The 72,089-nt window shown below is 41.1% G+C and overlaps 2 protein-coding genes across 5 annotated transcripts; one reads left to right on the top strand and one right to left on the bottom strand.

Moving 5' to 3' along the window:
- Nucleotides 1–27,909: 27,909 nt before the first annotated feature.
- On the top strand, nucleotides 27,910–48,099 carry Pogk (pogo transposable element derived with KRAB domain). 4 transcript variants are annotated; one of them, XM_070034177.1, is made up of 6 exons: nucleotides 27,910–27,991; nucleotides 29,330–29,463; nucleotides 34,673–34,799; nucleotides 35,733–35,831; nucleotides 37,086–38,566; nucleotides 47,706–48,099. In XM_070034177.1, the coding sequence occupies exons 2-5, from the start codon at nucleotides 29,332–29,334 to the stop codon at nucleotides 38,555–38,557; spliced, it is 1,830 nt and encodes a 609-aa protein (XP_069890278.1). In that variant the 5' UTR covers nucleotides 27,910–27,991; nucleotides 29,330–29,331; the 3' UTR covers nucleotides 38,558–38,566; nucleotides 47,706–48,099. The 4 variants fall into 4 exon arrangements, with proteins under 4 accessions (XP_069890278.1, XP_069890277.1, XP_069890279.1 ...); XM_070034176.1 differs by lacking the exon at nucleotides 27,910–27,991 and adding an exon at nucleotides 28,063–28,186; XM_070034178.1 differs by lacking the exon at nucleotides 27,910–27,991 and adding an exon at nucleotides 28,782–28,815.
- Nucleotides 48,100–51,286: 3,187 nt separating this feature from the next.
- Nucleotides 51,287–65,460, bottom strand: Tada1 (transcriptional adaptor 1). Its single transcript, XM_070034180.1, has 8 exons — nucleotides 65,265–65,460; nucleotides 62,428–62,519; nucleotides 62,120–62,185; nucleotides 59,299–59,396; nucleotides 57,302–57,511; nucleotides 55,615–55,766; nucleotides 53,200–53,362; nucleotides 51,287–52,435 (listed from the first exon to the last, which is right to left on the bottom strand). The coding sequence occupies exons 1-8, from the start codon at nucleotides 65,336–65,338 to the stop codon at nucleotides 52,283–52,285; spliced, it is 1,008 nt and encodes a 335-aa protein (XP_069890281.1). The 5' UTR covers nucleotides 65,339–65,460; the 3' UTR covers nucleotides 51,287–52,282.
- Nucleotides 65,461–72,089: the final 6,629 nt, after the last annotated feature.

Here is a 72,089-nt window from a genome sequence, read left to right as displayed (position 1 = left end):
GGAAAAGAAAAATAATATTTCATTACTTTAAGTTATTTCTACTTTTTTCCTACTTTGCTATTTGTAATTTCTAATTTTTACTGTTTTGTGATTAGTTCATTATGTCTCTTCAAGCTTGTTACCTTTTATAAACCAGCATATTATTATTATTAACTCTGGATTATTAATTTTATTCCACTCTTGGTAGCACCCTATGTCTTTAAGTTTCTCTTATTTTAACTGGTTTATTTCCACTGGTTTAAGTTACTTTGCTTACTTTAAATCTTTAACCTGAAGGTTTGTGTGTAAATAAGAGAGCCTAGAAGATACAGCCTATGAGGTTAGTCCTTGCTCTGTTCTGTGGAGTACTGGGCATGTTAGTGAGTACTCAGACAGAACTGCAGTGAGCAAGCTTGAGTAAAGAGAAAAGGCAAAACAAAATACAGGAATCCTTATGATGCCAAGATGTCAAGCACAAACATCTTTGTGGATGGAAATTTTAAATGAAGATTCTGATATATCTGGTGAAATATTGGATATTTTAATAATAAATTTATTCCACAGAGCAGAGAAAAATGGAAGCAAAATTAAGAAGGGGCATAAGAGCAGAAATAAAATTATGAAATTGTGCAACTACTTTTATGCATTAAAAAATAAATGTAAAATCTAGCCAGGCTCCAATGGCTCACACCTGTAAACCTAGCTACTCAGGAAGCTAAGATCTGCAGATTACAGTTCAAAACCTGTGCTGACAAGAAACTCCATGAGACTCTTATCTCCAAGAAACTACTCAAAAGAGCTGGAGGTAACACTGTGGTTCAAGAGGTAAAGTGTTTGTCTTGAGTAAAACAAGCTCAGGAACAGCACGCAGGCCCAGGGTTTAAGACCTAGAACCGGGTAGGGGGGTGTTTATGTGTGTGTGTGTGTGTGTGTGCGTGTGTGTGTGTGTTATAGGTTACATATGTGTGTAAAATCTTAAAATACATAAATCCTCAAAATTATCTAAAGACCAAGAACTTCAACTTGACAAATAAGCAAAAAATAAATTAGGAATGGTATCAAAGAAGGCTATTATACAAATCTCTGGGCCAGCCGTCATATAATTGCTAAGTTCTCTTAAATTGTTGTAGAGGCTAATTTCAACACTAATATGACTACTTGTGAGTAGTCTTCTGACCTTCTTGACTAAGAAGAGATTAAAATTAGGAGAGTTATTTGCTCATTTTCCACATGGGCAGTATTATGAAGTTTATTCTAAGAAACAAAGTCCAACACCATCCCATATAAATAACTTTTTCCCTCCTATCATTAGCATTACTATGAGTGCTTCCCAGCCATGACAGCCAAGTCCTGGGATGGAGAAGACAGGGAACAGCAAGGGTGCTCTCCCAAGAGGTAGTTCCACTGACAGGCCCTGAGTTCCAGATCCACTGGTCCAGGAGCTTCCTTTTCTATTCCTGCAGGAAAATGCTGCTCAACATCACACTTACAGTTATGGTCCACACACCTAGCTTAGATATTGGCTGTTTCTCCTTCCTCTCTTCCTTCTTTCCTATCTTCCTTCTTTGTTTCCTTTCCTTCTTTCCTTCCTTCCTTCTTTCCTTCCTTCCTTCCTTCCTTCCTTCCTCCTTCACTCCTCCCTTCCTTTTTTTCCTTCCTTGCTTTCTATACCAGCCCTGATGCTTGAATTCAGGGCCTTGGCACTGTCCCTGGGCTTTTTTGCTCAGTCTATCGTTCTACCACTTGAACCAGCTTTTTGCTGGTTAACTGAAGATAAGATTCTCACAGACTTTCTTGCCTGGACTGGCTTCAAACCATGATCTCCAGATCTCAGCCTCCTGAATTGCTAAGATTACCTAGATACTCAGACTTTGAAACATTGAAAGGGATATTATTTCTCTGGAAGGAAGAGAAGCTGGAATTTGTTTTATTGCTATTCATATAGCCCTTAGAAAGTACCTATGTAATGCTTTCAAGAATGGAGAAAATCATTCCCTTAAGAATTGGATCTTTGGGGCCATAGGAGATTGTGACCAAAAAGGACAAGTATTCCCAAGAAAAAGCCCTGAGGAAACCCAAGGAATGCTGTGGGAATTGAGCAATTGAGCATTTATGCCCAAGTGTTTGAAAGAACTGGTGAAGTTTTTTTTTATGGCTGGAATGAAAAATAAACTTACAAAGTGCCCTGAGAGAATAGCCCGATTGTTAGATTATAATGTCGGTGAGGGTATTACAAACCTGGGAGAGACGAAATATGGTTGGGAAAGGGTGTGCCTTGCCACAAAACCTGACAAGACAAATGACACATAAAAATGGGGGAAAGAAAAGAGATGTTGGCCAAGATAGCAAGAAGTAAATATGACATGATTTGTTTTGTGCTGACACCACAGAGAAAAGATAGATTACAAACCTAATGTAATCTTAGTAGCCTTGTGGAAAGAACTCAGTCCTGAACAACAGTTCCCACCTTTCACATCTGCTCTTTCAAAGAGGTAGAAGTTCACTTCTCTAGCATTGCAAGCTCTGAGAAGTGCATAGAGATGGGGCCAAGGTCTCACTAGAATGAAGGATCCTGTAGCTGAACAGAGGTCTCATGTAGAAGTCATTCTTTCTTGGAAGAAAGACTCTCTAAGAATTGAAAGAGCACCTCCTTCTCTATACATAGTTCTAATCTCCCAGGTGCCTGTAAATACTCTAGGAAAGGCTTTCTATTAGGAAAGACATTACATAACTATTGAGGAGGGAAACAAAATGATACCCTACTAAGCTTCCTGGCCCCAGACAGGTAGTTGTTTGGTAGGACTAAAAGCTAGATATATAACTTTAGAATAGTAATTTCCAGCAGTGAACTATTCTTACCATAGTCTGAGCCACTGACTAAGACCAGCAGTCACAATGTCAATTGGCCTACCTATAAAGAATACTACACAGTACAAGCTGCCAAGTGGGAATACTGATACTGGAGAGATGATATAAAGAGTTGAATGGGTTAAGATATATAACCTGTTCATCATGCTTTTAATAACCTTGACTTGCTGGTTAAAATCTGTATGCTTACAATGTCATGTAATATAAAATTATAATAGAGGATATCTTAACATATTAAAAATTCAAAAGTCTATGGCATCAAATTAACCATTATTTCTTTCTGAACATGAAAAACATTCTAAGGTATATGTTCAAGGACCATATATAGAATCATGGAAAGGGATTAATGTTTATTAACTGATTTTAAATGTTAATATCTTTCTACGTCTTTTTTTTCTTTTTTATTGTCAAGGTGATATACAGAGGGGCTACAGTTTCATAATTAAGGTAATAAGTACATTTCTTGTTGCCCCTTCCTCATTTTTTCCTACATTCCCTCCCCCCCATCGTCCCCCAAGTTGTACAGATCATTTCCAACATATTGTGAATATGTGAATTTCCAACATATATGTGAATATCACTGTTGCATTGGATTTTTACTAAATTTCAGAAATAATCAGAGATGTCAAAAGAGGCTAGGAAATTACTTAATGAAAAGCTTCGAAAAGGCATTGGAGGTTATAAGAACAAGTTAATGGAATGCCAAAAGAAATGTGTAGAAAAAGAGAGTGGAAAAAATGCATTGTAAAGCTTGAAAATATTGGAACTACATTCCTATGATGACTAAAGATACATAATTAAGTCTCATAAAAGGAACAATCAATCTATATATACATATATACAATTGTAAAGATATTGTACAGAGGAGTTAGAGTTACATGAGTAAGGTAATGTGTACATTTCCTATTGAGCATTGTTACCACCTCCTTTGTTTTTCCCCTACCATCCCTTCCTTCCCCACCTCCCCAACTCCTCCCTCCCTCCATCCCCATTTTGTAAAGTTCATTTTCAACATAGTGTCTTGTACATCTCATTGCTACAATGGGTCAACCTATATCCTTATTTCAGCATTTTGTTATTTCCCTTCCCCTCCCCAAATTAGAAAAATGTATATTAGAAAAATTAGAAAAATGCAGGGCACCAAAATCAAATACAGTGAAAACAGGGGTTATACTATGGGGGACAAACATACAAAAGAAACAAAAAAATCACATAGTACATTAAAAAACAACAGCAAGAAAGATAAAACCTCTGTGTTCCTATCTTGGGTTCATTTTGTTTAGCATCATCTTATATGGTCATATGTACATAGCTTTTGAACTTTTCTGCTTGTCTGGTAATATTATCCTAGGCGTTAGTAGTTATTGCAAATAAGGAAAACCCTGGGACCTATGTTTCTTTGGGCCTGGCTTACTTCACTTAATATAATTTTTTCCAAGTCTGTCCAAATGGGGCAGTGTCATTCTTTGTGATTGAGGCATAGAATGCATATATATATATATATATATATATATATATATATATATATACACATACATACATATATATGTATGTATACATACATACATATATATGTATGTATACACACATCTATATATATATACCACATTTTCTTGATTCATTCATCTACTGAGGGGCATCTGGGTTGGTTCAATGGTAAATAAGGTTGCAATAAACATAGTCGTGCTGGTAGCTTTAGTGTGGTCTTGTTTGTGAACATTTGGGTAAATGCCCAAAAGTGGGATTGCTAGGTCATAGAGGAGCTCTATGTGGAGTTTTTTGAGGAACCTCCATACTGCTTTCCAGAGTGGTTGAACAAGTTTACACTCGCACCAACAAAAGGGCTCCCTTTTGGCCACATCCCCCCCCCCAAGCGTCTGTGTTATTACATTTCTTGATCACAGCCCTTCTAACTGGGGTGAGGTGGAATCTCAACATTGTCTTGGTTTGCATTTCTTTTATGGCTAGAGATGTTGAACATTTCTTGATGTATCTATTGGCTGTTCTTATTTCCTCTTCAGAGAAGTCTGTCTTTAAGTCTTTAGCCCACTTATTTATTGGGAAGTTATTTCTTTGAGGATTTGTTGTTGGGGGATTTAATTTTTTGAGTTCCAGGTATATTTTAGATATGAGACCCTTGTTCATTGTATGGTTAGTGAAGATCTCCCAATCTGTGGACTTTCTATTCATCTTGCTAGCTATGTCCCTTGCCATGCAGAAGCTGGAGTTTCATGCAATCCCACTTGTCCAACCTTTCTTTGATTTGTTGTGTTTCTGGGTCTTTATTAATAAAATTTCAGGGGCTGGGAAGGTGGCTCAGTGGTAGAGTGCTGGCCTTGCATGCCTGAGGCCCTGGGTTCGATTCCTCCACATAAGCAAAAAGAAAAAAGCTGGAAGTGGCACTGTGGCTCAAGTGGTAGAGCACTAGCCTTGAGCTGAAGAGCTGAGGGACAGCGCCCAGGCCCAGAGTTCAGGACCCACGACCGGACCAAAAAAAAAAAAAGAAAGAAAATTTCAGCCTGTGCCAAGGAGCCTAGAGTTTCTCCTATTCCTTCCTGTAATGTTTTCAGAGTATCTGCTTTTATTTTGAAGCCTTTGATCCATTTGGAATTGATTCTGGTGCAGGGTGATATATAAGGATCTAGCTTTAGTTTACATCTAATTTTTTTTAAGACTTGAACATAGGAAAAGGGATATTTGAGAATAGGAAGGGGACCACCAGAAGGAATGGGGAGGGTAATAGAGTGTGAATGTGATCAAAGCACAATATTATAGATACATAAAAATATCTAAACAAAACCCATTATTTTGTACAGTAAAAATGTTAGCAGGGCACCAGTGGCTCATATCTGTTATCTTAGCTACTCAAGAAGTTTAAAGTGAAAAAAAAAAGTTGAAGGTGTGAGGACTATGGCTTAAAGCCAGTCTATGCAGAAAAGCTCTTGAAACTAGGGCTCCAAAATAACTAGCACAATGCAGGGCTAGAAAGTGTGGGAGAGAAATAAATGCTTTCAGCGATTGCAAGATTTACTGCTTTGCTGGAAAGTGAGAAATGACTAGTTGAAGATGGACTGTAGAAGTGAAGACTGTAAGTTGTAAACTGTAATCACTGAAGTAATAATAATGGAGAATCATTTAATTGCAATATAATAGATAAAATAAAATATTAATAGAAAAAAGGCAGAAAGCAGAGGGGGAAAACAATAATTATAGACAGGACAAATTGAAAATAAACCACAACATGACAAAGCATGTCATCTAAAAAAAGGCAAATGTATGTTACAATGATACCACTATTATTGGTAATTACTAACAGAAGGACCAGGCCCTATGCTAAAAATGTCACATGAATATTTTATGTAGTTGTCACAACAATCGTATCATTATCTCCCTTCTATTATTAATAAGAAAATAGAGACTTATAGTAAGGAGCAGAGTCAGCTCTAGAATCAGAATTGTCTGACCACAAAGTCCCAATCATTGTGTTGTGAGGCCTCTCTATGCAGCATGGAGCAACATTCAAATGACAGACAACCAATTCTACATGATGAATTTATTTGTACCATCGAATGTACAAACAATAAAGATTACATATATATTGTCTTATTCCATTCATATTACTTTAACAGAATACCACAGACTATAAACAACAGAAGTTTGTTTCTTATGATTCTGGAGGCTGGGAAGTCCAATATCAGTATGTAGACTATCTGGTGGAATATCTGGGAAAGGCCTCTCTCCACTTCCAAGATGAGGCCTTGCTGCAGCCTTCAAAGGAGAAGAATAAAGCAGAAAGGCAAGCTGGCTGAATGCTAGGTGAAGCCTCTTTTATTTTGTTTTATTAACCATATATCAATTCTGCAAAATCATCCATTTCATTATGACATCTTGTACATGGATTATTATATATTTTGATCATATTTACATGTGCATACCACATTACCCTGTCTTTCCCTCTCTTTCTCCATCACTTCCAACTGATCTTCTTCTCTTTCCCAAATAATCACATTTTTACTTTTGTATCTTTTCTTTTCAATCTAGATACTGCTTATGAGAGAAAACATGAGACTTTGTTGATGCTCCTTTTCTAAAAGCCTTAATCCCTTTCATGAAAAAGAAGCCTCTGTGTCTTAATCACCTCTGAAAGGCCCCACTCCTTAATATTATCACATTGGAACCCACGAATTTGGAAAGAATATATTCAAGAGGGGGGACCAAGATGGCAACGGGGCAGTAGGGAAATGCCACAGCTCTCCCTAATGAAAAGAGTTCGAGTTCCAATGCTTAATCTCCCCAAGAGACCAACAACAACAAAAAGACGAACACCCAGAGAAAAACAGGAGGCAGAAAAAAAAAAGAAAGAAAGAGAGAAAAAGAAGAATTTCAGAACAGAGGAGCACGAAGACCCCTCCCCCAATCTTTACTGGCCCCACAGCAGCCCGCCAAGCCATGGCCAGCCCCACCCGGCAGGGACTATCAGAGTCCCAGAGACACAGGGGGCTGCCTGCAGATCACCCGTGCAGAAGCCGCCTGAGGTACCAGTGTCAGGCCTGCTGATCGTGACAAACAGAGAAACCTCCGAGCTGGAAAATCAGCCCCACGGCGGGAGGCCCAGAGCTACACAGGACGCCCACAGAACACCAGAGCAGAAGACCTGCAAGGAACTGGTGCTGATCCAGAGAACGCAAACAGAGACAAACCCTAGCGCTCAGAACCTGCACGGAGGCCCTTCCCCCACCCCTCGGGTAGAGGCCTAAGGCCCATCCCGCAGCGCAGACCCAAACAGCATCTAGGCAAAGACAGAAGAGAAACACATAGAGCCAACACCTCCCAGCCCAGCCCGCAACTACCTCAACTAAGCTCTGATTGCAATGGCAACCGATGACCTACATCACACAGAAACAACTAGCTCCAAGGTGAGTACCCCACAGGGGACAGTGTATCCCTCAAGGGAGAGCAGAGCTGGTGGGAATCCCCAGACCCTGACCCACACCCCCTACCCCAACACCTAGACCACAGGACCCACTAAAACTGGGAACTGTCCGAGAGCTCCACCAGCCCACGGAGCACACTCAGCTGGCCAGGCTAGAGCAAGAGTGCCCCTGGAAGGGAGCTTAAACGCCCAAGCCAGGAACATGCCCCTGTGTCAAGACACCCAACAGTGGAAGAAATTTGAACTGTGTACCCCAGGCTGTATAACTAGGTGGTATACACAGCAGCACAGGTGCAGCTGGCATGCCCCAGGCTGGGGGCCGAGACCAGGCCTGGGGATCTGGTGCCTGAGCAACACAACCAACTCTTCCCAACTGAAGTCAGAAGCTGAGCATATGCCTCAGCAGAGGGGAGAAAAACAGGGAACTACACCCCCTGGGAAGCACGCCTGTGACAGCAAAAGACCCAGGGGCTCTGGACAAGAGAAGCCCAATCTCCACCAGAACTCAACCCTTATATTCTAGGCTGGGATTGGACAACACAGGCCACCAGGACCTGATAATAGGCAGGAGCTCAGGCTGGTAAGGTGGCTCAGCAGTAGAGTACTTGTCTTGGGTGCATGAGGCCCTGGATCTGATTCCTCAGCACCACATAAGCAGAAATGGCCAGAAGTGGTGCTGTGGTGCAAATGGTAGGGTACCAGCCTTGAGCTGAAGAGCTGAGGGACAGCGCCCAAGCCCAGAGTTCAAGCCCACAACTGGACAAAAACAAAAAACAAAACAAACAAACAAAAAAAAAAACATCAGGAGCCCATAGCAGACTCCAGCATCTGGGAGAGTGCATCCAGCACATCCAATCTTGCCAAGAGCACCTGTAGGAGCAAACAGGAGCAGTCTAGGCTGCTCAACCCTTCCAAAGGCGGGAAGTGCCAGTGATCTACAGCAAAGAGCAGTGAACCCTATGTGGGTCAGACCAGCAGCTGGAGGCCAGCCCCCAACAGAACCGAGATCAGGTACATACTCTCTCTACCAGCACAGAAACAGCAACTAAACAAAGACAGACACCTACTGACCAAAACAAAATTTCAGATTAGTCTCCAATAATCCCTGAACCTCCATGCGAAAATCACAGAGAAAAATTACAAGGTTTATCAACACCCAGGATAAAGCTATCCCCAAAAGCCAGCAGCCACCCAGGGGAGAGCCCCAGTGGGAGCAAAGCAGGAATGGAAGACAAAAGCTACACCCAAGAGATGCTGGAGGCAATGACTCAAGAAATAAAGTGAGAAATAGACCAGAAACTTAAAGAACACAGGGACGAACTATGGAAAGAGATGCAGGATCTCAAACAGGAGGTACACACAAAAATAGTACATACCTCACTAAGGAGTGAGATAAGTGCCAAAATAGAGGCAGTACATACCTCATTAAGAGGTGAGATCAGTACTTTGAGAACCAACATCGAATCCATAAATGAGTCCATTTCCTCCATGCAAACCACAATGGAAGCCATAGTTAACAGAGTGAACAAAATGGAATGTACAGTGTCAGATACAGAAGACATAATACACCAACCAGACCAAAAAATGACAGATATGGAAAGATCACTAAATTATGCCAAAGAGAAATTCAAGAGCAAGCAGATAGTGCCAAGAAATTTAACCTTCATATACTTGGAGTGGATGAAGGTGAAGAATATCAAAGAAAGGGAATCCAACACCTACTCAACAAGATAATTGGTTAAAAATTTTCCCCATCTCAAAAAAGAACGTCTTACCTACATAACAGAAGCATATATAACACCTAACAAGCCAGATCCCCAGAGAAACACTTCTAGACACATTATAGTAAAAATGATAGATCTGAATAATAAGGAAATAATCTTGCATGCACCAAAAATGAAGAAAGAGCTATACTACAATGGGAAAAAATAGAATCACTGCAGATCTCTTCACACAAACACTGAATGTAAGAAAGGCCTGGGAAAGTACCATACGAGCTCTGAGAGCCAATAACTGCCAACCCAAACTGATATACCCGGCAAAGCTAGCATTCACATTCGATGGAGAGCTGAACATTTTTAATAGCAAAGAAAAACTAAATGAATACATAAAGATTAAGCCAGCATTACAAAGAATACTAAGAGGGGGAACACAACCTGAAGAAAGCAACCAGGAAAAGGGACCTGCACCCAGACAGGCATTAATAGAAGTCTAACTGAGCAAGCACAGGAGGAAAGGAAAGAAGAAAAACTGAGGAAAACAGGGAATGACAGGGACCACAATGCATCTCTCTATACTATTTCTTAATTTTAACGGGCTTAATTCACCAATCAAAAGAAAAAGAACTGCAGATTGGATCAGAAAACAAGACCCATCCATCTGTTGCTTTCAGGAGACCCACTTCTCAGCCAAACATACAATCAAACTCAGATTGAAGGGTTGGAAAAGGATCTACCAATCAAATGCCCCCCAGTAAGAAAGCAGGTGTAGAAATCCTGATACTTGACAAAACAAACTTTTCATTAAAATCAATACCAAAAGACAAGGAAGGACAATACATATTAATACAGGGAACAATCCAAGAGGAGAATATTACCCTCATCAACTTATATTCCCCAAACATTGGTGCACCCAGATATGTTAAGCAATACTCTCAAACTTGCAGAATAAAATAGATCCCAATAGGATAACGCTAGGAGACTTTAACACCCCACTCTCATCAAAGGACAGGTCTACCAACCAGAGGATTGACAAAGAAGCTACCAAATTAAGTGAGATCATACTTCAAATGGAATTAACTGAAATCTACTGAGTATTTCACCCTAAAACAACACAGTACACATTCTTCTCAGAAGTTCATGGAACTTTCTCCAAAATAGACCATATCATAGTTCATGCAAGGAACTTAAGCAAATACAAGGGGATCGACATAATCCCCTTTATCCTATCTGACCACAGTGGAATCAAGCTAGTTCTCAATAAGAAAGCATACCACAGAAATTACTCTAATACATGGAAATTGAACAGCACACTTCTAAACAATGCCTGGGTAATGGAAGAGATCAAAGAAGAAATTAGAAATTTCTTGCAACTCAATGAAAATGAAAACACCTCGCAAAGAAACTTGTAGGACACAGCAAAAGCAGTCCTGAGGGGCAAATTTATTGCCCTCAGTGCCCACATCAAGAAAATAGAAAGAGACCAAGTAAATAATCTCATGTTGCAATTAAAACAGCTAGAAAAACATGAAAAAATGGAACCTAAACTTACTAGATGGAGCCAGATAACCAAACTAAGAGCAGAGATTAATGAATTAGAGAATGGGAGAGTCATCGCCAGAATTAACCAAACAAAAAGCTGGTTCTTTGAAAAAATAAATAAAATTGATAGACCATTGGCAAGATTAATTTGAAAAAGAAGAGAGGAAACCCATATTAAAAGGATTAGGGATGCCACGGGAAAAATCACAACATGTACCCATGGTATCCAAACAATTTTAACGGACTACTTTAAAAAGTTATACTCTCTAAAGAAAGAAAACCTGGCAGAAATGGATGCATTTTTAGAGAAATATAAGTTGCCCAAACTGAGCAAAGAATAAGTAAATCAATTAAATAAGCCAATATCCTACAATGAGATACAGGAAGCAATCAGAAGTCTTCCAACAAAAAAAGCCCAGGACCAGATGGATTCACAGCAGAATTCTCAATAAATGCTAATGATCATTATAGAACTTTTTTTTTTGGTCGGTCGTGGAGCTTGAACTCTGGGCTTGGGCACTGTCCCTGCGCTCTTCAGCTCAAGGCGAGAGCTCTACCACTTGAGCCACAAAGCCACGTGGATTCACAGCAGAATTCTATAAGATGTTTAAAGAACTAATACCCATATTCCTCAAGCTCTTCTGAGAAACAGAGAAGGAAGGAGTTATCCCAAACTCATTCTATGATGTCAATATCACACTCATCCCCAAACTAGGCAAAGACCCAACTAAAAAAGAGAATTACAGAATTCATCTGTGATGAACACAGATGCAAAGATCCTTAACAAAATTCTAGCTAACAGAATCCAAAAACACATAAAAAAATCATACACTACAACCAGGTAAGCTTCATCCTAGAGATGCAGGGATGATTTAACATACATAAGTCAATAAATGTAATCCAACACATCAATGGAGCCAAGGTCAAGAATCACATGATTATCTCCACAGATGCAGAAAAGGCCTTTGATAAAATTCAACATTCATTCATACTAAAAGCTCTGGAGAAAATAGGAACAGAAGGAACGTTTCTTAAAACAATAAAAGCCATTTACGACAGTCCAATAGCCAATATTGTACTGAATGGGGGAAAGCTACAGCCAATTCTCTTAAAATCAGGAACAAGGCAAGGATGCCCACTGTCTCCACTCCTCCTCAATATAGTCCTGGAACCCTTAGCCAGGGCAATAAGGCAAGAAAAAGACATTAAAGGGATCCAAATAGGGAAAGAAGAAGTTCAACTATACCTTTTTGCAGATGGCATGATGATATACTTCACGATCCCAAAAACTCCATCCCCAAACTCTTAGAAATCACAAATCACTTCGGCAAAGTAGCAGGATACAAAATCAATCCACAAAAATCAGTTGCTTTCCTGTACACTAACAATGTACAAGCAGAGAAGGAAATAAAGGAAGCAACCCCATTCACAATAACCTCCCAAAAGTAAAATGTTTAGGAATTAACCTAACCAAAGATGTAAAGGAACTATTTAATGAAAACTATAAAAAGTTAAAGAAAGAAATTACAGAAGACACTAGGAAATGGAAAGACCTCCCATGCTCTTGGATAGGCAGACTTAATATAGTGAAAATGGCAATACTGCCAAAATTAATATACAAATTCAATGCAATTCCTATTAAAATCCCAATGACGTACATCTCTGAAATATAGAAAACAGTCCAAAAATTCATATGAACAACAAAAGACTTAGAATAGCCAAAACAATTCCAGGGAATAAAGACAATGTGGGAGGGCTATCCATGCCGGACTTCAAACTCTATTATAGAGCCATAATAACAAAGACAGCATGGTACTGGCACAAAAACAGACCCGAAGACCAATGGAATAGAATAGAAGAACCAGAAATAAATCCACAAGCCTACAGCCAGCTGATATTTGACAAAGGAGCCAAAGACATGCAATGGAAGAAACACAGTCTCTTCAACCGCTGGTGCTGGGAAAACTGGGCAGCCACATGCAGAAGACTAAAAGTGGACCTCAGCCTATCACCATACACCAACATCAACTCAAAATGGATTAAAGACCTTAACATTAAATCTGAATCTCTGAAACTACTGCAGGACAGAGTAGGAGAGACACTTGAATTTATAGGCACAGGAAGGAACTTCCTGAACAGAGTCCCAGGGTCACAACAAATTGGAGAGAGACTTGGAAAATGAGACTACCTTAAAATTAAATGCTTCTGCACAGCTAAAGCTATCGCAATCAAGCTAGAAAAACAACCAACTAATTGGGAAAATTATTTACCAGCAATATTTCAGACAAGGGGTTAATATCCAGTATATACAGAGAACTCAAGAAACTAATCCCTCCCAAACCTAACAAACCAATTACTAAATGGACAAGGGAACTAAAGAGAGACTTCTCAGATGAAGAGATAAAAATGGCAAAGAAACACATGAGGAAATGTTCACCATCCCTGGTTGTGAAGGAAATGCAAATAAAGACAACCCTGAGATAGCACCTTACCCCAGTCAGAATGTCCCACATCCTAAAATCAGCCAATGACAAATGCTGGAGGGCATGTGGAGAAAGAGGAACCCTATTCCACTGCTGGTGGGAATGTACACTTATACAACCACTTTGGAAAGCAGTCTGGTAGGCCCTCAGAAAACTAAATATTGACCTCCCTTATGACCCAGTCATACCACTTCTAGGCATCTATCCTGAACAACAGGAAGCAGTATACAAGGACACATGCACCTCCATGTTTATTGCAGCACTATTCACAAGGATATATAAAGAACCCAGATGTCCCACCACAGATGAATGGATCCAAAAATTGTGGTATCTATACACATTAGAATATTATGCAGCCATTAGAAATGACAAAATAATGACATTTGCAGGGAAATGGATGGAGCTAGAAAAAAATCATATTGAGCGAGGTAAGCCAAGAGCACAGAGACAAATGGTACATGGTCTCCCTGATAAGTGGATGTTAAATCCAAAATGTTAGGTGATATGACAAAATTAACAGGACTTAAGAAAAAAAGGACTTCCACTCATCTGGTCAAACCACTACTAAATAACCCCATGCTGCTGATCACAGGTATGGTATATATGTGTACACTGGAGGGGAACCAGGAAGATGACACAGAACTAGAGGGAATCAAGGAAAAACAAATAACAGCAGGGCCCATCAGCTACACTGGACATTGACCAAAATGAACTAAGCAACTTAAAGGCAGTGATGGGAGGGAGGGAACAAATGGGAAAGAGGAAACAGCTGATGCTATGCAAAACAAAATAATGTACATACCATCCAACATGAAAGAAATAACTGTATCGCAAAGCTCATAGAACTCATAAATGTTATAGACCATGATAGACAATTTGCTCCAGGAAAGTAAGAATGTGTTTGTGACCTTAACTGAGCATCACTATCCCACAATACTGTGAAATTTGGGAAATTATGGAAAGAAAGAAAGAAAGAAAGAAAGAAAGAAAGAAAGAAAGAAAGAAAGAAAGAAAGAAAGAAAGAAAGAAAGAAAGAAAGAAAGAAAGAAAGAGAGAGAGAGAGAGAGAGAAAGAGAGAGAGAGAAAGAAAGAAAGAAAGAAAGAAAGAAAGAAAGACAGAAAGAAAGACAGAAAGAAAGACAGAAAGAAAGACAGAAAGAAAGACAGAAAGAAAGACAGAAAGAAAGACAGAAAGACAGAAAGACAGAAAGAAAGAAAGAAAGACAGAAAGAAAGAAAGAAAGAAAGAAAGAAAGAAAGAAAGAAAGAAGGAAGGAAGGAAGGAAGGAAAGAAAGACAGAAAGAAAGAAAGAAAGAAAGAAAGAAAGAAAGAAAGAAAGAAAGAAAGAAAGAAAGACAGAAAGAAAGAAAGAAAGACAGAAAGAAAGAAAGAAAGAAAGAAAGAAAGAAAGAAAGAAAGAAAGAAAGAAAGAAAGTGAAGCAGTGAAAGGTAAGAGTAGAGAAATAAGGTAGGACTGGAGAACCAGGAAAATACTGTCTGCTTTCTAGGCAGTTTTAGAATACCTTTAAAAGCTAATAATATACATTATTTGATGGGATCCTATGAAACCATTAAAACAATGGGTGTGTTTACACTTTTTGCCATGATGTCCACATTATATTAGTCACACAAAAGGCTGTAAAATAACTTGCCTAATATGACCATTCTTTTGTAATCATTTGTACAATAAGGATATGTATTAAATTTTAAATATAATTTAATCTATAATGATCTATACTAAAATTTTACCAGTAGTTACCTTTGAATGGTAAGATTCTGGGTTGTTTGTTTGTTTGTTTTGCCTCTGTACATTTTTTAGTCGGTCACGGGGCTTGAACTCTGGGCTTGTGTGCTGTCCCAGCGCTCTTCAGCTCAAAGCAAGCTTCTACCGCTTGAGCCACAGTGCCACTTCGGATTTTCTAGTGGTTTATTGGAGATAAGAGTCTCACGGACTTTCCTGCCCGGGCTGGCTTTGAACCACAATCCTCAGATCTCAGCCTCCTGAGTAGCTAGGATTATAGATGTGAGCCACCAGTGCCCAGGGCCTCTATACATTTTTTTTTTTTTACAAAATATTGAAGTATAATTTAGCGTAAACTGCATAAATGCTAAATTCAAACCATTTGTGGGGGAAGGTGATCCTGAGGTTTGAATTCAGAACCTGAGCATTTTGTCTCTTAAGCTTTTTTGCTCTACCATTTGAATCCACTTATGGACTTTTGGTCATTAATTGGAGATAAGAGTCTTATGAACTTCCATGCCTGGGCTGGCTTTAACCTGACATCCTTAGATCTCAGCCTCCTAAATAACCAGGGTTACAGGCATGAGCTGCTAGTACCTGGCAAAGTCAAAAATTTTGACAAGTAGAGATTTACATGTTATTGTATGTTGCTATCAATGTATACAACGTTTTAGGCTGAAGGTATAGCTCAGTGACAGAGTACTTGTCCAATATGTGGGAGGCTCAATCCCTGGCACAACTAAATAAATATAAATTTTAAAAATTAAATAAAAACTAATATTTCTATCAGAAAAAAGAATATATTCAAACCACTGGATTCACACACACACACACATACACATACACACACACACACACACATCCATGCACACATACAATTTTCAAGCAACAAAAATAAACTTAGCAGAAATATAATTTGAAAATCTAGCTAATGGTATTATACACACATATATATATATACATATATATGCATGTGTGTATTTGTGGAAATATAAATACATTATCTATATGGAAAGATATTGACTCATGTCTGTCACCATCTACTTGTGTTAAACCAGGATCTAACATTTGAAAGAAACTTTATTTTGAAACTGATATAGATATAGGTGGTATTGCCTTTACTTGAAGAAATTTTGAAATCTAGCAACAGAAAACAATAACATGACTAAATTTAAATCAGTGTATATAATGACAAAATATTTGGAACTTTAGAAAATTTAAAGGAAAAAAATGAAAGAAAATGTTACAAAAATAAAAAGAATAAAGAGGAGTACACTATTACTATTATTGCATTGCTACTGTTTAAAGTTCAGAAATTTATAATGAATTATGCATAATTTAACTTCTCATTATATCTCATATGTTAAGCAGGCCAGGGCCAACATTTTAGAATAATTGGTCATTTTTTTGCTCAGAAAGTGAGCAAGAACACCGCACTTTATTCTTGATTACCAAAGAAGACACAAATACCTCTCACAATAAACTGATGATGAAAGTCAGTGAACATTATGTTAATATCAGAACAGCCAGAGTTTATTCAGATATTCCTGATTCTAAGATTCTAAAGAAATATGTGAAAACATTTCATCATTGGCATCAAAGATCTGTTCACTAAAAAATTGATGAGGAAGGATATTAGAGTCAGTTTAAAATGTAAACAGCAAATAATCCAAAACCTGTTCACATTTCTACATCTTAAAATTTTCTCTAGCAGTTTCAATTTGTTAAAAATTCTTTAACTTTAAAAGTTCTTTAAAAATTCTTTTATGGCTAGAGAGGCTCATGTGTCTGTTGGCCATCCTTCTTTCCTCTGCAGAGGAAAGAAGTCTTTAGCCACTTATTTATTGGGCAGTTGTTTCTTTAAGGTTTTGTTGTTGGGAGATTTAATTTTTTGAGTTCCAGGAATATTTTAGATATGAGACCCTTGTCTGTTGTATGGCTAGTGAAGATCTTCTCCCAATCGGTGGGCTTTCTATTGATCTTGCTAGATATGTCCTTTGCCATATAGAAGCTCTGCAATTTCATGCAATCCCATTTGTCCAACCTTTCTTTGATTTGTTGTGTTTCTGGGTCTCTATTAAGAAAATTTCAGCCTGTGCCAAGGAGACCTAGGGTTTCTCCTATTCCATCCTGTAATGTTTTCAGAGTGTCTGCTTTGACTCTGAGGTCTTTCATCAATTTGGAGTTGATTCTGGTGCAGGGTGATAGATAAGGATCTAGCTTTAGTTTTCTACAAGTAGTTAACCAATTTTGCTAGTACCATTTACTGAAGAGGCTGTCTTTCTTCCTTTCTATTTTTTTAGCCCCCTTATCAAAGATTAGATGGCTACAGGTCTGTAGGTTCATTTCTGTGTTTTCAATTCTATTCCATTGGTCCTGAGATCTGTTCTTGTGCCAGTAGCAAGCTGCTTTGATTACTATGGCTTTATAGTAGAGATCGAAGTTTGGTATTGATATTCCTCCATCACTGTTCTTTCTGTTAAGGATCACTTTTGCTATTCGAAGTCTTTTATTGTTCCATATGAATTTTTGGATTGCCTCTTCTATTTCCTTGAAGAATGAGGTTGAAATATTGATAGTTATCACATTGAATTTGTAGATAGCCTTGGGAAGTGTTGCCATTTTCACGATGTTGATCTTTCCAGTCCAGGAGCATGGGAGTTTTTGCCACTTTCTAAGTTCTGTTTTGATTTCCTAGATGCTGGAGGGGATGTGGACAGAAGGCAACCTTACTACACTGTTGCTGGGAGTGTAAACTTGTTCAACCACTTTGGAAAACAGTATGGAGGTTCCTCAAAACTCTCCACATAGTGCTCCCCTATGACCCAGCAATCCCACTTTGGGGCATTTACCCAAATGATCACAAACAAGACCATACTAAAGCTACCAGCACGACTATGTTTATTGCAGCATTATTCACCATTGCTAAGATATGGGACCAACTCAGATGCCCCTCAGTAGATGAATGGATGAAGCAAATGTGGTATATATACACAATGGAATTCTATGCCTCCATCAGAAAGAATGACATTGCCCCATTTGTTAGGAAATGGAAAGCCTTGCAAAAAATTATATTAAGTGAAGTAAGCCAGGCCCAAAGAAACATAGGTTCCATAGTGTCCCTTATTTGCAATAACTAGTACATGTCTGAGTCAAGCAGAAAAGGTCAGATAAGTTGATGTTAGGGGAATGAACCCCAAGATAAGTATTCAAATGTTTTTTTTTTCTTTCATGCAATCGTTTCTAACTTTTTTTTTTGTTTGGTCCGGTTGTGGGGCCTGAACTCTGACCTGGGCACTGTCCCTCAGCTCTTCAGCTCAAGGTTAGTGCTCTGACACTTGAGCCATAGCGCCACTTCCGGCTTTTTTTTTCCCTGCTTACGTGGTGCTGAGGAATCGAACCCAGGGCCTCATGCATGCAAGGCAAGCGCTCTACCACTGAGCCACCTTCCCAGCCCCGTTTCTAACATATTTATAAGATGATCTCTATGTTGCTTTGTATGTCCCTCCCCCACAGTATAACCCCTACTTTCACCGTATTTGATGTTGGTATAATTTGTGGAGGGGAAGGGCAAAAACAAATCGTTTAACTAGGGATACAGGTGGACCCACTGCAACAATGAGATGTACAAGTCGTTATGTCGAAAAATGAACCTCACAACTTTGGTGTGGGGGGGAAATCATCGTGTGGGGGGAGGTGGAGGGAGGATGGGAAGAGATGGGAAGGAGAAACAAAGAGGAGGCAACAATGCTTGATAAGAAATGTACTCATTATCTTGCCCATGTAATTGTGACTCCTCTGTATGGTATTTTCACAATAAAAACATTAAAAATAAAAAATAAAAATTTTAACTAGCTGGTCGCCGGAGGCTGTAATCCTAGCTATTCAGGGGGCTGAGATCTGAAAATCATGGTTCAAAGTCAGCCGGGGCAGGATATCCATGACATTCTTATGTCCAATTAACCACTGGAAAATGGGAAGTGGAGCTGTGGCTCAAGTAGTAGAGCATTAGCCTTGAGCTGAAGAGCTCAGGGACAATACCCAGGCCCAGAGTTCAGGCCCTACAACTGACCAAAAATATAACTCTAACTAGCCAGGAATCCATGGTTCACACCTGTAATCCTAGCTACTCAGGAGGCTGAGATCTGAGAATCTTGGTTTGAAACCAGCCTGGGCATTAAAGTCCATGAGATTCTTATCTCCAATAAAAGTGGAAGTGGTGCTGTGGTTCAAGTGGTAGAGTATTAGCCTTAAGCACAAAGAGACTCATGGGCAGTACCCAGGCCCACAATTCAAACCCTGGGTCCTGCAAAAAGCAAACAAAAAAGAACACAACGTTTTAGCTTTAGCCAATCAGAGAAATTTTTATAACAATTCTGAGTATCTACATCTACATACACAATGGCCATTCTGGCAAGAGGAGGGACAAAGTGGGATTTAAGTTCAATCAAGGTGAATCATCTCAAAAAAAAAAAAAACATAATAAATTACCTGTATTACAAAAGGCCTGGATAGGTGAATAAGGCAAAACCAGATTGATCCTTGAAAATTATTGTTTTATTTCTGTTACTATTCCAAATCAGTGGGCTAATCAAACAGAAATGAGCACTCTAGCACCCTCTTTGATTTTCTAAGAGACCTCTATATCCCCTGTGGAAGCCTGTGCTATGGTCAGAGATGCCCAGAGCAGTTCAGGTGCTCCTGACCAGATTATCTTGGTTGAAACAGAAGCAATCCAGAGATCAGTATTTAGCTATAGACTCTTTTATAAGATGACATAATAAAGAGATGACTCCTAATAACCACATGAGCAAACTAGATTCTTGCATCAGTGCACTTTATGGAAGGAAAAAAAAAACATAACAGCTGGTGCTGAAAACATTTGGTTTAACTCCTCCTGGACTCATACTAATAGCTGCTGGTATTAATTGACTAGAAATTTCTGGCAAATAAAAAACTCTAAGTACACTGTGTCTAACTATGCCATTATATTACCACATAGTGGTTAAGTGTAAGCTAATTTTCTATAGCAGTGTTAAAAGACAATAAGATGATATATCCCAAATGTCCTTCTCACCATGTCATTCTTTGTAATGGAGATCACATCAGAGTCTCACCAAAAAACCACATGAGCTCTGGGAAGGAGGAGTATATCTACAGACATGTCAAAAATATTTTCAAATAAGTAAATGGACTTTTTTTTTCTTTTCTGAACTTGTTTCCTAAAAAAAATTTAAAAAGTGGTAGCCTCTTCACAAATGTAAAGTAATAATGCCAACTATCTCCTATGTGTATCTGCAGGGATCATAGAGCAACCAGATGAAAATTGATGTGATTGGGGACTTATCATAAAAATGTCATCTTCCTTTAGTTAATTATATTAAAGAACAATGATACTTTTAGCCCTGTGCCAAAATGTAAGGAAAATATAACTCTTGTATCCTATTTTCAAAGTTACAAGGAAAATAGAAGAATAACATGAAGACTTTATAACTAAGCAGGAGATTATAAGTGGCATAGATGGTATGTATTATAGAAAGAAATAATGATGAGACATGGGCAAAGAAAGTAAAAATATGGCAAATTTTAATATTGCCACCAATTGTCTGCTCTTTCCCTCATCAGAGCATTATACAAACACTCCCTCACTCTACCTCCTCAAGGATGATGTATGCTTCCATGCTCCATAGTCAGGCTCTGTTAAGTGACTCACTTTGCATAATGGGAATGCAAACCCTATGACCAACCAGAAAGTCTAAATACACATCCTTTGGCCCCTTGGATTCATGTCCTGTGCTATGAAAACAATATGCCCTACACATGCAACAGAGCCCCCCCCCTTAATGAGGTAAGAATTATCAAATCCATTGAGTCATAATGTAATAATAGTACAATATCAACTCACTGTACAAAGTAATTGTGATCTGGCCTGAACACAATATAAAAACCACTTATTTCTAATGTGTTGACATCTTTTTTTTTAATTTAATTTAATTTTATTTGAGAACATACTGTACAGAGGGGCTACAATTACATGGGCAGGATAATGCATAAATTTCTTACCAAGCATTGCAGCCTCCTCCTTTGTTTACCCTTCACCTCCCTTCCCAGCCTCACCCCTCCCCCCACCATGTTGACATCTTTTCCATTTACTCATTGGTGATATTGAGAAAGAAGGGTTCAACCAGCTAATAGAGGGAGAACATTTCAGGCCCACTTCACATATGATTTGCCTTGATATGTTGGCATAAGCTGAAAGTGAGTGATATGGAAAGACAATAGAAAAAGAAAATCTTCTGAAAGGGCAGAATTTTAAGCAGTTTACTTACCTAGTGTGGAGGAACAGATAGCATTTACTAGTACTACCATGTAATGAACAGTTGATTGTTTATTTGATCAGGGTCCCAGAAAAAGTAAGGTTGGAAGACTAGAGACAAAAATAAATTAAGTACAGGGATGAGGCATTGGAATTTACAGTGGAAAGTTCCATTGTAATGTACACAAAGTACAAAATGCTACGTGCCTCACACTGAGAAAGGAGTCCTTAGTAACTTGGCCAGCCTCTGTCCTCAGCCACACCTTTGCATTTGCAATGTGTCAGTGGTGGCCATAGGGTCAGCCTTAGGTGCTATGCATAGATCAAAAATCCTGTTTTCCCCATCACTAAAGCAGATCTAGTTCCTATCATGCTGAGTGTCCAATATTCCAGTAGTAGAAACCAATAATGAGCTTTGATATGGCACCACTCCTTGAGGAGGTTACTCAGACCCTTGGTATCAAGTTGAGTATGTCAGGCTTTTTCAGCCACAAGAGGAAGCAGCAACTTGTCCTTATCAAACTGGAACCTATTCTAGATCTGATTTGCTTTTCTTGCTACAACATCTGGGAGAGTCTTATCCAAGGTATAAGATCTATAGTCCAAGATGTAAGTCTTGTAAGACTTTCCAGGATATAATAACCCCACATTGTATCACTGTAGACCAAGAGAATCTACTTTATTGCTAACAAACTTTCTAAGCCTCAGTCTCCCATGTTCCATTTGTATATTTTTATTTTTCTCCTATTTATTCATCTATAAAATAAGAAATTTAGCAACAATGTTACAGATTATAATGCATATGAAAAGATAGGTCTATAAATTCATAGTAAATTTTAGTTTCTTCTCATATTTTTATTTTGTCATTTTTCATTTTTATTTCCCTGCCACAAGATGGAAGAAAGAGTGATCATACCATTTCCAAATAGGGCTTCACATCTTCCCTTCCTATTTGTATCTTTTTTTTCTTTTTCTTGCGTTGTTGCTAGGAATTCCAGGACCAAAATGAATGAGAAAACGGATGAGACACTCTTCTCATTTTAGAGGAAATGTTGGGATTTTTCTCCCCTATTCTCATACTATTTTTATTTTTCTTTTCTATGTGTAGTATTCCTTTGAGAGTCTTCTGTAGTACTGATTTGGAGATTGTAAATTGCTCTAGCTTTTGTTTATCGTGGAAAGTTTTATTTATCTTTAGTCTATGATGATACTTTGCTTACTAGAGTAACCTAGAAAGTTATATAATTTCTCTGCTTAAAACACATCATTCCATGGCATCCTTGCTTTTTAAAGTTTCTGTTAAGAAATCTACCATTGTTCTGAAGGGCTTGCTAGATGAGTGAGTTGATGCTACTTTCTTGAAGTTTTCTGTGTTTCTTTCCTTGTTCTGTACATTTAATGTTTTAGCTACAATGTCTTGAAATGTTTCTTCTTCTAGTCTTGTTTATTGTGTGTTCTTACAGCCTTCTGTATCTGAATGGCTGCTTCTCAGGATTCGGAAAATTTTTTGTTTTATTCTATCCCCTTAGCTTGCAGCTATTCTTCTTCTATGCCCATCATTAATTTCTTTGGTCTTTCAAGTGCCACAGCTGTCTCCCATGTTCCATTTGTACATCTTTATTTTTCTCCTATTTATTTATTGTACATCCCCTGTGTCCTCTAGCTTTGATATTCTACTTCAGTTGGATCTCCCATACAGGAAAGACTTTCCACTGAGTTTTTGTTTGTCTTGTTAAGCTTTTTGTTTCCAGAATTTCAAGAGGCTGAAGCCAACCTTTAGTGAAAGAGCTAAGTGATAGTATGAGACCCTTAGTTCAAGCCCCAGTACTCACAGACAAAACAAATCCCCCAAACACTGAAGAGCTGTCATTAACCTTTAATCTCGGTATCAGAATAAGACTGTGTTATAGAGCTTTCCTGGGCAATAGAAAGGCCAGTGGCCATGGAAAGAGATTGTTGTAGTTGTAATCAACAAGTACTGCTATGTCTTGTTATATAGTATATTTTATTTATAGCTATTCATAATTAGGACAGTGACAAAATACAGCATTGGACTTGGAGCTATGGGATGCGCCAAAGCAAGAGTATGGAGAATTCCCATTTCGTGATCTGAGGTGTAGACAAAAAAATCCTGGATGGGAAAGGAAAGAAAAGACCTAGTAGACAATGGAGTGTTACTGATGATCATATCCTCTGCTGGGATTCTGGCACACAAAACAAAAAAACTACAAAAGAAATCGTATTCCTTAATTTCCTATGTCTCTAGTCACAAGCCTCCTCTCCAGGAACTTTTAAGCCTTCCCAAGAACTCTCTACAGCAGGATTTCCCTTACCATTTAACAAAGTCTCCCAAAAGTGTCTTCTAGCTTGATTATTTTCTATGGTGGAAGTCCTATTTTATTATTTCTGGAGCTCTACCACCTGAACCACACCTCTACTTCTGGCTTTTTGCTAGTTAATTGAATATAAGAATTTCTTAAAGCCGGCACCAGTGGCTCACTCGTGTAATCCTAGCTACTCAGGAGGCTGAGATTTGAGGATCATGGTTCAAAGCCAGCCCGGGCAGGAAAGTCTGTGAGACTCTTATCTCCAATAAACCACTAGAAAACTGGAAGTGGCACTGTGGTTCAAGTGGTAGAGCACACGCCTTGAGCTGAAGAGCGCACGGACTGCGCCCAAGCCCAGAGTTCAAGCCCCACGACCAACAACAACAATAAAAAAAAATCTCTTAAATCTGTTTGCTTGAATTGTGATCCTCAGATCTCAGCCTCCTGGGTACCTAGAATTACTGCTGTGAGCCACCAGCACTTGGGTAAACCCTTCAGGGTTTTAACATGTTGAGATCAAAGGCTCCCAGGGCTCAAGTAGAAACACATGATACCTCTTATAACTTCTACTTGGACTTATGCAGGTCAGGTAGTCACTTCTACCCACATTCTGGTGGCTAAAGTGTATCACATGGCCAATCCAAGTGAAGGTGCATTGAATATAACATCTTAAAAAGGCACAATGTATACTATTATTGAGAAGACACAAAGTTTCACACTACTAATTAAATCAAAGCCCCAAAGAATAGAAGAATGGAGACTGACCTGAGGGCTACAGAATCCCTACCAAAGGAGGTAAAAAATAAATGTGCATTTGCCATGGGGCATTACATTTAAAGGAGTATTTCATAGAATTTGAACCTGAAGGTGGGAGGGGAAGGGCCTCTTCAGGCTTATATACTGCAATGATTCAAAAGCAGTAAGTAAGGATAAAGTAAGACCAACAGCCTCTTTAAAGTTGATTACACTGACTATTCTGCTGATATTTAATTATCACTTACGAAAAGAGGTACATCCTACTGAATTACCAAAGCCAAGCACTGTCTCAAAGATTTGGTTCAGTCACTCATATTTAGGTAAATACAAAGTTATCTCAATAATGAAATTCCTGGATAGGAGAGATAAGGGACACCATGAATGATATCTGCTTCAACTCTCTATTTAGCAGATGGGGAAATAAATGCAAGCAGAGAGAAGTAACATGACTGACAAAGCCACTTAAATATGTCTGTAACGTTTTGTGCTTATCTATGTGTTTTTTGTACTAAACATAATTGTTAGTAATTACAAACATGTAAAAAGTGGGTCTCTTGATAGTAACTAAAATTATAGGGCTCTGAATTCGAAACCAACTTTTCAAGTGAGTCACTGGTTAGCCTCTTCCTATGGACACATAATTAAACTGTATAAGAACATTTAGATTCTCAAGACTAAACCGCTAACATAATATTGCTTTTGGTTTATATCATTGTCTATATTAGTTTTTTAAGATGTCCCAGCATCCTTCTCCATTCCTAGCAGTCATTTTTTCCTGTGAATCAACTGACACTTCCTGAGAAAAATTAAGCTGAGACTATTAATCAAATTAAGTTATTATTTCTGGCTCTGAAAATACTAATTTTATACACAAAAGAAATTTCACTAAAACAAACAAAACATTCCAACCTTGTTTTCCAAAAATCTGGCTAGTCTCCATCCCTGGATTAAATGTCAGACAAGGATGCAGCCAAAAGGGAACGTCACTACACTGTTGGTGTTGTTCAACCACTCTGGAAAGTAGTATGAAAGTTCCTCAAAAAACTACACAGAGAGCTCCCCTATGACCCAGCAATCCTACTTCTGGGCATTTACCCAAATGACCACAAACAAAGCCACACTAAAGCTAAACAGCACAACTGTGTTTATCGCAGCATTATTCACCATAGCTAAGATATGGAACCATCCTAGAGGTCCCTCAATAGATGAATGAATCAAGAAAATATATCTCTGTCTGTGTGTGTGTAATGGAATTCTATGCTTCCATCAGAAAGAATGACACTGCCCCATTTGTAAGGAAATGGGAGGATTTGGAAAAAAATCATCTTAACTGAAGCAAGCCAGACCCAAAGAAACATAGGTCCCTTGGGTTACCTTATTTGTAACAATTAGTATACATATAGGATAATTTTAGCAGATGAGTAGAATAGCTCAATAGCTATGTACATATGACCATATAATTTGATGTTCAGTGAAATAAACTACAAGATATGGACACAAGAGATTTTTCTTTGTTGTTGTTTTCAATGTACTACATTTTTATTTTTTCTTTTGTGATTTTTTTCCCCCTATGGTTTATCCCCTGTTCTCATTGTACTTGATTTTGGTAACCTGGGTATTGTACATACATTTATCTGAACTAGGGAAGGGAAGGGGAACAACAAAATGGTGAGACAACGGACAAAGTGGCCACCTATGCAACAGTGATACTCAAAAGATAATATGTTGAAATTTTTCTATCTGTACAACTTGGAGGGGGGATTGGGAGGAGGGGAGAAGGGAGAAAAATAAGGGAGGGGGTAACAAGTTAGACAAGAAATGTACTCACTACCTTACTTACGTAACTGTAATCCCTCGGTACATCACCTTGACAATAAAATTAAAATAAAAAAAGAGGAAGAAAACAAAAAAACGAACGCTCCAAAGATGTGTCTGTCATACTGTTAAGAGTACAGCCCCACAGAGAATTCTCACAAGGCAAAAAATCCATATAAATCAATAGGGAGGACCTTAAAAAAAAAAAAAAAAGACCTATCCCAGCATGTACTCCCATTTTGGAGACAATCCGAAAAGTCCAACGAAGAGCACCTCTTAGACCAAACTTTAGTCATGCTCTTGAACACTACTCTGAGCTAGCCTCCATCTTGGCCCCCCTCATGCACCTTCTGCCGGCCCTGCTCCGGATTTAGGGAGAATCCTGTCAAGCATCCACAGTTGAACAAATAATTCATTTCCCTACCCTTGATATCTGATCACCCTGACCTCCCTTCAGCAAAAACCCTGTTCTGTCAGTTTAGGAAGAGTCACTTCACTTGTGTTGGCTCCTTTCAGTAATTTTCCATGACACACCCCTTCTTCTGCTTGCCGCCTGTCAAGCTCCAGCCCTTCTGTACTTCTTCTGATGTTGAATCCCTCTTTTCTCTGAATAAAGTCGCCCTTAGTATTTGACTCGATGCCAAAAGTATTTTTAAAAAAATCTCCCAGAAAAACCCCAAACCCGTTGTCTTTATCTGGAAGCAGAAGCCTTCTGGATTTTCTGGATAATGTTTGTTAGTCCACAAGGTTGCAAAGCAAACAACCCTTTGAACAATCAGAGAAGAAAGATCCTGCAGATACTTCATCTAGGGTATGCTTGGGGAGTTGATAGGCAACGCTTGCAAAACCCACTTAGTTCTCTTCTCTTGCATATTGAGAAGGAAGTTCTGGAGCAGAAAGAAAAGTGCCCGAAAAGAAACATTCTTCCCTAAAGACCTTGGACCCTTCCCTGGCCTTCTTGCGGGTCTGGTCTGGCAGGCAAAGTCGATGAAGCAAGGCAAGGGTACTGTGCGCACTCTTCCGAGCCAGAGCGAGCCATCGGCGAACGCAAACGAGCACATGGACGTGGGCTCCCACATTATTACATGCTGCTGAAAAAATAAAAATAAATCGGGGCTCTTGCAGCCGCGGTCACCCCCGGCGCGACGCTTTGCACGGGGGAGCGGGAGGGTAGAGGCAAGCCGCAGAGGTCCCGGGAGCCCGGGGATACCCTGACCAAGGGGGCCCCGCGGGGCGGCGCGCCGCCGGCCGGAAGCCGCGCGCCGGGAGGAGGGTCCGGGAGCTGCGCGGACGCCGTCCCCCGGCGCCGCCGAGGCCTGCTGACATCAACCGCGCTCCTCCCCCTCGCCTCCCAACACCCTCAGCTGCGGGCCGGACCCTCCCTCCTCCCACCACGTGTTCTCCGCGCTCCCTCCCGAGGGCCCGCGCGCACGGGAAGCCTGAGGGGCGGCCGCGATGGCGCAGTGACAGCCGGGGCCGCAGCCGACGCGCCCACCCCACCCCCTGCGGCCGGGTGCGTAATCGCGGGCGGGGCGGGGCGGGGCGGGGCGGGGCTGCGCGCTGGCGGCGCCGGTTCGTCCTCCTCCGGGCCAGGTTCCTGGGCCGCGGCGGGGGCGGGGGCGCCGGGGTTGCCGCTGCCGGCGGCGGCCGCCTTTGTTGCGAGCTCGCCGGGGGAGGCGGGCGGCGCCGGTTCTCCGCGCCCGGGCAGGTGCGCCGGGGACGGGCGGGGACGGGCGGAGGGGGCGCTGCCGGAGCGGCACAGTCCGCGGAGAAAGGAAGGACAAGATGGCTGGAGAACTCGGAGCGCGCCCTGGGGGCGCGGCGGGGCCGGGGCGGGGCGGGCGGCGGCGGCCCGGCTGGCCCCGCTGCGGGCACCCCCGGCTCGGCTGCGGCCCCCTTCCCTCCGGTACTGCCGTGGGACTCGTGACCAAGTTCGTTCAGGCCCCACCCTCGGGTCTGAAGCCCGTTCTGCTCGGCCCAGACCCATCGTTGTAGGAAAACACTGAAGCTGACTTTGAACTCCTGCAAGGGGCTTTGCTTTGGAGGACCTGGAGGAAATGAGGCTCTGGGCGAACACAAACCCCTCACCTAGGAATTGCCCGCTCTCCTAGGGGACAGGGCTGAGGTGGATCGGCTTGTAGGGAATCAGGCTCTTAGGCCGGCGTGGTAGGGGGGCGTCGTTTCCTGGTCCGGGTAGGTCACAGTAGTTTGATCCCTTCCAGAGAATTCCAGGCATACCCCTCATTACGTTCCACCGACTCAGGTTTGGGAATTCCTTTGAGACAGAACGACTAGTTTTTGAACTGGCTCGTGGACAGCACCTGTGAATTTGGAAAGGTGATGTGCAAACCATTTGCCTTCCTTAGTTAGTGTCTGGGACCAACCCAGCTGAGTACCTCACCCGCCCCGCCTCCAGACACTTCACAGATAACAGATCAACACCTCTTGGCTGCCGCTGAGGATGTGTTTGGGTAGCACTGGCTGTGGGAAACTTCAGCCTGCCCTTGTACTGTTTAAAACTTCATCCTGGAATGCTTACCCACCACCAGCCGCAGTTCTGTTCTTTCCATCTCTGCAATCCAGTACAGTCTCTGGCACAGAAAGATTTTTAAAAAAATATTTGAAGACAACCAGATAGGTTTTCTATCCACTGTCATTATCCTATTTCTATCACTGTTTCTTATCCATCTTTCTGGGATTTCCCATAACCTTTTCTTCTCAGGCCCCCACTCTGCTCAACTCCATCAACATTTGGGTTATGGAAGTTGGTGTGTAGCCAAGCCTCTCTATTATTGGCTTTGGAAAGTTCCCATTGACACCTGATTTGTTTGAACTTAAATCTTTCTTGCAGAAATGGAGTCTACAACCTACCCTCTCAATTTGACCCTGAAAGAAGAAGAGGAAGAAGAAGAGATTCAGTGCCAGGAACTGAAGGATGGCCCAACGGATATGCAAAAAGTACGAATCTGCTCAGAAGGTGGATGGGTAAGTAAGGTGTGGGGCCAGACTTGAAAGTCAAGCTTTATTTTAAGTCTTCTAAAGTAGACATGGAAAGTAAAAATAGCCCAGTCCTGTGTGTGTGTGTGTGTGTGTGTGTGTGTGTGTGTGTGTGTGTGCGCGCGTGTGTGTGTGTGCGTGTGTGTGTATGTGCATTCCTGAGAAAACACTATGGCTTTAAATGGCAGTGCAAAGAATGGAGGAGGTGGTTGTGGGAACAGCTCCTTTGGCCACAAGGCTGATCAATAGATTGGAAGTCTCAGAAGATGGGACTTTGTGCCTCCCATTTCCCCTATATACCTTGCTTGGTGCCAGGTACATTGTAAACATCAGATAATTATTTGCTGATTTATTGCTGGTCACAGGGAACCACTCACTTTATATCAAAGTTGGTTCATCAAGCTGACATGAAGGGAATCTAGCTGTATACCCACCTGGTCTGAATTGAATGGGTTAGCAGTGGGAATATGCAGATTTCACACATGCAAAGAGAACAGTGTAAGAGAACTAGAGGGAACTTACACAAATGTTAGAGCCATAGGTATTTATATCTATGGATAGTTTTTCACAGTTATTGGACTTCATGTGTTTATCTTGTGTCCAGTGAGAAGCCCTAATTCATAGAACCGTGGCACTTCTTCATTATGTAGTCCAACAGTCCAACCCTCTCCTACAGGAGTACAGACAAGTGATCTTCTTTGCTCCCTGGATACATGTGAACAGTGATATTCTTTTTTTTTTTTTTTTTTTTTTTTAATTTTTTTTATTGTAGAGATACTATACAGAGGGTTACAGTTACATGAGTGAGGTAATGAGTACACTTCCACTTCCTCTTGAACATTGTTACCCCCTCCATTGTTTTCCCCCTACCAACAACAGTGATATTCTTTAACAAAAAAAAAAAAAAGACCACCTAAGCGGTACCTTTAAAAGTTGTGCATTTGCTGTTGTATATTAACTCAGTAAAAGCAAATAGTGCAACTCAGGCTTTGAGTGTACTAATCAAGCTCCACTTCCTTGGTCTCCTCAGTGTTCTATCTTGCCCTCCTTCCAAGTTTTGATCCAGGTAGGATTCAGTCACCTCTGGCCTGTAATGAAACCTCAAGACAGTAGAAAGCCTGGGCTTTGAGGCTACATTGGCTAACCTAGAATTTCCAAATGGAGTAGAGAAGCATGGAAAACAGCTGTAGTAAAAGGGGACATCTGAATGTGTTGGACAAGGATAAAAAGAACAAGATGAAGATGATGCTTGGGGAGGAAAGAAGGAAGTAACCAGATGATTCAAAAAAGGGAGTCTGGCAGCTTCATAGTGATGAGATTGGTCATTTTTGGCCTCCAGGCAATCTGCTACACATCTGAAGTTACTGTGTACAGTGCTACCTACACACGTAGAAGAGTTCTTATCTTAGGAGCCAGGCAAGAAAGTCAGCATAATTAATAGGATGGCGTACAAATGAATGCATTGTAATTTGTAGGTCAGTTCAGGATAGTCTAGCAGCCAGGAGCAAAAAAGCCTCACTTAGGCTAGAGACTGCTTTGCAGAGATGACTTAGTCTAGAATGGTCAACTGGTTTGTCCTCTTCTCACCCTGGGACATTTAGCAATATCTGGAGACACTTTGGTTGTTCATCCTCAAGGTGGAGTAAGGGGGTAGGAGATCTTACTGGCATACCTAATGGGTTTAGATCACGGATCTTCCTGTACAACTATAGTGCAGAGGAAAACCCTCTGATACAACAAAGAATTATCTGGCCCCAAGTCTTATGAGGTTGAAAAACTGCTCTAGACTATTAAATTAGGGGAAGGAAAGAATTGAACCTATATTTTAAATGAATATTCTACTTAAATGCATATTCCAAAGTAATCAATAAAAGCCATTCAACAGAAGAACCATTCTCTACATTAGGATAGTAAAATGTGAAGTGGAAAAAGATGTATTTTGAGCATCAGTCATGAATGGATTCAGCTAAGGGAACAGAGTGTGTTTGTACCTCCAAAGGCACTGGAGAAAGAAGGTACATATAGAGTTGGGAAGCCCAGATGGGGAATGTGGTAAGCATGGCCATTGGCTAAGAACCAGGGTCAGCCAGGGGTCAGGGCCACCATAGGCCAGAGCATGGCATTCTGTGCTGGGGAGTGTGGGCTTTTCTTAGTAGCCCTGAATCCATCTTTCTAAGGAAAGCTTAAGGCTCTACAGACACCTTGTTAATGCTTCAGTGGCCTATTGAGAAAGTACAGGGTTAGGAATCAGACTCTACCTCTGTAACGTTTGCCAAATTACTTAACCACTGTTTCCTTACCCATAAAAGTGGGTTAGTGATTCCCATATCCATTATGTATTTAGAGGCTTTCAAATAGATAATATATGTGTATAAACAGGAGTACCTGCATTGGTACATCAGTGTAGACTGGCTACCCTCAGATCCCTACCAGCTTTGCTGAGTATCTGTAAGGCTTCAGTGGAGCTGTGCAGTATGTAAATACTTTGCAACACTTACACTTGGAGATAAATGTTGGAATGCCCAGGGAGAGCAAGGCAGTGCACACAGCTAATAGAATACCTCCTATCCTGTGAGTCCTTGATCTTCTGAGGGCAGGAAGGAAGACAGGAATTGAGAGCCTTTACCTTTGAAGCCAAGAAAGGGTCACTGAAGATGGAATTCAGACTTCTCAGATGTGTCCAGGGCCAGTGTTGTTTCCTTCTGCTGTGTTTGGCCAGATAAAAGGGCTGTGTAGAGCAAAGGAGGCCTGCACAGCAAAGCCTGGCTGAAGGCTTGATTCATTCTCACAGAGGGCCGCTGTGAGGGAGCCTTTCTAATCCCCTGCTCTGTGCCTATGGCACATCATGTGGGCTTGTTTGAAGTTCCTCTGGGGTTCAGGCATTACTAGGAGGGGACAAATCCCACACATACCAGCTTCTAGACTTCTCATAACATCTGTGCTTCTGATATCTGGTGTTTTTCCAGATCTTCTACAAGGACTGACAGGGCCAGGCCTGTGTCCCATTTTGTCAGTTAAGGGAAAGTGACTATAAATAGGTATGGCCTACATCAGGAACTTCATAGGGACAGGAAAGGCCAGAGAGAAAGTTGTTTAAAAGCCTGAGAAGTGTGAAGGGAGTGGGGTAGAAAATCACTGGGCTGTCTCGCTGGTCAGGTTGAGGAAGAAGTCTGAGGAAAGCCCAGAAACAAATCAATTTTTGTCCATTCTTCCTCCAGAGAATTTTTTGACAGATTAAACTTAACAATGCTTTGAAAATGGTCCATGTGCCAGAAGAGAGGGAAAATCCAGAGATGATTTGCCTCACTAGTTCAAAAACACATTTTAAGTCACTATTCGAGTATGCTAGACTTGGGAAATAAGACAGAGTAAATGCACCCCTGTCCTTGGCAAACTTATTTTAGGGGAGAGAACAGACAAATAAACAATGTGCAGTGTGACCATGCCACCATAGTGTTGAACACATGTATGTATGCTCACAGCTTAGGACAGAATGCGTTCCTGGACAAGAGGGTGGTCTTGAAGTCTTAAAAAGGTGAATGTGTGTCCATAGGCCAAGAATGCAGAGAACATAGGAGGCCCAGGGGGAAGAATGGCAGAGGTGACATGGAACAGTAAGAGCTGGGTATAGCTAGATCAGTGGTGGGGGAGAGTTAAGGACTATTCACCCAGAAAACAACTTTGTTCTCAGTTGTGTGTCTCATTGGCGTCAGACAGTAGAGTCCACATCTCACCATGCCATTTACTAGCTGTTTGACTTCAGCCTGGAAATGATGCCTATTTGAACCCATTTTTCTCCCCTGGGTTTAACTGGTGTATCTTTATTCATCCACAAGTTTGTTGGGAGAAAATCAGGGAGATGCTGTAAGGGTGCAAAGATAGTAAATGGTCTCACTGAGTCAGGGAAGAAAGACCAGGGTGTCAGAATGATTGATGACCTGACACTTGAAAACACTGCAGGCTATATAGACATTGGTTTTTTTTAGGATGAGAAACAAAAACAAAAACAAAACAAACAATGGATCCCCAGACCCAGGATTTGGATTCAAGCTTTGGAGAATAGCTTTGGAGAGGATGTGAAGTGGCCACCCTGCTGTAAGCTGTCCAGTGATTTCTTACCTTTGAATGTGATGGGCTTTATAATAAGATGTTTTTATTAGCCAAAAGAAAAGAACATAGAGTAGAAAGTAAAGCAAAGTATTTTTAAAACAAAGAGAAGGTTGTTTTTGGTCATTGCAGCCCCTAGCTATAAGGAAGAGAGTGGGGATAGAGGGACAAGAGAGGGAGCAAGCTTCTCTGCACAGGAACACTGCAGCCCTGGTCTGGGCATCAAAGTAATCAGGTTTGCTCTGGCATCTCATAGTATAAATTAAGATCTAATTAGCCCTTCTCCAGTTCATGTTCTTGTGGATTGGAAAGGCCTTGATGGATCTTTGGGCAGCCCTGGGTTCCAAATCAAATAAGATTGATACCTTTGGAATGTGATGCCCCAGAAAACCATAAAAGTCTGTGGAAAGCATTAGCCCTATGTAAATTTACACATCCAGCTCTTCCTTTTAGGCTGCAAGTTTGGGAGGTCTAAAGAGGTACAGATTAAGATGAGTGACTTGGATACACTTTTTTTTTTTTTTTGGTCGGTCATGGGGCTTGAACTCTAGGCCTGGGCACTATCCCTAAGCTCTTCAGCTCAAGGCTAGCGCTCTACCACTTGAGCCACAGCACCACTTCTGGCTTTTTCTGCTTATGTGGTGCTGAGGAATCAAATCCAGGACCTCATGCATGCAAGGCAAGCACTTTACCACTAATGCACTTTCCCAGTTTTTTGGATGTACTTTTCTCCAGGCAGGATTAGTGTTCTGCCTCTGGAGTCAGGTGAACTGTGAGCTGCTCTCATGCATTGCATGAGTACAACATCCAGGGCACCCAGCCTGTTGATGGCAGTAGGGAGTTTTCTTTTCACACTGCCCTTGCTGTGTTGGTGAGCAGAGGGTGTGATAGCAGCTGTAGTAGGATACTGTGCTCTTTCCTGCCTCATCTTGCCCCCAGTAGCTATATAAATGTGAACAAGCCATTTTCCCCAAGTCAGGACCATGACCTGAACTGTGAGAGGAAGGGCTAAGCCCACTTATTCACGAGATCTTCTGAAGTCTGAACATCTGTCTGCATGTGCATTGAGAAAGACCTGTTCATGTTGCAGGTTCCAGCCCTATTTGATGAGGTGGCCATATATTTTTCTGATGAGGAGTGGGAAGTTTTGACGGACCAACAAAAGGCCCTGTACCGGGAAGTCATGAGGATGAATTATGAAACTGTTCTGTCCCTGGGTAAAGTTGTTTTCCTTAATCTCCCAGAAGCTCTGAGCCCAGAGAATTAATTACACATCTCTCTTCCCTGGTGTACCCCACCACCCTTCTCTGCTGAATGTGCCCACTTAATTCCCTACTTGTGATTAGGCAGGATGTATATATTATACATAGTATATTTTTCTACTCAGCTCATGCCACCTCTTAGAATGAGCTTAACCCAGGCTTTGACACTTTTAAAGAAATACAACTTTATTTTTTATTTATTTCTTTATTTTTGGGGGGGTCTGGTCATGGGGCCTGAACTCTGGGCCTGGGCGCTATCCCTCAGCTCTTCAGCTCAAGGCTAGCGCTCTACCACTTGAGCCACAGTGCCATTTCCAGCTTTTTTTTCTTTTTGCTTATGTGGTGCTGAGGAATTGAACCTAGGGCCTCATGCATGCAAGGCAAGCGCTCTACCACTGAGCCACCTTCCCAGCCCAAGAAGGACAACTTTAGAAATGACACCTTGTATCTGAGCTTGTGCTTCACAAGCCCACAATGAAGAAAGGCCTTCATTGTTATCAGCCTCAGAAATATAGGGACATGTCCCCCAAAGTATGCACACACACACACACACACTCCCACACTCCCACATGATCCATTTGGATTGCCCAGGTTGCTCACAGAAGTACCAGCATGCATCTGTGGTAGCCTCCACCCACTTCTTTGCTAAATGCAGTTTTTATGTTATTATACTAAGCCCAATGCTGGCCCCAGCCCTCATTCACAGAGATCCAGAAATGCCCTTAGACAGATGTATTTTCTATCATATTTTTTCTTTGAGTATCACCAAACTTGTTCCATCTTTTACAATTGGAGGGAATAGGTTTTCTTAAGTATCATAAAATACTTAGTTTTGCATTGCTTCAGGACAGTAGCACAATTGTTACCTATTCTATTTTCTGTGAACAGAATTCCCATTCCCTAAGCCAGACATGATCACTCGTTTGGAACGGGAAGAAGAGTCTCATAATTCTGAGGAGTGGCAGCTACAAGGAGGACCCATTACAGGTACTACAAGTACACTTCAGTGTCCGCCCTAATAGGAGCATCTTAAAGCTGGATTTTCAGTTTCTGCATACATTTTGTGGGATGTTGAGAGATGAAGCACAATGACGACGGACTTTAAAAATGGAGAGTTTAAAAATCTCTTGACAGTTCTTTGTGATCTTAGGCAACTTCTTTTACTTCTCTGGGCCTCAGTCTTCTCTTTGGTCAGTTGTAGATTTAAATAAGCCTTGATGTGTGTGACCTTGTATTTGACTGGAGCAAAATGAAGTTTGCATGGTGTGTGTGGTCCAGTGCACTTTCTGGCTGAGTGTGGCCACATCGGCAGCATGCCACATGCCATGCTTCTGCAAACTCAGTACTAGTGAGACGAAGTGTGCATCCAGTGTATTTACCCTGAGCTTCCTGTCTGTTTCATCCTGGATATAAAAGGCCACAGTTCACATTTGAGTAGATAAGTCTTAAGAGGCACCTAGTTTCTTTTTTTATCAAAATGAAAAAAGATTAGGAGAGCAGTAGTTGGAAAAATACAGCATAGCTTCCATATTTTACTGATTCTAAAGCACTTTTTTCCCTGCCACTTTATGTAATTGAGAAGACCTGTGGAAAAGATTGCATGTGATGGTTAGAACTAAAGGCATTTTGTTATTCTTTTAGTAGCACATAAAGGTGCATTTTACAATTGATAGCATTTTAGTTTTGGTGAAAGGAGAAATCTCCCAATCATATTCCATTTCTGTAATGATCTTCCAAATATAAGTGTACACATTGATATGAAAGAACCAACTTAAAACTATAAACTTAAATTTGCTGGCATGAATTTTCTTACAGGTTTTCTTGATTCAAGAGCTATGATTCCACCAAAGCTCTGCAATGTTAGGAAGCACAGTGAATTGTATTTGGTTTCTCATCCACATAAATACTGTTTTTGGACCCCAACATAGCATCCCTTTTATTTGATCCAAGCTTGGAACCTGTGTCCCACGTTCTCCTGCTATGTCCTAGGTTGGCAATCTTGACTCCATTTATAACCTCTGTAGTTTCTCTCTCCTCATCTACAGAGAAGGAACACTGATGGCCACCGTGGCTGAGTCTGTATGGAATCTGTATAAATTAGCACCGGGATAACAACTTAGTATTATCTATTATTCAAGTTACTATTTTTGGTGAATCTTATTAAATATTTTGACTCCAAAAAAAAATCAAGGATTAAGCCACTTAATCACTGACTTCTTTTCCCCCTCATTTGTCTCGCAGAAAATGAAGAATCTGATGTGAAGCCTCCAGATTGGGCAACCCCAATGAATACCACCTCCCACTTCCCTCAGCCTCAGCACCTTGACAGCTTTGGCCTGCGCCTGCCTCGGGACATCACTGAGCTGCCTGAATGGAGTGAGGGGTACCCCTTCTGCATGGCCATGGGCTTCCCGGGGTACGACCTCTCGGCTGATGACATAGCCGGGAAGTTTCAGTTCAGCCGGGGCATGCGCCGCAGTTACGATGCAGGATTCAAGTTGATGGTGGTAGAGTATGCCGAGAGCACCAACAACTGCCAGGCTGCCAAGCAGTTTGGAGTATTTGAAAAAAACGTTCGAGACTGGCGCAAGGTGAAGCCACAGCTGCAGAATGCCCATGCCATGCGACGGGCATTCCGAGGCCCCAAGAATGGCAGGTTTGCTCTGGTGGACCAACGCGTGGCTGAGTATGTCAGATACATGCAGGCCAAAGGGGACCCCATAACCAGGGAGGCGATGCAGCTGAAAGCTCTTGAAATTGCCCAAGAAATGAACATTCCAGAGAAAGGGTTCAAAGCAAGCTTGGGTTGGTGTCGAAGAATGATGAGAAGGTATGACCTGTCTCTGAGGCACAAGGTACCTGTACCCCAGCACCTGCCTGAAGACCTGACTGAGAAGCTCATCTCTTACCAGCGGACTGTGTTATCTCTGCGCAGGGCTCATGACTACGAGGTGACACAGATGGGGAATGCAGACGAGACACCCATCTGCTTGGAGGTGCCATCCAGGGTGACTGTTGACAACCAGGGTGAAAAGCCTGTGTTGGTCAAGACTCCAGGCAGGGAGAAACTAAGGATCACGGCCATGCTTGGTGTCTTGGCTGATGGGAAGAAGTTACCTCCGTATATCATTTTGAGGGGAACCTACATTCCCCCGGGAAAGTTCCCCAGCGGGATGGAAATCCGCTGCCATCGCTATGGGTGGATGACTGAAGACTTGATGCAAGACTGGTTGGAAGTGGTGTGGAGACGCAGGACAGGAGCACTTCCCAAGCAACGAGGGATGCTGATCCTGAATGGCTTTCGGGGTCATGCCACTGATTCTGTGAAGAGTTCCATGGAGAGTCTGAACACGGACATGGTGATCATCCCCGGGAGCCTAACCCCACAGCTGCAGGTGCTGGATGTGGTGGTCTACAAGCCACTGAATGACAGTGTGCGTGCCCAGTACTCTAACTGGCTTCTGGCTGGGAACCTGGCGCTCAGCCCTACTGGGAATGCCAAGAAGCCACCCCTGGGTCTCTTCCTGGAATGGGTCATGGTGGCATGGAACAGCATCTCAAGTGAATCCATTGTCCAAGGGTTCAAGAAGTGCCACATCTCTAGCAACTTGGAGGAAGAAGATGATGAACTGTGGGAAATCGAAAGTGAGTTGCCAGGAGGAGGAGAACCACCGAAAGAATGTGATACTGAGAGTATGACTGAGGGCAACTGAAGGACCAAGGTAAGTGGTTGGAAATAATGCTTCGTTAGGTTCAATGATGGCCCTGCTCTTGTTCAACACACACTATCTCATTACTTTTCCCTACTTTTGATTTCTTTAGAGTCTATTATGCATGAGTATAGATGACAGGCCACCAGAATTTTCTTATTTATAGGCAACTGATTGTTTGACTTCCTTTGTATATATTTGGTTCTGAAGTCAGAACCTAAATAATAAGTAAAATGAACAAATGGTGAGCTTCCAAAACATTAGATCTGAGAGCTATAACGACAGAAGTTATTTGGGCCTGAAAAGGCCCATTCTGACATGGCATAGTTTATAAAAACTTGTTTTTGAAAGACTTCTCTTTTCCCTATAAATCATGTTAAGCCTTTAGGACTGGTATGTGTTCCTGATTTAGTTGGGACTGTTGTACTGATTTTTACTGGCCTATAGGCCTTGACACAAGTGAACATGAAGTCTACGTTCAGTACAGTAGTCTCTGGGTTTCAGGGCTCTTCCTTAGTGGTCACACAATGCCCATCATAAACATTATATGTATATGTGTATATATATATATACATATACATATGTATAAATATATGTGTGATATATTTAGCTCCCATTTGCTTTTTCCTAGGAAATGCAGAAATTTTAAAAATGCATCTTAGTCTCATATAGACCTTTAGATCAAGTAGACAATTTCCTTAACTTCTTGTAGTCAGCAGAGATCTGCAGGAAAGTACTTTTAAACCCAGTCTTGGCACCAGTAGTCTAGGACTACAGTGAGTCAGGTTAAAAGACCAAGGACAAAAGGATTGAGATTTTGAAGTACAGATGATGAGTTGAAAGGATACAAGTAGTAGGTGCCCAAAAGAGCCAATACTGGGGGATAAGTCCACAGCTTCCCTCAACCTCCCTCCCCACCTACACAGCTGGAGAAAGTAGAAAATGGCCACAGAGTTGGTAATATGCAGAAAGAACAACTCACTTTAACTTTGTTCTCATTTTCTTAATTGTCAATCTATGCCTCCAGATGCAGTATATAAAAGGCAAGAGTCCTTTTATATTTTGTTCTGTGTATCTTTTCTACTTGCTTTTTTTCTCCAAATGAAATGGTAGTAGAATTCTTACTTTCCCACTGTATAAGTACATCTGTGTATTCAAAAGTGACATCAGGTACTGGTTGCTCATGCATGTAATCTTAGCCGTTCAGGAAGCTGAGATCCTGAGGATCACATTTCCAGGTTAGTTGGAACAAAAATGTAAGTAAAACTCCATTTCTTTGGTTTGTCTCAAAAAACAAATCTAGAGGTGTGACTCAAGTAGTAGAGCACCAGCCAAGCAGTTGGGAGGCCCTGATTTCAGAACCTGGTACCAGCAAAAAAGAAAACCAATAGGCTCCTTCCTTGACTCGACAACAAGCTGAACTCATGTTATTAAATTGAGCAAGAAGCAGTTTTTACTATGACATTCCCATGCTAAGCAGACTCTACTGGGGTCGGCGTGGCAAAATCACTTTCGTCATGTTCCCCACTCTTTAAAAAACAAAAAACAAAACCTGAATTCAGACTCAACTGCCTACCAAACTTAGAATAACATCATTTTTATTTTTATCCTTCCCTCTCTTTCTTCTTTCCAGATAACATTTTGAAGCATTCTCCATTCCCCGACACACACACACAGTGTGTGTGTGTGCCAGTCATAGGGCTTCAACTCAGTGCTTGAGCACTGTCTCTGAGCTTTATTGCTCATGGCTTTTTTGCTCATGACTCTACCACTTGTGCCACAGATCCACTTCCAGCTTTTTTTGGTAGTTAATTGGAGATAAGAGTTTCACAGACTTTTCCTGCCCAGGCTGGCTTTGAGCTGTGATCCTCAGATCTTAGCCTGCTAAGTAGGTAGGTAGGATTACAGACATGAGCTACTGGCATCAGGATGTCATTATTTTAATCAGATTGACACCTCACTTACTAGTATGGTTCCTATTCTCACTACCCCTGCTATTCAACAGCTTTTAGTAAGTTTCGTTTTGCTAAATTGATCATCATGGATTCATTGTTTACTCTACACCATTCTCTTTTCCTTCTTCCCAAATCCCCTCAAATAGACCCACTGTTACTAACGTGTGTGTGTGTGTGTGTGTGTGTGTGTGTGTGTGTGTGTGTGTGAGATCGATCTTGTGTATAATTACATACATGTTTATCTTTCAGGTCTAGGATCTATGTATGAGAAAGAAACATGCAACATTCTGAACCTGGCTTATTTCATTTAACACATCATCTGGTTCCTTCAATTTCCTTGCAAATGACATAATTTCATTCTTCTTTATGGCTAAATAATGTTCAATTATGTATATATATGCATATATATATATATATATATATATATATATATATATACACACCACATTTTCTTAATCCATTTATCAGTTATAGGGCATCTAGACTGTTTCCATAGCCTAGTAATTGTAAATAGTGCTGTAATGAACATGGGTGTGCTAGTATCTCTGTAGATACTGACTTACATTTATTTGGATATGTGCCCAAGAGAAGGGAATTATTGGATTATTTGGTAGTTCTATTTTTAGGGAGCCTCCAAACTGATTTCCATAGTGTTTGTACTAGTTAACATTACTAGCAACAATATGTAAGGTTTCCTTTTCCTTTGCATCCTAACTAGTATTTATTTTCATTTGTATTCTTGATGGTAATTTTGAGTGGAGAAAGATGAAATCTCAATGTCATTTTGATTTGCATTTTCTTTATGGCCAGGGATAGTGAACATTTCTCCATGTATTTATTGGCTATTAGTATTATTCTGAGAATTGTCTGTTCATTGACTATTTGTACTATCTGTTCAGTATATTGACCCCTTTAATTGTATTTGATTCTTTGAGAATTTAGTTTTGGAGCTCCCTGTATATTCTTGTTATTAATCCATTGTTAGATGTGTAACTGACAAATATTTTTTTCATTCTTTAGGCTATCTCTTCAACCTATTGTTTCCTTTGCTGCACAGAATCTTTTTATTTTGATACAATCCTATTTGTCAATCCTTGCTCTTAATTGCTGAGCTATTGGAATTCCATTCAAGAAGTTATTGCCTATGCTTGTATATTCTGGTATTTTCCCTATCCTTTCCTATAGTAGTTTCAAAGTTTTAGGTTTTAGATTAAGATCCTTAATCCACTCTGAGTTGGTGTTAGTACCAGAGATAAGAATAGTTTCTTCTGTAGGTAAACAGTTTACCAAGCATTGAAGGTTATCTGTTCTTCTAGTTATGTTTTCGACTCCTTTGTCAAAAATCAGATAGCTGTTGCTGCGTGGATTTATTTCATGGTTTTCTATTCTGTTCAATTAGTTTTCATGTAGGTTTCTGTGTAAATACCATGCTGGTTTTGTTAGTATGGCTCTGTATTATAATTTGAAGCCTGAATTGTGATATTTCCAGCATTACTTTTTTTTCTCAAGATTGTTTTGACTATTTGAGATCCTCTGTGTTTTCATGTGAATTTTTAGGATTAATTTTCAAATTTCTATGAAGAATGACATTAGCATTTTGATGGGGATTGAACTGAATCTGTAAGTTGATTTGGTAGTATAACTATTTATTAATTCTGCCAAGCCATAAGCAGTGAGTCCTCATTCCATCTTCTAGTGTCTTCAGTTTCCTTCAAGATGCCTTTCCTGTAGACAACAAGTGGTCAAGTGATGCTTTTTTATCAACTTACCACACTCTTTTGATTGGAGAATTGAGATCATTAACATTCAGTGTCATTATTAAAAAATATGTAATAATTTCTGCCATTTTGTTGAGGGTTTGGGGGTTTTTTTTCCCATTCTCAGGGAATTTTTTATTTTTTTTTTCAAATTCTTTATTGTGATTAAGTGATTACATAAATTTCCCAAATTTCACAGTATTATGGGATAGTGATGCTTAGTTAAAGTCACAAACACATTCTAACTTTCTTGGGGCAATTGTCTATCGTAGTCTATAACATTTATGAGTTCTATGATGTTTGACAATAGTTATTTCTTCCACATCGGGTGATATGTACATTTCTTTCGTTTTGCATAGCGTCAGCTGTTCCCTCTTTCCCGTTTGTTCCCTCCCTCCTGTCACTGCCATTGAGTTGCTTAGTTCATTTTGATCAATGTCCAGTGCAGGTAATGGATCCAGCTGTTGATTTTCCCTGATTTCCTCTAGTTCTGTGTCCTCCTCCTGGCTTCCCTCCGGTGTGCACATATATACCATATATATGATCAGCAGCATGGTGTTATTTAGCGGTGATTCGACCAGCTGTGTGGAAGTCCTTTGTTTCTTAAGTCTTGTGAACTTGTTTTATCACCTTACATTTTTTTTGTATTTAACATCCACTTACCAGGGAGACCATGTGACATTTGTCTCTTTACTCTTGGCTTACCTCGCTCAACATGATTTCTTCTAGTTCCATCATTTCCCTGCAAATGCCATAATTTTGTCCTTTCTAATGACTGCATAATATTCCATTGTGTATAGATACCACAATTTTTGGATCCATTCATCTGTGGTGGGACATCTGGGTTGTTTACATATCCTGGCTATTGTGAACAGTGCTGGTTCCTATTGTTCAGGATAGATGCCTAGAAGTAGTAATGCTGGGTCATAGGGGAGGTCAATATTTAGCTTTCTGAGGACCCTCCAGACTGCTTTCCAAAGTAGTTGTTAAGTGTACATTCCCACCAGCAGTGTAATAAGGTTCCTCTTTCTCCGAATCCCCTCCAGCATTTGTCGTTGGCTGACTTTAGGATGTGGGCCATTCTGACTGGGGTAAGGTGGTATCTCAGGGTTGTCTTTATTTGCATTTCCTTTGCAACCAGGGATGGTGAGCATTTCCTCATTTTTATCTCTTTTTCTGAGAAGTCTCTCTTTAGTTCTTTTGCCCATTTAGTAATTGGTTTGTTAGGTTTAGGAGGGATTAGTTTCTTGAGTTTTCTGAATATACTGGATATTAACCCCTTGTATGATACATTGATGGTAAATATTTTTCCCCAATTAGTTCGTTGTCTTTCTCGCTTGGTTGTTATGACTTTAGCTGTGCAGAAATCTTTTATTTTAAGGTAGTCCCATTTGTCGAGTCTCTTTCCAATTCATTTTGTTGTTTTTGTAGTTTGATTCTTTCCTACTCTTCATTTGCTTATCTGCTTTTGTGATGAAATGTATTTTTCTCTTCTTTTTTCATGGTTACACTTATCTTGCTCTTCTGTGTGTAGAATTCCTTTGATAAACTTCTGTAGTGCTGATTTAGTGGTCATAGATTGCTTTAGCTTTTGTCCTGGAAGTCTTATTTTGTTCCTGAGTTCTAAATGATGGCTTAAGGTAGATTTATCTAGGCTAGTAGTTGAAATACATCATTTTATTACACCCTCTTTTGTTTTAAGATTTCTAGTGAGAAATCTGGGATCCTGATGGGCTTCCCATTGTATATAACATGGTGCTTCTTGTTCACAGCTTTCAGTATCTTTTCCTTGTTCTGTACACTTAATGTGTTTAACTGTGATGTGTCTTGGAGTGTTCTTTTCTGGTCTGGTCTTTTGAATGCCCTGAATGTTTCTTGTGCCTGAATGGCTCTTTTGTCTCGTGATGTAGAAAATTTTCTATATCTTAGAGTATATTTTTTCTCACTTCAATTTGCACCTTTTTTTATATGTGCCACTGATTATTAGGTTTGGTCTCTTAATAATGTCCCAGAGGTTTTGCACACTCCACTCACACTTCTTTACTTTTTTCCCTGTTTGACTATTCTAATACATCCATGTTGTTTTTGATCCCTAATAGTCTTGTCTGCAGTTTGATCCATTCTCTTGGAGAGACTTTCCACTAAGTTTTTATTTGACTAATTGAGCTTTTCATTTCTAGAATTTCTATGTTTTTGTTGAATTCCCCTCTATATCCTGTTTTGTCTTTCTTACTTCATTCCACTGTTTAATGGTACCTTCATTGATTTTCCTTAGCTGCTTATTTGTATGCTTTCAACTCGTTCAGTTATTTTATACAAGTCTTCTTATTTCATTGATGATTCTGATTATCGTGCTTTTAAGTTCCTCTGTACTTTCTTACCTATCCTAAGCATCTGTTACTGGGAGCTGATGACCTTTGGAGATGTCATGGTGCCTTGTTCTTTCATATTGCTTGTGTTCTTGCAGAATTTACACATCTGAGGTCAACCTTTTGGTTTTTCCCATGTATCAGAGAATCACTCACATAGGGAACTATTTGGAGTCTCTTGTATTTACTTGTGTTTGGATTGCTGTTATATTTGAGTTGAGAGTGGGGATTGTTAATGCTTTCACCTTGGAAGCTTCTCTGTGTGCTAGAAGCCACTGCTGGTCACAGAGCACTTTTTAGTCTATGGCCAGTTATCTACTTGCTGTTCAGTTCTCCCTATTTATGTCCCCCTGGCAACAGATGGGGTCATCCCATGTGCTTGATAAGTGGAGAAAATAAACTACTCACTGAGTTATGCACCAGTGATGGAGACCCGTGAGATTATTCAACCTGCAGGTTACCTCAGTTCTTTCAGACTCACCTAGTAGCATGTCACCCAGTGATATGGCTGAGGCAGGAGAGGATCCTCTTGAGCCTTGAGTCTTATGCTTGGAGTCCTCAGCCCCACCTGGTAGCAAGCCTCCATGGCCATCAACTAGCTCTTAGGTACTGAGCACTAGAGCTCAGCCACCCATAGACTGGGTACCATTTCCATAGCAATTCTCAGCCACTGGGACTACTCTGTCCAGCAAAATTGAGTTACTGATGCCTTGGCTCTTCACTGCCTGAGCTCCTGTTACTTGAATTCTTAACTTGCCTTCATTTAAGCCCCTCCCTCTCCGTGTGACCTCTCACAGCTATCGTCTGATTGTTCCTTATTTACCAAGCCTCCAGACTGGGGTCCAGGCTTTCATCTGCCTAGCTTCCTGTGGCTCTCATGTTGCTAATATTGACTGATCTGTCCCAGCAGCTTCTATAATCTGAACTTCCAACAGCAGAGGCAAATGCTCTGTTTTCTGAAATGACCTACAGGCCGTGAAACTGCTTTCACAGGGTAGGCCTGCCAAGAGTTTCCCCAGCCCTTGTTGGAGAGACCTCAGTTTGCCTGAGTTAAAACTTCCTTCCTTTGATGTCATCTTCAGGCAGCAGTCTTCCACCCAAAAACTGGATATGATCTAGAAATCCCTAAACACTGGCTGTTCTCCAGCATCCAAGTGTCCCAGTTGTGACTCAGTTCCAAAGCTTACCGAGCTGCAGGTGGTTTGCACACCTCCAGTGTAGGCTGATTACCATGCAGTGTGAGCAGTCTACCAGTGGAGGAGAGATCCTTTGCTTTCTGAAATAGCCCTTGGGCAATGTAAGTACTGTCACTGTCACTGGGTAAGGAGCCAAACCTCCCTTTCTGTGTCCCCCCCTGGTCACTGTGGGCCACTTGACATTGGCTGGATGTCATAGATCGCCAGTTGTTTCTTTGTTTCCAAGCCCGTGGTCATCTTTTAGGCTTGCCTGGCTGCAGGCTGCTTGCAGATAACTCATACAGTCTGTTCCCTGTCAAGCAGCAAGCCCTCCCACCTGCTGGCAACTCACTGTAGCTTTCTGAAACGGAAGCAAAGATTGTTCCTGTCTGATGCTGCCTGTCAGGCACACTGCCTAAGCCATTGTCCTACCACATTCCTGCACTGGGGTTTGCTGCATGTAACAAGTGAGGATTTGACCCACAGCTGGGTTTCCAGTCTGTGGTGGAGGCCTTTAAGCTCACCTTAGGGTGGAGACTTCAGCTTTTGTTCCCACCCACCAGGGGTGCTGGCACTGGCTGTGGCAAACTGTTTTCTAGTTTTCTTTATTGCCTTTCTGTTTCACCCCACTTTTTAGCTGCCCTGTTCTTCTCTTGTGGCTCTCCATGCTCTTCCTCAGTTTTGCTCTTCCTCAGTTTTGCTCTTCCAAATGTAGTCTCTTTTTTGTGGCCCGGACGCTTCTTCACAGAGCCTGATCAGAAAGCTTTTACTTGAAGCTTCTGCACCATTTTGAAGTCTTCCAGTTTTCTGAATAACTTACCATCCCAAGGACCAGTTTAAAACTGCCAGAAGACATAAGGAATCTCATTAAAGCAGTTGTTGAGTAGGGGGAACAAGGAGAGAGCAGTAGAGGTCAGCCTGACTGACATGTATTTGTATGTGTGACTACCATAATGAAACTTCTTCGTTCAATTAATGTACATCTGAAAATGATGAAAAGATAACTGGTAGGAAAGTAAAACTGTCTCTATTAGGGGATGGGAACTAGCTGGAGGGGGAAAGGCCAATAGAAAGGGAGAATGAGGGTGAATATGGTCAAAATATCTTGTGTACATGATTGAAAATCAAACAATGAAATCTGTTGAAAAGTTGTTAAAAGAGTATAGGGAGAATGACAGAATGGTTGAGTTTGATCAAAGTTCTTCGTATTACCACAGTTAAGCTCACCTTGTGCAACTAGTAGCTGCTAAAAAAAAGAAAGTATTAAGGAAAAAAAAAGACTACCAGGAGAGAACATGGGAAAAGGCTATGTTGATATTTACTACAGCTATTAAAAAGTTACCTCCCATTTGCTCTTCCAGAATGCTATAGTTCTCTGTACAGCTGCTGAGGAAGTGATGGAAGCAGTCAGGAATTTGCAGTGAATGAGAGAATCAGAGGAGCCAATCTGATAGAGCATGCCTGTAATCCCTATCTACTCAAGGGGTAGACAGGAGCATTGTGATTGTGGTTATTAGCAAGATCCTAGCTCAAAAACCAGATGGGTTTGGCAAAACATGCCTGTATTCTCAGCTACTCTGGAGATAGGAACTCAGTCCAAAGCTGTGCAAGAACTCGAGACTATCTGAACAAAAAGACTAGGAACGTGGCTTAAGTGGTAGAACAGCTGCCTAACAAGTACAAAGCTCTGAGTTCAACCCCTAGCACAGACGAGAGGGAGACGAAGAGAGGAAAGGAAGGAAGGACAGAGGGAGGAAGGGAGGACAGACACATGGGCATGAAACTACTTCTTGTCATCTATTTGGAAATTTAACTGGTAAAATAATATTTTTGTTAAGTGAAATACTCAGAAATCCAGGGGTTCCTTCACACTTAAGATTCTCTGTATTTTCCAGCAAATGACACTATGGTTGAAACAGTTGGGGAAAATCCTCAAGATCATTCTTGAAAGTGTGGATGCCCAGGGAGCTCCAGGAAGAGGCAGTGTGGGGCTCAGAACAGTCAAGATCCACCAGCAGCCAGCACGTCCCAGGGCACAGCCCCTCATGCCCTGCCCTGAAGTGTCAGCAAAATCTCGGACCTTTAGGCACACCAGAGACTAAAACAGAAATGAAACTTGGCCCCTGTCTTCTTTTGGAGCTGACTCCATCTGTCCATCAAAAAAATGTGTAAATACTACCCAGCAAAGATGTAGGCTGGAGAAGAGACCATCTGTTCACCACCAACAAGAGACATCTTATGGATACAGCTCTAGTGGTGTCCTTTGGTAAAAAAAAAAAAAAAAACAACTCAATACTCTGCCTTTGAAAATGCTTCCAAAAGTAGAACCTGTCCCCACATGGATCAAGACTACAGAAAAGATTTTGTACAAATATGTCACTTATGCACACCTGCTACTTACACATTTCCTTTTGAGAAACTGATTTACTAAGGATAACTATAAAATCAACACATATGGCCTGGTGCCAGAAGATGGCTTTTCTATAGACAAACAACAGTACTGTGGAAGATGGAATTCACACAAATAATGCTGTTTTACTTATCTTCCAAATCTGGTTGGCAGCTAGACTTTTAGGGTCTTGTTTAATGGCCCAATTTTTTTCATTGTTGTATTTGATGATAAGGCAAGCACTTAGTACTGAAGTCCTGTTTTTCAAGCTGCCTGCAGAAGTCACTGAACTCTGTTGTCTCCATGGTATAAGGCCCTTTGGCTCATCTGATACTTGTTTTAATTTCTGTAACGTTCGTGTCACAGAGACAGTGGAAGGTTTTAGCCCCAGCTGTTTCATGACTAACCTCCAAGAACAGGAGGCCATTGGATTTTTACATGAATTACATGCATTCCCACATAATTTGAGTATTTGAAAACATTTCTTCAAAGCTGTCTGTGCGACAAGAAAAATGTATATCAGAACCTCAAAGACAAAGCCATTGCTAGAATTAACATTCCAAAAACCACTTTTCCTTCCTGTACACTGGACTCACATACATTTTATAAGATGTTTTTGGCTTCCTGAAACACCTATTTCAACTCAGGTACTCATTTTCCTGTTGGTCCTTTTCTGATCTTTTTAATCCAGTTGCACAGTCACACACAAGGTGGGCAATTTCACTTCTAGTATCTGAATGCTGTTCAGTGTTTGACTTAAGTCCCTCTTTGCTTTTTTTACCTATAATGCCTTTGGTCATCCAGAAGTGGCATTTAAACCTTATTATTTTCCATTCCATTTCTATTTAATTTTTTTCCTCCCACTAGCGTACTTTCTAGCCCTTTCTTTTTCATGTCATTTCTCTTGCAGTGGGAGCTTAAAAGATGTCATGAAATCTAATTTAAGGTTCCTGCATGGGAGCCACAGTTGTCTTGCCCAGAATAGTAGAAAATGGGTTCGACTCCTGTTTCATTCCACATCACCTCAAGTCTCATTGTCAGCTGAGAGATAATGCCTTATAGGTTGCATAGCACTGGAACTTTCCTAGAGTGATGGCTTTGCTGTCAGGGTCTTCTGGGCTCACTCTTCCATTCCCTTACTATAATCTATGCCTAACAGAGCCCTTATCCAACTGTTTTGCAGAAAGGCTGTTCGCCTAGAATTCCTATAGCACACAAGATATAGTTGTATCCCCTAGCGATAGGAACTGACCCCAACAATAAACTTTGATAATTAAGACAGTAGGCTATGGTGGTTTTCTTAACCTACTAACATTGTCACAAGCTATATTTCAAACTGTTGCCTCAACTTTATTCTCCATCCAGTTCCAATATATTTACACCTTTGACTCAAAAAGTGTCCATGGACTGTATTGAAAGGAACACTGGTATCTTTGAAGTCAGAATGAAGAAATACATGACTTTAAGCTGGTTTTTCAAAATAGAGGAACACTAATAATTCTGTTCCCCAGGGTCATGTTTTAGATATCCTCAGAATAGCTATGTTGCCAGAATCACACGAAAGAAATCCACAGGACATAAATTTAAAGTGAGTGAATATAGCTAAATTGGTAGATAGAAAACTTAGTATCCTCTTTTCACAAGTGTTTTTAAAAGCATCAAATCCACATGTTGTTAGAATTAGCCCTGACAATTTACCATGCCTATAGACTCTAAGTAGTAGTCTACTCCAAGAACAATTTAGAGATCGGATTTTTCCTTTGTAAACATTACCTTAAATGCCAAAGCAGTCTGTTGGCATTTTGTTGTGCAAAGAGTGAAACGTTAGGACATCCCAGTGACTTCAGGCAATGGAAAATATTACAGGAACTTTGGGTGGCTGCTCACTGTAGACAATAAGGTAAAGGCAGCAGGCCTACACAAATGTGTTTGCACAGATACACTTGTGGCTAAAAAGCAATGACTGGGAACCTGCAGGATAAATCACTTGGAGTAACTCTGAAATACCTGGTTTTTAACAGCTTTGTTTTTCATTCAAATGTTTTTCTAAATGATGGTTGGCAACAAATACTCATGACTTCTTAATTGTAGAAGGGGCTGCACACAATATCTCACTCTGACAGTGTCACAGATGAAGCCAGCTTTTGTCGGAATGAAGTTCAAGTCTCAGGCTATCTCTTCAAGATCATTACTCTTTCTGCTTCCCTACCTTGTCCTCAACCCCGTCTTCCCACATTCAAAACTGATTTCTTGACAAGTGGACTGGAGAACAGGCCTTTTAAAGATGCAGACCTGAAACAGGTGAGACAAAGGGAGTCATCTGTCATTGTGTGCCACCAGAGGGGCGACTAGGCTAGGGCCTAGAGTAGAGAGGGATTGCCTAACTTGGAATTTATGCTATGCTGGACAAGATTCCCATTGTGGAACCTGCCATGCAGAGGGCAAAGACAGGTTGAGGCTCCTGCCTGCCTCTCCATGATCACAATACAGTCCTGGGAAGCAAAGGCCCAGGTACATGGCCGTACAAAACAAAACTACATTTGTGTGGACATCGGTCAAAATTATCCCAAGCCCTAAAGGTTCTCACCAAACACTTCAAAGGGCTTGTGCCAACAACTGATGATGGAGTTTATTTTGCGCTTTTTTGTTGTTATTGATTTTTGGTCAGTCATGGGGCTTGAACTCGGCCTGGGTACTGTCCCTCAGCTCTTCAGCTCAAGGCAAGTGCTCTACCACTTGAGCCATAGCACCACTTCCAGTTTTCTGGTGGTTAACTGGAGATAAGAGTCTCATGGACTTTCATGCCCAGGCTGGCTTTGAGCCGCGATCCTCTCAACTCACAGCCTCCTGAGTAGCTAGGATTCCAGGCATGAGCCACCAGCACCTGGCATGTTTTTTTGTTTGTTTTGTTTTCTCTTTAGTCTAACTTACACATCAGAAAGGCAAGAAATGGCATACCACACCAGGAAACCTTCTTTTGAGATCTTTCTCATCTACTACATTCTTAGATTTCATAAAACAAGTCTTCTTTAGGAGGTAGTATCCCATCTATATTTACAAAATTACAACAGAAAAGTTTTCTCCTAAAATGTTTTATTTATCACATTCAAAATACAAAGTCAAATACACAGATCCAAATACATAAACCACATATACACTTATAAATCTATTCACTACTTCAACCTACATAGACCCATCTATATCAACATGTTTTTCTCAAATGGAAAGCTACCTATCTTGAAAACAAGTTGGTCATGAGTAATACTGCCAAAAGTAAATCATTTTCATGTCATCACCTGGAAGGGTTGAAACAGATATTCCATGGGAACAGGAGAACTACTAGGCATAAATCAAATTTGTAAGATTTCTCAAAACATCCTATAGGAATTTAAATAGTGAACCTGAGTCTCTGCATATATTAATGCTAAAAAATGTATCGTGAGCTAGAGGGAAAAGAATAAGGTAATTACAGTCCAAGAATTCTGGGTTTTTGTTGTTGTAAATGCAAAGAAACCACTGTTTTTTGTGTAATGGTACAGGATTATCAAGTCACACGTTCTATGGAGTTATAATGATAAATTGTTCAGGGACGAATTGACCTATTTACTGGTCATTAAAGGAAGTGTCTGATTTTAACACTGTACAGGTTATCCCATCCAAATGTGACAATACAGATTAGAAGAGGCAGCACTTTTGGACTTGCCACATAGAGAATATATTAAATCAGTGAAGACACAAATGCTGTGGTAGTCACAGAGACCAAGTTGTAAGAGCTTTTTTCTTCTGTCAGCTATCTTACATGCAAACCAGAAACACTAAGCTTTAGCTGCCTAAACATCCCTATCCCGGGCACAGAATTCATCAATGCCTGTTTCCACAGTTGGGAAGATAAAGACAGACATATAGTTCATTATCAGTCAAATTTATAACTAACGGCTTCACAGTAGCAACACAAAATGTACTCAATGTAACATTTCCATAGGAAAAGTTATATATACACTATACACTTCAGCCTTGAAATGTGGACCCAAAAAAGCATTCCATTATCAGTAATGATGATCCCCCACATTCTCAAATCCTACTTTAGCAGAGTAAAAGCCCCTCCTTGGCAGCCAAACGCTGTCGGTGGACTTTGTCCTGCTGAAGCTCTTCATGATTTGGGTGCCAGAGTTTCATGATGATTCTTTCGATGTTAAGAGCATACACAGTATGTGTAGGAATGACTTCCCTGTGCACCTGTAATTTAGAAATCAGCAAAATATTCATGACAGACACAACCTATAAACTCTAAATCAGAACCTAATGAATCTCAAATCAGATAAGACAATAGAGAAGTTCGGAAACACAAGTGAGGAAAAACAAGATTGTTTTCCCCTTTTTAATTGGAGAGGTAGGGGATAAGGGTGCCAAATTAGAAGGGATTTCTGGGCTCAGGATTTTAAAATGAGGCTAGCATTGATGGCTTTATTAATGGTTAAAAAAAAAAAAAAAAAAGTGAAAAAACAGACTAGAAATAGTGTAGTATGTCTGTAATACCAGCTATTTGAAAAACAGATTAGGAGGCTCACAGTTTAAGGCCAGCCCAGCAGGGGAGAAGTTAGCAAGAGCCCATTCCAACCAATAAACTGATTGTGGTGCCACATGTCCATCATCCCAGCTTAAAAGGAGGCATAAATAGAAGGATCAAGGTCAGCCCAAGCAAAGATGCAAAACACCTGCTTAGCAAGCACAATGCTCTAAATTGAGACCCCAGTACCACCCCAAAACAGTAAAAGCCCATGCTTTTACTGTAAAACAGTAAAAGCCCATGCAGTGTACACATGAACCAACATGTTGAACTGAAACACTTGTACAACTACTTAAAGATGATTTTTTTAATGCTTAACTGATTAAAAACCAAGTTAAAAAGTAGGAAAACTAGTAAATATCTTGACTGAGTTGAGGAATATTTAACCTGTCCAGAAGAAAGACTGGGTAAGTATTAAGGAGCTAACAGTTACCTGCAGAGCTTCAAAAAGATCATACATGTTCACAGGAGGCAAAGATGCAGGTAGAGTATCCCCTGAGCAGGCCAGCAGGAGGGCAGCCTGCTGTTCAGCATCATCAGATGGTGGGTGGGAAGCTGGATTCTGGCCAGCATAGGGAGCAGAAAAGGCTGAAGGGCTGAATAAATAAATAAACTAATTAATTTATTAATTTTCCCAGCATCTGCAATGGAGACAACTGAGCAACTAGAATAGTGTGGCTTGTTAGAATACATCTTATTTAAATAGCTTTAAATGAATTAGAAATTCAATCAATGTATACATGAATAGCCTATAATTTGGACTTTTAAGGGCTGTTCACTCCAGATAGTACTGGAGTGAACAAGCTCAAAAATAAACAGAAGGGAGAGTTAGCACAAAAGCAGAGAAGCAGTAACAGGCAAAGGGGAAATAGGGGATGGAGTAAATCAACCCAGATCTCAGTATTTTTCAAAAAAACATAAGCTGAGATGTCAGAGGTGGTTTCTTCATCATAGTACAGTCACGGTGGCCTGCATACTTCTCAAGAACAGTGAAACAAGAGTGAGGCAGCAACAAGAATTGGTTTGACACATTGGACAAAAGTAGCCCTGTTTTTAGAGTAACAAGCAGTAGATGGAGGCCAGAGCCCTGTCAGGGATTGGCCAACAGGAGGGAAGTAAAGTTCTAGAGCCTGGCCAGACCAGACAGGGCTCCATCACCTTATAACAAGGAGCCACCTTTCTGGCTTTTCTCTACAGTTAGAATGACATGAAAACAACTGTAAATGGACAGCCCAGCATGAGATTCAGACAGGAAATGATTACAAATGGCAACCTGAACAGGGAGCACAATTGAAGGTAGCACAGATGGAAATAGGCTCATGACTCTGGTAGCAGTCCCTGTGGTCTTGAAGATGACACTGGTACAACCTTATCCACATGCCATCCACAATTGCTCTCCCGCTCCAGCCCCAGCTGCCTGCTTTTCCTGCTCTCCTCACATCACTCTTGACAACTTTCCCAATCTTATCTTTCTTCTAAACTTCTATCTCTCTGTCATTTCTTTACCTCCCTTCTTTATAACTAGCTAGAAAACCAGATAGGAAACATACAGCACTTGAAGGAGATTCACTCAATTCACTAACGAGGAAAATAGTATTATTGCTTATTTCTTTCCCAAAGGCTTAAGATTCACATTTCAATTTAGGAAGGTGGGAAAGATGAGGGAGATAGGTAGGTGCAAGAACAAGAAAGACAGCAAAGAGGTGAAGGTACTCTAGGCCATCTCATAAAGGAATGATTTAGGACTTAAGAGAGGTTCTGGGAAGCCTCCATGGAATAAAGATGTAGGAAACCGAAAATGAGCCAAGAGACCACATCAGCCCAAGATGGTGCTAAGAGCATAGGCTGCTTCCTTGAACTACAGGACTCAGATGAGGACTTAGAGAAAACCCCATCAATCTTCTTCCTACCACCATCATGAAGTCATCCTCAGCCCTGACCTGGCTATCAAAGGCCCAGCTTCTGGCTGAGAGCAGAACTACTTCCTTCCTAGACAGATGCTGACATCAGGATGAACTGCCCCAAACAGTAACCATTCTACATCAGAAAAGGATGGAGGCAACTGCATTAAACCCACATGAAACCTTCTATTCTGATGTTAAAAAAAAAAGCCAACCACCCTTTCAGGAGGCTGAGAACAGGAGGATCACAGTTTGAAGCCAGCCTGGACCAAAAAGTTCCCCAGCACTATCTTAACAGAATTTGGGCATGGCAGCAGCACACAGCGTCATCCCAGCTACAACAGGAAGGCTAAAATAGGAAGATCATATTCCAGGCATACACTTCGGCAGGAAGCAAGACTCTATCTCAAAAATAGCAAGCTCAGCCAGGCACCAGAGGCTCATACCTTTAATACTAGCTACTCAGAGAGGCTGAGATCTGAGGATCACTGTTCAAAGCCAGCCCAGGCAGGAAAGTCAATGAAACTCTTACCTCCAATTAATCATCAAAGCAGCTGAAACTGGAGCTATGGCTCAAGTGGTAGAGCACTAACCTTGAGCAAAAAGGCACAGGGACAACACACAGGCTCTGAGTTCAAGCCCCAAGACTAGCACCAAATAATAATAATAACAATAACAATAATAATAGTAAGCTCAAAGAAAAGGGCTGGAAGTATGGCTTAGCAACAGATCCCTGATTTAGCAAGTGTGAAGTCCCGAGTTCAAACTTGAGTATTGCCAAACACACACAAAAAAGGGCCAAAATAATTCACTGAATAGCACACAGGGACGCAGGGAACATAAAATTGTTTTGCTGTCCTTTAATTGATTACTTATCAGCGGTTTAGTATAAGATAAGTGTAACCAACTAGCAAAGGAGGGAAGCAAAAGGACAAGAAGCCATTTACCTTTCTATTAGGTTGTTGTATGCAACCACACTGTTCTTCAGGTATGGCTGTGGGGTCACATTACTACCAAAAGCATATTTGAAATGGCCATCCCGTATTCGATAAGCTTTCCTTCTTGACACAACTGAAGTCAGTATATCTTTGAGGTGATTCTGTGAAAACAAAAGTAGCACAATCTTTCCTTGAAAGCATACTATAAGATATACATTGGCCAAAAAGTGTTCACAGCATTTAGGAAACCTGGGCAGGCCAGCAGGTTAGTACCAATTCAGAGGAGGGCGTGGGAAAGAGAATAATACAATTGGGGTTTTTTGTTTGTTGTTTTTTTGTTTTTGTTGTCAGTTGTGGGGCTTGAACTCTGGGCCTGGGTGCTATCCCTGAGCTCTATAACTCAAGGCTAGCGCTCTACCACTTGAGAGCTACACCACCACTTCTGGTTTTCTGGTGGTTAATTGGAGATAAGTCTCATGGACTTTTCTGCCTGGGCTGGTTTTGAACCATGATCCTCAGATCTCAGCCTCCTGAGTAGCTAGGATTACAGGCATGAGCCACCAGCACCCTGCCACACTGGTTTTTATTCAGCTCTCTTTAAAAGTGGCTCTTTATATGTACATGAAAGCTTTTTAAAGCTTATTTTAGAATTCGTTTTAAAACGCAAACTATCTTAAAATTTTGTTTGAAAAAACTGGCGATCAAGAACCTTTGCATTCTCAAGTCATATAAACTTGACACATAGGAAATAGATACACATGAACACTCAAACAAACACAATCAGCAATTAGCAATGTACATGAGACATTGTTTGAAAATAGATACATTAGTCCCACCATATCACTAACCAGGGAGCCAAGATTAGGTTGTGCATTTCAATTATACCAATCAGACCATCTTCTATAAAGACATCTTTGAGCAATCTAATACCGTTTGCATGCAGAATTCATTTAATTCTTCTAATTCTGTAAGATAGCTATTATTATCTATGACATATAGATGAGAAAATGAGGCCCAAAGAAATGAATGGAATTATGCATGTTAACTGAGTACCATCTTGTAACATCTTTTTTTTTTTTTTTTTTTTTGGGTCCGGTCATGGGGCCTGAACTCTGGGCCTAGGCACTGTCCCTCAGCTCTTCAGCTCAAGGCTAGTGCTCTACCACTTGAGCCACAGCGCCACTTCCAGCTTTTTTCTTTTTGCTTATGTGGTGCTGAGGAATCGAACCCAGGGCCTTGAGCATGCAAGGCAAGCGCTCTACCACTGAGCCACCTTCCCAGCCCCATCTTGTAACATCTTATCACATAACTAAATGAATGAAATAGTGTGCTGAATGAAAATCCTAATGTTCAGCTGCCAAGACTAACACTCTCTAAACACTGTTCCACAGCAAAAAGTAACTTGAGTTATTGGGACTTCTGCTGTCATTTCTAATTCCTTAAAAATTACTCCTTTGCCAACAAATTGAACACCAGATCAAGCCGAAGTGGTAGGCCACAAGCAACCTTTGTGAAAAAGATGAGTTTATTAACTAAGGTAATTCTTTGGATTGTGAAGAAAACAACCTCAATGATGACAGTTCTATGAAACAAAGGTGACATTTTGGTTCTTTTCTGGCAATATCAACCCTTTAACATTGCACATTAACTAGACAAATGTAATTTGTGAAGTTATTTCTGCCAACAGCAAACCAACCTCTACAGCATAGACTACAGCAGAAACAGCCTCCTCGGTGACATTGTCCAGCCCGTGCTCGTACGCAGTCACGATCATCCTGCCTTCCAGCTGGCCTCGAGTGGGCAGCATCATCGTGTGTGAACAAAGCTTCAAGTCGTCATCATCCTGGGGATCCTTGGCCACGAACTGCTGAGCTCCAGAGAGGGGGTTCTGGGGCTGGAATCTATGCTATGAGGAACAATACTTCAAGATTAGTTCTTATGCCAGCAAATAATAAGATTCAACCAAAAACAAAAACAAACCAAGTATTACATTGAGACCAGGCAAATGGAAGCCATGGAAACTGTATCATAGGAGCAAAAAAAAAAAATTAAAAATTGTATTTGTCAGACACTGATGGCTCACACCTATAATCATAGCCACTCAGGATGCTGAGATCTACCAATTGTGGTCCAAAGCCAGCCCAGGCAGGAAAGTCCCAAACTGGAAGTGGCACTGTGGCTCAACGAGGTAGAGGGCTAGCTTTGAGCAAAAGAGCTCAGGGACAGCACCCAAGCCCAGAGTTCAAGCCCCACATTTTATGGTAATAATAAAGACATAAATTAAGAATGATGGCTGTGTGCACAGCAGTTTATTCTATGCATTAATACCATGCTGATCACAAGATGTTGGTGGGGCCTGTGCTAAAAAAATAGCAGTTAGGAAGGAGATGAAGAACTGTATTCAAAAAGGCAGAAGCTTTACTGTGAGAAAGTAGGTTACAAAATTATAGTAGACATATAACTAGTGCTTTATCAATATGACAGCTTTAGCAGGCAATACCCTAAGGTAATACTGTAAGACAGAGCTATTCAGTTACTGTTATTTACTACTTACAGTGGCCAACACAGAATCTAAGAGATGGCCACACTAACTAAAACTATTTTCTTCAACCTGTCCTCATGCATAAAAATTTCAGGCTTCCTCTGGACTTGATAGCCCACTTATCCTCAGTCATCACTGGGAGATGTGAAATATGCTCCTGGCATAATATAAAAGGTTGTATAGGAAAGTTTGTCCCTATTTAAAATTTGTATTATAAAACAATACTGAGCCAGGCGCCAGTAATCATGCCTATAATCTTAACTACTCAGGAGGCTAAGATCTGAGGATCACAGTTCAAAGCTAAAACAGGCTGGAAAGTCCATGAGACTCTTATCTCCAATAAACTACCAAAAAACCAAAAGCAGAGCTCTGCCTCCACGTGGTGCAGTGCTAGCCTTGAGCAAAAAAGCTCAAAGACAGCACCCAGGACCTGACTACAAGCCCCATGACCAGCATAAAAATAATAATACTGAAGTTATTTTTTCCCTTTTTCCAAGTATAAAGCTATGTTTTATATTGAACACAGCTTTTTAAGCCATCTGTGCCTTTTTGGAGATACTGAGGTCCTCCAGATTGAGCAATATTACTAATGTAAGCCATAGGCCAGAGGTGGAAAGAAATAAATATATGTTGCTATTAATAATATAAAACTATCAATTCCCAGTAAAATCTACAAAGGATTATTTTTAGAAATTTTCTAATAAAGAAACAACAAAAATCTTGCTAATCTAAAGTGTTTAATAGTTTTAGAGCCAAATGCTTTCTGACATCTGTGCTGATCATGAAAGGACCAGGACTCAGCTGGGCACCAACAGGAGCCTCCTAGCTGTTAACACTGGGAACTGATGTCTTCCCTCTGAAAAACATTACTCATTCAACAAAAAATGTGAAGAGAGAAAAGAACATAGGCACACTTTGAATCAATGAAAAAAAACTATAGGTTCTACTGATTACATAGTAGTATTTAAGCAATCATGAACGAGAATTGAACATGCAGACTCACAATCTTTGAGACCCTTTTGTGTTAAATCATATCCTTTTTTTTTCAGCTCTACTGCCAGTATTTTAACATTCATTTCAAAGGTAAAGTTGGTTCATAACACTAGAACTTAAAGCTATGGCTACCAAGACCTACCAGGGAAATCACTTACATCAAATTTCTGACGAACAGAAGAAAGCTTTTTCTTGCCCTTGGGTTTTCCAGGTTTCGCTGCAGAACCCCCTGTCCAGGGCAAAGACCCAGCACCCTCTATGAGACAGAAAAATAATATGCGTAAGTGAATATAATGATGACAATGGACAACGGTCACATTTGTTTTCATTTGGTGCTAGAAAGTATGGAATTCTCTAATAAGAAAAATAAATAACAAATGCTCAAACCTAGATCTTCTCTTCATACTATATTTTTCTAAACAAACTCTTAAGTCAAATTTTTCTTCCTAGCTCTAACCAAAATTATTTTAGGAAAACAGTTTTCTCATCTTTTAATTAATATTTATCAGTAGTAGCATTATAAAATCAGAATAGAATCTTCTAGTCCAGGGGCTGGGGGTTTAGCCCAGTGGAAGGGCGCCCGCCTGGCACGCACAAGGCCCTAAGTTCGGTCCTTAGCCCTGGAAAAAAAAAAAAAAGCTACAAAAGAATCTTCTAGTCCATGGTGGTGAACCAAACACATCTATTATCTCCTCTAAGACCTTGCTAAAAGTAAGGGTGAGGACCCCCGACAAAAGAGGGTGATCTCCCCCCAAAAAGGGGGGAGGATACTTTTTCACAGCACTGAAGATACAGTTTTTGAGCCAACACTTCCTCTTAGGTAGGTAAGGCCTCAGTTTAGTCTTGGAGGGAGACAGTCATCTTCTCTGTCTGAAGAGGCTAACATCATCTGTGGAGTTGCTTAAGGATTAAAAACAATACACATAGGGTATATGGTGTGCTGTGCTCAATAAATAATAATATAAAAATCTTTTTCCCAGCCTTGCCTAGAAAAACAGCCAATACAACTGTTAAGTATAAAGTAAATTTTGCTTTGTTTCATTTTGAGGAAATAAATGTGGAGTTTTGAACAGAGGATTAATTCTCAGGATTCAAATGGGATGTTTGAATTCATTCATTTTTAAGTAGACAATAATACTAACACAAGAACATCAAGGTTTTTATTTGATTAAGTCAGTTACCTGAACTTACTAATGGCACTTCATATCTATTTGGCATTCGTTACGGTTTTAAAAGTAAAACCCCAGCAGTACTAGAGTTTGAACCAGGGCCCTGTGCTTGCTAGACAGGTGCTCTACCACTCAAGCCATACACAGCCCTTTCCTGCTTTATTTATTTATTTATTTATTTATTTTTGGGGGGTCCGATCGTGGGGCCTGAACTCTGGGCCTGGGCGCTGTCCCTCAGCTCTTCGGCTCAAGGCTAACGCTCTACCACTTGAGCCACAGCGCCACTTCCGGCTTTTTTCTTTTTGCTTATGTGGTGCTGAGGAATCGAACGCAGGACCTCAGGCATGCAAGGCAAGCGCTCTACCACTGAGCCACCTTCCCAGCCCCTATTTATTTTTTAGATAGTTATTTTTTGCCAGACTCACAGTGACTCTCCTACCCACTGATATGAGCCACCTCACCCAACCACAAGCCATTTCTTGATTGCTTTTTGGTTCAAGAGAAATCACCTATGCACTAAAAATAAATCAACTTAATCTACCAAGGCAGGAGATATCCATGAAGCTCAGTTCTTAGTAAAGTCTAGGACAGTTTTTGTCATAAGAGAAGTTTACAATGTATTACTTATTTTTACCTAATTACCGTAGGATGGTTAAATGAGGTATATTGTAACTCAATCTTCCTCCTACCACACAAAACTACCATTCCCACACCAAGAACTTTTTAAGAGTCAGTGTTTCTAGCTGTAACTCTTGTGGAGGAAGTGACAGGTTTAGTATCACTAATCTCTCAATCAATAACTTGTCAAACATGCATGTTGAAGCTCAAACCTCCTTAAAACACCTACCTTAGTTGCCCACCATACAACTCCTCCCCAGTGTCTACTAAACACATTCTCCTAATGCCAGCCCTTCTCTTCCTGCTCTTCACTTTCTGAACCTGAGGTCCTACCACTTCAACATTTCTCACTTAAGTATCCTAAAATGCAGCAGAAGGGAAGTAAACACTAAAAGTTAGTAGAAGTATAGGGAGATGCGCTTTCAAAGGACTCTGTGAGCTGAACACCATTGGCTTACACCTGTAGTCTTGTACTTAGAAGGCTGAGATCCAGAGTATTGTGTTCAAAGATAGCCCTGGTAGAGAAATCTCTGATACTCCATCTCCAAAATAACCAACATAAAGCTGAGTGGGAGTTGTAACTCAATTGGTAGAGTGTCGCCTGAGCAATTAAGCTAGGCAAGCTCAAGGCCCTGAATTCAAACCTTGATACTAGTATTTAAAAAAAGAAATTCTGGAAGTGGCACTGTGGCTCAAGTGGTAGCATGCTCACCTTGAGCTAAAGAGCTGAGAGGCAGGGCTGGGAAGGTAGCTCAGTGGTAGAGTGCTTGCCTTGCATGCCTGAGGCCCTGAGTTCGATTCCTCAGTACCACATAAGCAAAAAGAAAAAAGCCGGAAGTGGCGCTGTGGCTTAAGTGGTAGAGCGCTAGCCTTGAGCTGAAGAGCTGAGGGACAGCGCCCAGGCCCAGAGTTCAGGCCCCACGACCGGACCCAAAACAAAACAAAACAAAAAAAGAGCTGAGAGGCAGCACCAGGCCCAGAGTTCAAGCCCCGCAAGTGACAAAAAAAAGAAAAAAGAAAAAAAATCTGTGAAATAATTAAATAATTTACAACCAATGAATTTTTCTTTGATGAACAGTTCAAAGAACATTTCATTTGCAAACCAGATGCATCTGTTGAAGGAAACAAAAGCTTACTGCTCCCTGGCTTTGCCAAGCAACATATATAAGAAGCTTTCCCATCCCTTTCTCACCTGGTGTAGAGACTAAAATCTGACATCGCGTGAGAATGGCCAGCAGGAAATCATTGTGAGAATGAACTGGAAAATGGAAGGTTGTCACAAGTCAAATATAATTTCCAACAGAAAAGAACCACTAGATTATTTTTTAAGACTGACTATCCCTTACTCTGCCATTCTTCACACTTCATTTTAATATCTACAATATTGAGATTCACTTATCTACCAAAATTTTGTTTCCTAAAAAGTGAAAAGACTTTCATTTCCTGAACATCCGGGAAGGCTTAGGAGCAGTAAAGTAACTCCACGGTCTGGTATGTTACCATTGTCCTGTGTGAGCAGTCTATGAGCTTCCAGGTCAAACTCTTCTTTGCTGATCTTCTGCTTGAACCATAACTTTAAATTAGCCCAGTATCTGCAAGAGCAGAAATAACATCAATAACCACTGATTTTGCCTCTTCCCCCCTTCTTCACCTTACTTGTTCCAATTCCCAGGGAAGGAATGGTATGGTCCCCAGTGACATTGCCTGAACTATGTCATGTGTCCCCTCCCCAATGCATATGTGGAAGACAAATTTCAGAATCTTAGAAAGTGGTTACCTTTCAACAGAATTTAGAATTTAAATTAGGCCACGTGATCATCCAATCTAATTCAGTCAGACATAAAAGACAATGAGCACAGGGAATAAGGCTCTTGGTATAATCTTATGTTTTACATACCACCCTGGATCGCCTTTCAATGGGTAGGATGCACAAAGCAAAGCAAACTGTTCATCAAGGATATCACTATAAAAACTATTTACAAACTATGTAACCAATAGCAGGGTGACAATGTTGTCAGACACTTTGTATTCATATACTGTTTTGTAGAATGGGAACTTCTTTCTACAACTACTTAAAGATAATAAAAAATAAACTATTTAACCATGAGGCACTTTTTAAGGACTAGAAGGGGAACTAGACAATAGAAATACAAATGTAGAACAATATAATACTACACCATTAACTTTTCTTAGCACAAAGATCTCCTTGGATTACTTCTTAGCAGAAAGAGCTCCTTGGATTACATTGCTAGTGGGAATTCACACTACAGATGCACCCAGTTTAGCTGGGGCATTCACATTTGACTGTCAGGTAGTCAGTATTGACCTTTAACAATGAAAAGAGGAAGCTAGACATAGTGACTTACACCTATAATCCCATCTATTCTGGAAGCAGAGATTGAGAGGAACACAGTAAGAGGCTAGGCGGGACAAAAAGTTAGTGAGACTCCATCTCAACAAATAAACTAGGTATGGTTGTCCAGGCCTGCATACTCAGCCTTAGTAGAATGATCAAGATTAGAGGTTAGTGCAAGCAAAAAAATGCAAGACTTTATTCAAACAGTAAAACAAAAGTGGACTGGGGGCATGGTTCAAGTAGTAGAGCATCTGTTTAGTAAGTAGGAGGCTCAGTCCAAACTTCAATACAGAAAAAGAAAAGGGGGAGGGGAATAGGAAATGGTAACTTCAAAATATATTTCCAGCAGTCCTGAAGTCAACTGGGGGGTGGGGTAAAAGGGGAGGAATCCTTGCATCTAGTCAGGTTAAAGTCACCTTAACGTGGGTGCTGATTAGCTACTAGTGAGGCTGAGATTTGAGGATCACAGTACAAAGCCCAGGCAGCAAAGTCCAAGAGATTCCATCTCCAATTAACCAGCAAAAAAGCTGATCTGAGTAATACTCTACAAGTAGTGGAGTACCAGCCATGAGTGGAAAAAAGTCAAACAAGTACAAAGCCCTGAGCTCATGCCCAGTACTGCCACAAAAAAAAAAAAAAAAAGGAATTCATACATACATTGTCTTTCAGATTTAGTGTACTTCCAAATACTTGTAAGTTGGTGAGAGGACAAATGTCCAACTATGCTTATAGAAATGTAAATTTTACCAGCATTACAAAATTAAAAAGCTATCACAACTAATGAGAATGAAAACTGTTTTAACTGCTTGTTAAAATTAAGAATTTTTAATTCACTACACAAGAATAGCCTGTCCATGAACATGAATATTAAAATATAACTCTAAGTAGAACAGTGCATTTTGGAGGTCACCAAATGTTTACTAAAAATAGAAAAAAAATCGGTCAATCAGTAGATTAGATTATAAATCTAATCTTCATAGACGTTTTGATTTATTGTATCAAACTTGTTAAGATCTTGACAGGATGAGACAAACTTATATGAGGGGAAAGACTCCAGATCATCTCATCTAAGTAATCTAATCCAGTGGAACAATAAACATGGAGAAGGATGAAAAGAAAGTGTTGTAGGGGGTGGGAGGGAATTTAGCATCACTAAGTGCTCTGATCCTGCCCCTTCCTCTGCCTTCGTTAATCAGCTAGCAACTGTTATTTTAAAAACTAAATGCCATCAATACTACCAAAGCAAAGAGCTATTAGGATATATATATATATTTTTTTTAATTTTTAAATTCTCCAGCTCTTCTGTGTATGTCAGAGGATCAGTCAGGGGCACCATTATCTGGAAGTGCCTTTTACCGAGTCCCCTGCCCTGGCCTCCAGCCTGATCAGGAGTGGGGGTGATCGGGCGTCTGGCTTTCGATCCGGAGCGTGGGCGCAATCCCCGCAAGCGGCTTTAGAGGAGTCAGCTTAAACTCGCTAGGTCTCTGCCAAAGGGAATTCTCCTTGAGCCTGCGTCGTGGGGGCAGCTGGCACACTCAAGTGTTGGCCAAGGTAGTAACTGTGGTGCGGTTCGGTGATGGATTTCACCTAGGGTCAGTCTGCCTCCCCGTGCCGCTGTCAAAGTTCCCGCGCGACCCGGCTCCCCCAAACCTCCGCCTCCAGGAAGCCCTCCCGGTCCGGCCGCCCCACGCGTCCGCACCCCGCGCCGGACGCCCCTGCTCCGCAGCCCCTCGGATGGGGAACCCCGCTCCTCCCGGGTGCCCCGGGGACGTTCAGGGGTGTCTCCTGGGCGTCTCCCCGCCCCCCGGCGCAGTGGGTCCCCGCGGCCGCCACACCCTGCTTCAGAACCCCAGGGGCGCCGAGGCCGGCGCTAGGCTCCGCAGGCCTCGGAGCCGTGGGGAGAAACCCGCGGCGCGTGGTGGCCGCCCCGGGCCAGATCGCCGGCGCCCAGGCCTAGAGGCCGCGCCCCGGCGGCTCTCACTGTTTCACGTTGTCCCCCAAGGCCTCGCTCAAGTTCTTCTTGGCCGCCTCCAGCTCGCTCACAAAGGTCGCCATTGCACCGCGCGGCTCAGCCCGACCGCAGACCACCGAGTCACCGCGACTCAACAACCGAAAAACCAACTCGGCGGAAGCCGGAGCTCCCGACTTCTAAGCCCGCATTCGTGGGCTCCGCCCCCAGCCGCTCCGAAGACGTTGGTTTGGTTCACGGCTCCGCCCGCCTGACAGTAAAGGAAGATGCCTGGCCAGACCCGGTCCTCCTACCCCCGCCCTTCGGGTCACGTGGTCCGTCCGCTTCACCTTGTGGCTGGAGCCGGAGCTCAGCCCGCCCGCCCGCTCGCGGGTCCCGCTGCAGCGTCGCCTGCAGGACGGGCGCGTCCTGGCCGCTGCCGCCGCTCCCTGCTCTCGGCTCTGGGTCAAAAAGTGCATGCAGTTTCATTCCCAGTCGCCTTCCTTTGCATTCCTGATTCGCCAAATCAAAAACACAAAACAGAAGAAGTCATCAACTAGGACGTCGGCTTGACTTATCCTCCATCCAAACTAGTCTGCGAGGTCCTCCAGGTGTGCCGGTTACCTGGGTGACACAGGTGCTGCGCGGGGATGGCCGGGAGGGAGGAGTCGGCCCGCCTTCCGAGGCCGACCTTACCATGTCCCATAAGACAGAATTTAGGTTTATTCCACGGTTTCCTGTGGCCTCCAGAGCACCCTCTGCAACATAGTGGACTTACTGAAGGATTTTAACTCATAGGAAAATGCAGACACTCTCAGAAAAACATGTTTAACTGAAGGATTTCCTCACCCACTCCACACCCGTATCTATGATCAATTTTGCATCCTTTAAAGGCTTGACATAAATACTTAGTATTATTAATTATTATCATTATATTGTCTGTTGTGGGGCTTCAACTCGGGACCTGGGCGCTGTCCCTGAGCGGTTTTACTCAAGACTACCATTCTACCACTGAGCCACAGCTCTACTTCCGGTTTTCTGGAGGTTAATTGGAGATATGAGTCTCCTGGACTTTCCCATCTGGGCTGGCTTTGAACCGCTATCCTCAGATCTCAGCCTCCTGAGTAGCTAGGATTCCAGGTGTGAGCCACCAGTGCCAGGATTACAGGTATTATAATGCTGGAGACGAAATTCAAGGCCTCACTTATACTAGGCAAGGGCCTATCCATATCTTTTATAATAGTGATAACAGTGAAATCAAAACTTCACAAATATATACCAATATATCAGGTGTTTGCTGGTTATTAGACTGTTTCCATTTTTCTCTATTAAAAACAATATTGAACTAATTGAGCAGTGATACTCACTAGACACTATGTTAGAAACGAACTATACTATTTTGAGGCAAGGAGGGTCAGGAGGGAAAAAACTGGGAGAAAATGAAGGAGGGGTGACACTGTTCAAAAAGAAATGTACTCAACTGATTTATGTAACTGTAACCCCTCTATATATCACCTTTACAATAAAAATTAAAAATACTGTGAATGATGTTTATACACAAAACATTTCTTTAGGATTATCACTTTAAGATAGGCACCAGAAGTAGTTTTGGGGTGAAATAGGAAAGCTTGGTATGCACTGTCAAATGCCTACCAAAGACTTAAAATAATCCTGCCCACTATCTACAAAACAAATCATCTCACAAATCCTCCACAGAGAATAAGGTCCTTAAGCTTACAAATTCTTCCAGCTCCATCCTGCCACTCCAGTGCGCACATACCAGCCTGCTCCTGCCTGCAACTTTGTCCCAGTCCTGTCACTTTCCAGGTGACCTGAACTCAGTGGCATGCTGTTAGGTGCCTGGCACCTGAGAGCTGTGGGTGCTGGCTAGGCAAAGGTGAACAAGCAAAGTCTTCTGAGTCTCAAAACTCCAGAGCAAAACATTGACCTATACTTGTTCATTTTTAAATTAAAAACAAATCCAGCCACTATCCATTGTGCCTTTTCATGGCTTCTGGCTAGCTACTGAACTCCAGACCTTGGCATTCAAATTTTCTTACAGGCTGAGCCCCTTACCTGTCCATCTCTCATACACTCCAACCCTCCCTCCACAATTCCATAGCCATCTGTACTCTCCATGGTATTCTGCAACAACCCATGTGACCCATGTCCTTTGTACCTATCTCTTTTCTGCTGATTTCTGGGCTCACAGCCTCAGTCAGGTTCCACCATCTATATGAACACTAGCAGGTTAATTCTGCAGGACCAGGACAGTCCTTGCTTCTCCCCCCTGTCCACGCCTACCTGCCAAGAGAGATATGCCCTAAAGATTTTGATTTGAATCCATGTTTGACAAACAGCCACAGTACATGACATGTATTATGTGTCTATATGTCCATCTCAAGAATTCTTTCTCTCTTGGCACTTTATATAACCATCAGTATTGATTTCAATGTATTCAGTTAAAAGCCCATTTAAACTACCATATTATATGACATATATATACAAACAAACATCTGATTTAATAAAACCAAAACCACTTGTAACTTGGTAGTAATTCTCAATCACCTTTTAGTTTAACCAATACTTGGACAGCATGTACCACATATAGACAGCAGCTAAACTCCTTTAGAGGACATATGTAAAATGTTTTATAAAATGCAAGGGTAGTTTTCTCTAGTTTGTTTTTAAACAAAAGTTTCTTTTCATAGTCATTTTTACGTATTCCTAAAACTGGGCCCTTGCTTCTCAACCCTGCATTTTATTAAAAACTATTTTTAATTCTTTTTGGTTGTTGTTTTAAGAATACAAGATGATATCTGCAAGTGATTTTTCTTCCTATCAAAGAAATCTTTTGGGGTATTTATAAATCAGTGACTCCTTTACAGTGGCTAGGACCTAACGTCAAGACAAAACTTCCTTGCCTTCTCCCCTCCCTTTGGAAGTACTGTGGTTTGAGGCCTGGGCCTCATACCTCGTTAGCTGATGCTCTACAGATTAACTCTCTTACTCCAGTGAATGAGTTTTGACTCAGCAGTGGTTCCAGTTCCCACATCAGCATCTCTGGGTTATTGGAGGGACTCTGGCAGCTCCACTTTAAAGCATTAGTAGCAATGTTGTAATTTTCTTTTGAACTTCCCACTGTATGGGCTCACTGTCATCTGTAGTGCACGCACACTGCACTGATCCATATGTTCTCTGCACATGCTAACTAGGCATGTTATACCTTTACATCTGGTGAGGTTCTGGTCTGCCGTGGCTCACACACAGCATAAAGATCTGCTAGAGTTAAATATTTTAGAAAATCTTATACAATGTTTTTTCCTTCCTATATCTGTATCAGCCTATAGATTTTTAAATATCATTAAAGGTTATACATTTGGACTATCTTAGATCCTGGTAATATGTTGACAATCACCTCATCCCGATACCATAAGGTATATACTTATGACTTCCAGAAGGAGATAAAGAGGTTCTTTTTTGTGTGTTGGGGTGGGGGGCACAGGCCTCATTGACAGTCTGATAATAAATTTGAATAATGCTCTTAAGCATACACAGCATAGAATTACACAGATTTTGTTGAAACCATATATATATATATATATACATATATACATATATATACATATATATATATATGTATATATGTCCAGTCCTAGGGCTTGAACCCAGGGCCTGGGCACTGTCCCTGGGCCTCTTTGTGCTTAAAGCTAGCTTTCTACCACTTGGGCCACAGCACCACTTCCAGATTTTTCTGAGTAGTTTATTGGAGATAAGTGTCTTACATCCTTTTGTGCCTGAACTGGCTTTGAGCATGATCCTCAGATCTCAGCCTTCTGAGTAGCTAGGATTATAGGCGTGAGTCACCTGTGCATGGCCCCCATAGTATTTTACAGGTACTTGACAAGTCTGTTCAGGTTTCTATAACAAAGCACCACTGACGGGGTGGCTTAAACAATAGAAATTTATTATCTTCTAGATTGGGCAGCTAGAACTTCATGATCAAATTGGTCTCTGGTGAGGGCTTTCTCCCAGCTCATTCACTTTTTCACTGTATTCTGACATGGCCCCTTCTCAGTGATGGTTACAGGGAGGAGAGAGAGTAGGGAATCTTCTTATAAAATGCTTACAAAATACTTACCCTAGCCCATCAGGGCCCCACTCAATGATCTAATTTAACCTTAGATACCTCCTCAGAAGCTCAGAATCTCCAAAGCCAGCCATGTGTAGAGTTGGAGCTTCAGTAAATAAACCTGAAGGACATAAACACTGAACCATGATAGCACTGCACAGAGCTAACTGCAGTTGCTGCTGCCCTTTCTCAGGGATTCTTGGGGACTGAAATTCTAAGACCATGAGAAATAGGAGGAATCTGGAAAGTCTAGCAGATGAAAGTTACCCACACAACCCTCAAATACTGGCAAGTCAGCACTGCATCTCCAATGTGTTTGGATACTGTTGTAGTTGTAATTGCTTGATCAGAGCATCTTTTCTAAAGTTAGCGAATCTTGGAGGAACAAACTTTAAGGAATAAAAAGCAGAGGCACAGAGACAGAGAAATCATCAACTGTATGATCCTCAAACATTAAATAAATGGCTTAGGTTAGTTTTCTTTTTCTTTAAAAATTACTCTGTAGAGGTTCCTTCTCCAGCTAGAGTGTTGCCAAGACAAAGCATAAGCACTGTGATACTAGAAGACTAAGAGAGAGGACAATCAGCTAAGTGTAGAAGTGCAGTACAGTTTCAACTCACTGAAGGGCAGATCAGGATCACTAATAGCTTCTGATGACACAAAGTAGCCATCTGTTATGGTTTGGGGTAAGGGTCCCCCAATGGCTGATGTGTGGCAGATCCTTAGTGTGGTTCTCTCAGGAGGTAGTAGATGCTCTTGAGGGTGGGGCCTTGTGGGAAGCATTTAGGCCATAGGAAATGCCCTTGGGAATATGGGGGCACCATCCCTGTTTCTTCCTTCTCTTTCTCACCCCAGCCAAGAGGCAAGCGGCTTTATGCCACGGTATACTACCCAACACAATGCCAGGGACTCCCAACAGACCCCAAAGCAGTGGGCCGATTGGCCATGGACTGCAACCTCCAAAATTGTGAACTACAACAAACTCTTCCTCCTTTTTATGTTTATTTACCTCAGGTATTTGTTACAGTACAAGAAAGCTGACTCACACACCAATTATGAACATAGCCCATTAGGTCTTCCCAGAACATTTCTATTCCCTGAAGGGAGTCGTTCTGCTCCTCTTCTCACTCTGGGAGCCTGACAGCCAACAGCCCTGAAGCAGATCTGAGCAAATGGCTTAAAAAGTTCCTCTTAAAGGCAAAAGTGGCCCCTGGGTAGAACAGAGATTTATGAGACCTAAATAAATAAATAAGATCTTTACAAATGTAATTAAACTGCACACATTGGAAAAGAATCTCCTGCTGACTGCTGCTCAGTATGTGATTGACACTTTCTCTAAGGCACTAAAAACACTTTTTGTGGGCTGGGAACATGGTTCAGTGGTAGAGTGCTTGCCTTGCATGCATGAGGCCCTGGGTTTGATTCCTCAGCACCACATACTCAGAAAAAGCCAGAAATGGTGCTGTGGCTCAACTGGTAGAGTGCTAGCCTTCAGCTGAAGAGCTGAGGGACAGCACCCAGGCCCAGAGTTCAGGCCTCACAATGGACAAAAAACTACACTTTTTGTATGCCTATAGTCCAATGCTTGGGCAGGTAGAGGTCCCCCACTGACCCACTGTCACCAGAGCTGCTAGTGATGTAGGAAGATGATATTGGAGGTACATTGAGCATCACCTTCTGGAAGGAGGGAAAACCACAAGTGCTGGCCCAGAAAGAAAAAACTGTCCTCAGGGGCAGAAGTTTGTGAGGGAATTTTAGGAGATTTGGTTAGGGTACATTGGTTGAAATCCAGGAGGTAATTCATGTCTGAGGAGTTACACCTGGAATGGGACCAAAACAAGATCATTGTATTGCCACCCACCTGCTGAACCTTCTCTATCCTTGGGAACTAGGACTTCTCCAAAGTAAGAAGGCCAGTCTAGCATCTTTGCTTAGCTTTATCCCCAATTTCTTTTGACACTTGTGTCTTTCCTATAAAGACCTCTTTCTATTGCTGTTGTTACTTTTTCTGTTGTGTTGTCTACTTTGTTTCCTTATTGCCTTCCATGCAAGAGAAGAAGAGCCTGGTGAGCCAGGGAAAAGTTCCATTCTGCCTGAGCTTTTGTTCCTGTCTTTTCCTATTTTAATTGTATGACTCTGGGAAAATTATTCATACTATCTGTTTCCTCATCTGCAAGATGGAAGTAGTAATACTACTCTCTTGAGCGTTGTTGTAAGAGTTAAATTACTGTAAACAATAAAAGTGCATGAAAGAAAGCCCTTGGCCAAACATGAACTCAGAGTCAACACAACGAATCCGTGGGTCACTCCTGTAATCCTATCTACTCAGAAAGCTGAGACCTGAGGATCTAGGTTCAAAGCCAGTGAACACAGGCACTTACTGCATTTTTCTAATATAACAGAACCACTCTCCCTTCCCAACCCTAATTTGCTGCAAAATTTTCCCAAGAAAAACTTGGGAAGTTATGTAGTTAAGAGAAGGCAAGATCAAGAGTTTTCTAATTATGAGTCTTAGTTTTCATATGTATGATATCTATTTGTATGTATGTAGGTATGTATATACATATGTTTGTGCTTTGAAGAAACAGATTAAATCCTTGTGTTTGTACTGTAAACCCGGTTCAAAAGCCAAGTCTCCTTCAGACCACTTGAACAATTACTGCTATCATGAGTCACACCAAACCCAACTGAGACTTCTGTCCTATTCCCTTGGTCTAGGCTGACTA

This window comes from Dipodomys merriami, unplaced genomic scaffold (assembly GCF_024711535.1).
Source record: "Dipodomys merriami isolate MVZ:Mamm:240054 unplaced genomic scaffold, mDipMer1.0.p SCAF_24, whole genome shotgun sequence".
NCBI lineage: Eukaryota > Metazoa > Chordata > Mammalia > Rodentia > Heteromyidae > Dipodomys > Dipodomys merriami.
This window is presented reverse-complemented; position numbering and strand designations above follow the sequence as displayed.

Excerpts from the sequence above, each read along its gene's own strand:
- Pogk (XM_070034177.1), top strand. The coding sequence starts at position 29,332 with ATGGAGTCTACAACCTACCCTCTCAATTTGACCCTGAAAGAAGAAGAG. Across the intron at positions 29,464-34,672 it reads TCTGCTCAGAAGGTGGATGG|GTTCCAGCCCTATTTGATGA; the intron begins GTAAGTAAGGTG and ends TTCATGTTGCAG. Across the intron at positions 34,800-35,732 it reads TGAAACTGTTCTGTCCCTGG|AATTCCCATTCCCTAAGCCA; the intron begins GTAAAGTTGTTT and ends TTCTGTGAACAG.
- Tada1 (XM_070034180.1), bottom strand. The coding sequence starts at position 65,338 with ATGGCGACCTTTGTGAGCGAGCTGGAGGCGGCCAAGAAGAACTTGAGC. Across the intron at positions 62,520-65,264 it reads TTGGGGGACAACGTGAAACA|ATACTGGGCTAATTTAAAGT; the intron begins GTGAGAGCCGCC and ends CTGCTCTTGCAG. Across the intron at positions 62,186-62,427 it reads ACTGCTCACACAGGACAATG|TTCATTCTCACAATGATTTC; the intron begins GTAACATACCAG and ends TCCATTTTCCAG.